This window comes from Cetorhinus maximus, unplaced genomic scaffold (genome assembly GCF_964194155.1).
Source record: "Cetorhinus maximus unplaced genomic scaffold, sCetMax3.hap1.1 HAP1_SCAFFOLD_834, whole genome shotgun sequence".
Lineage (NCBI taxonomy): Eukaryota > Metazoa > Chordata > Chondrichthyes > Lamniformes > Cetorhinidae > Cetorhinus > Cetorhinus maximus.
This window is the reverse complement of record NW_027596776.1, coordinates 2,633-74,721: the sequence shown is the minus strand read 5'-3', so window position 1 is coordinate 74,721 and position 72,089 is coordinate 2,633. Positions and strand designations below refer to the sequence as shown.

The following is a 72,089-nucleotide window of genomic DNA, read 5'->3' as shown; positions in this document are numbered from 1 at the left end:
GAGAGATGGTGAGAGAGATTGAGAGAGAGGGAGAGAGAGAGAGAGATGGTGAGAGAGATTGTGAGAGAGGGAGACAGAGAGAGAGATGGTGAGAGAGATTGAGAGAGAGGGAGAGAGAGAGAGAGATGGTGAGAGAGATTGTGAGAGAGGGAGACAGAGAGAGAGATGGTGAGAGAGATTGAGAGAGGAGACAGAGAGAGAGATGGTGAGAGAGATTGAGAGACAGGGAGAGAGAGAGAGATGGTGAGAGAGATTGAGAGAGAAGGAGACAGAGAGAGAGATGGCGAGAGAGATTGAGAGAGAGGGAGAGAGAGAGAGAGATGGTGAGAGAAATTGTGAGAGAGGGAGACAGAGAGAGAGATGGTGAGAGAGATTGAGAGAGAGGGAGAGAGAGAGAGAGATGGTGAGAGAGATTGTGAGAGAGGGAGACAGAGAGAGAGATGGTGAGAGAGATTGAGGGAGAGGTACTGCTGCCTCTGGAGTCAGTACAACCAGCCTCTCATTCTGATCTCAGGGGAAGTGTCATTGTGAAATGGAACCAAGAGGCAGAAATGGTTTTGAGGAAGTTTTTGCCCTGACATCGAGTCTGAGGAAAGACTGAGACACATCTGAGAGAGAGAGAGAGAAGCAGACAGGACAGGAACGGAGGAGAGAGACCCCTCAGACACAAACCATGGAGCAGGACACCGACTACATGAATATGAGACACATCAAAAACAACACGACAGCCCCCAGTGAACATAGGTTAAACTGTTCAATAGAGGGAGAGAGAGAGAGAAGCAGAAAAACACAGAGAGAGAGAGGCAGAGACAGAGAGAGAGAGGGACAGGGAGAGAGCGGAACATAGAAACATTTGACTTAGGAGCAGGAGTAGGCCATTCGGCCCCTCAAGCCTGCTCTACCATTCAGTAAGATCATGGCTGATCTTGTCCTTCCCCCACCCCCTCCCCATAACCCTCGACTCCCTTGTCAATCAGAAACCCGTCTAACTCAGCCTCGAATATATTCACTGACCCGGCCTCCACCGCTCTCTGGGGGAGAGAATTCCACAGACTGAACACCCTCCGAGAGAAGAAATTCCTCCTCATATCCGTCTTCAATGGGAGACGCCTTATTCTGAAACTGTGCCCCCCACCCCTCGTTCTGGATTCCCCCACGAGGGGGAAACATCCTCCCAGCATCCACCCTGTCGAGTCCCTGTCAGAATCTTATATGTTTCAATAAGATGGCCTCTCATTCTTCTAAACTCCAATGGGTACAGGCCCAACCTGCTCAACCTCTCCTCATAAGACAAACCCCATCGTCCCAGGAATCAGCCCAGTGAACCTCCTCTGAACTGTCTCTAAAGCAGTTATATCTATTTACAAATAAGGAGACCACAACTCTATGCAGTACTCCAGCTGCGGACTCGCCAAGGCCCTGTACAGCAGCAGTGAAACTTCCCTACTTTTACATTCCATCCCCCTCACAATAAACACCAACGCTCCATTTGCCTCCCTAATCACTTGCTGCATCTGCGGACTAACTTCTTGTGATCCATGCACCAGGGCACCCAGATCCCTCCGTACCGCAGAGTTCTGAAATCTCTCTCCGTTTAAATAGAATACTGCGTTTCTGTTCTTCCTGCCTCCTGGGCAGGTTCATGTTTTCCCACGTTACACTCCATCTGCCAACTCTTTGTCCACCCGCTTGACCTGTCCATATCCCTTTGCAGACCCTCTACCTCCTGTTGAAGACTTACTTTCCCACCTATCCTGGTGTCATCGGCAGATTTAGCGTCCACACATTCGCTGCCCTCATCCAGGTCACTCATATAAATGGTGAATCGTTGAGGTCCCAGCACTGACCCCTGAGGCTCTCCGCTCGTCACATCTTGCCAACCCGAAAAAACGCATTTACCCCTACTCGCTGCTCCCTGTTAGCTGACCAATCCTCTATCCATGTTAATATGTTACCCCCTAGACCATGTGCTCTTATCTACCGCAGTAACCAATGATGTGGTGGCTAATTACTTGCCTGTTGGACAGAGAGAGAAACAGAGAGAGAGAAAGATGGCGAGGCAGAGAGAGAAAGAGACAGACAGAGAGAGAAAGAGGGAAAGGCACAGACAGAGACAGGGAGAGAGAGAGTTGGAGTGAGGCAGACAGAGAAATTCAGAGAACGGGGGAGAGAGAGAGAGAGAGCGACAGAGAGAGAGAGACAAACAGAGAGAGAAAGAGGCAGGTAGAGAGATAAAAAGGGAAAGAGACAGACAGAGTCGGGGGAGTGAGGGAGAGTCACATAGAGAGAGGGATTCAGAGAAAGGGGGAGGCAGAGAGAGTGACAGAGAGAGAGAGAGACAGAGTGAGAGCGAAAAAGAGAAGAGAGAGAGGGAAAGAGAGGGAGGGAGAGAAAGGGAGATTGAGAGAGAGGGACAGAGAGAGAGATGGAGAGAGAGATTGAGAGAGAGGGAGACAGAGAGAGAGATGGTGAGAGAGATTGAGAGAGAGGGAGACAGAGAGAGAGATGGTGAGAGAGACAGAGAGAGGGAGACAGAGAGAGAGATGGTGAGAGAGATTGAGAGAGAGGGAGACAGAGAGAGAGATGGTGAGAGAGATTGAGAGAGAGGGAGACAGAGAGAGAGATGGTGAGAGAGATTGAGAGAAAGGGAGACAGAGAGAGAGATGGTGAGAGAGACAGAGAGAGGGAGAGAGAGAGAGAGATGCAAGGAGAGGGACAGCGAGATAGGGAGAGAGACAGAGAGGTGGAGACGGAGAAACAGAGAGAGAAATAGAGCAAGAACGAGAGAGAGAATGCCAAGAGTGAGAGAGAGAAAGAAAGACAGGGAGAGTGAGAGAGATAAATATGCATAGAGAGATGGAAAAACAGAAACAGAGAAAGAGAGGCAGAGAGACAGAAAGTGAGATAGAGAGTTTGATAAAGACAGTGCAGGGGAAGTTTTACTCTGTATCTAACCCCGTGCTGTACCTGTCCTGCGAGTGTTTGAAGGGGACGGTGTAGAGGGAGCTTTACTCTGTATCTAACCCCGTGCTGTACCTGTCCTGGGAGTGTTTGAAGGGGACGGTGTAGAGGGAGCTTTACTCTGTATCTAACCCCATGCTGTACCTGTCCTGGGAGTGTTTGATGGGGACGATGTAGAGGGAGCTTTACTCTGTATCTAACCCCAGTGCTGTACCTGTCCTGGGAGTGTTTGATGGGGACGGTGTAGTGGGAGCTTTACTCTGTATCTAACCCCGTGCTGTACCTGTCCTGGGATTGTTTGATGGGGACGGTGTAGAGGGAGCTTTACTCTGTATCTAACCCCGTGCTGTACCTGTCCTGGGAGTGTTTGATGGGGACAGTATAGAGGGAGCTTTACTCTGTATCTAACAACGTGCTGTACCTGTCCTGGGAGTGTTTGATGGGGACGGTGTAGAGGGAGCTATACTCTGTATATCACCCGGTGCAGTATATGTCCTGGGAGTGTTTGAAGGGGACGATGTAGAGGGAGCTTTACTTTGTATCTAATCCCGTCCTGTACCTGTCCTAGGAGTGTTTGATGGTGACGGTGTAGAGGGAGCTTTACTCTGTATCTAACCCCGTGCTGTACCTGTCCTGGGAGTGTTTGATGGGGAGGGTGTAGAGGGAGATTTACTCTGTATCTAAACCCGTGCTGTACCTATCCTGGGAGTGTTTGATGGGGACGGTGTAGAGGGAGCTTTACTCTGTATCTAACCCTGTGCTGCACCTATCCTGGGAGTGTTTGATGGGGACATGTTAGACTGACCTTTACTCTGTATCTAACCCCGCGCTGTCCCTGTCCCTGGAGAGTTTGTTGGGCACAGTGAAGAGGGAGCTTTACTCTGTATCTAACCCCGTGCTGTACCTGTCCTGGGAGTGTTTGATGGGGACGGTGTAGAGGGAGCTTTACTCTGTATCTAACAACGTGCTGTACCTGTCCTGGGAGTGTTTGATGGGGACGGTGTAGAGGGAGCTATACTCTGTATATCACCCGGTGCAGTATATGTCCTGGGAGTGTTTGAAGGGGACGATGTAGAGGGAGCTTTACTCTGTATCTAATCCCGTCCTGTACCTGTCCTAGGAGTGTTTGATGGTGACGGTGTAGAGGGAGCTTTACTCTGTATCTAACCCCGTGCTGTACCTGTCCTGGGAGTGTTTGATGGGGAGGGTGTAGAGGGAGATTTACTCTGTATCTAAACCCGTGCTGTACCTATCCTGGGAGTGTTTGATGGGGACGGTGTAGAGGGAGCTTTACTCTGTATCTAACCCTGTGCTGCACCTATCCTGGGAGTGTTTGATGGGGACATGTTAGACTGACCTTTACTCTGTATCTAACCCCGCGCTGTCCCTGTCCCTGGAGAGTTTGTTGGGCACAGTGAAGAGGGAGCTTTACTCTGTATCTAACCCCGTGCTGTACCTGTCCTGGGAGTGTTTGATGGGGACGGTGTAGAGGGAGCTTTACTCTGTATCTAAACCTGTGCTGCACCAATCTTGGGAATGTTTGATGGGGACATGTTCGACTGAGCTTTACTCTGTATCTTATCCCGTGCTGTACCTGTCCTGGGAGTGTTTGATGGGGACATGTTAGACTGACCTTTACTCTGTATCTAACCCCGCGCTGTCCCTGTCCCTGGAGAATTTGTTGGGGACAGTGTAGAGGGAGCTTGACTCTGTATCTAACCCTGTGCTGCACCAATCTTGGGAATGTTTGATGGGGACATGTTCGACTGAGCTTTACTCTGTATCTTATCCCGTGCAGTCCCTGTCCTGGGAGTGCTTGATGTGGACAGTGTGGAGGTAGCTTTACTCTGTATCAAACCCCGTGCTGTCCCTGTCCTGGGTGTGTTTGATGGGTGCGGTGTAGGAGGAGTTTTACTCTGTATCTAACCCCGTGCTGTCCCTGTCCTGGGTGTGTTCGATGGTGATGGTGTAGAGCGAGCTTTACTCTGTATCTAAGCCCGTGCTGTCCCTGTCCTGGGAGTGTTTGATGTGGAAGGTGTAGAGGGAGATTTACTCTGTATCTAACCGCATGCTGTACATGTCCTGGGAGTGTTTGATGGGGACGGTGTAAAGGGAGCTTTACTCTGTATCTAATCCCGTGCTGTACCTGTCCTAGGAGTGCTTGATGGGGACGGTGTAGAGGGAGCTTTACTCTGTATCTAACCCAGTGCTGTACCTGTCCTGGGAGTGTTTGATGGGGACGGTGTAGAGGGAGCTTTACTCTGAATCTAACCCCGTGCTGTACCTGTCCTGGGAGTGTTTGATGGGGACGGTGTAGAGGGAGCTTTACTCTGTATCTAACCCCGTGCTGTACCTGTCCTGGGAGTGTTTGATGGGGGACGATGTAGAGGGAGCTTTACTCTGTATCTAACCCCGTGCTGTACCTGTCCTGGGAGTGTTTGACGGGGACGCTGTAGATGGAGATTTAATCTTTATCTAACCCCATGCTGTTCCTGTCCTGGCAGTGATTGACGTGGACAGTGTAGAGGGAGCTTTACTCTGTATCTAACCCCGTGCTGTACCTGTCCTCAGTGTTTGATGGGGACAGTGTAGATGGATCTTTACTCTGCATCTAACAACGTGCTGTACCTGTGCTGGGAGTGTTTGAAGGGGACGGTGTAGAGGTAGCTTTACTCTGCAACTAACCCCGTGCTTTTCCTGTCCTGGGTGTGTTTGATGGGCACGGTGTAGAGGGAGCTTTACTCTGTATTTAACCCCGCGTTGTACCTGTCCTGGGAGTGTTTGATGGAGATGCTGTAGAGGGAGCTTTACTCTGTATCTAACCCTGTGCTGTCTCAGTCCTGGGTGTGTTTGATGGGGACGACGTAGAAGGAGATTTACTCTGTATCTAACCCTGTGCTGTACCTGTGCTGGGAGTGTTTATTGGGACAGTGTAGAGGGAGATTTACTCTGTATCTAACCCCGTGCTGTACCTGTCCTGGGAGTGATTGACGTGGACAGTTTAGAGGGAGCTTTACTCTGTATCTAACCCAGTGCTGTACCTGTCCTGGGAGTGTTTGATAGGGACAGTGTAGAGGAAGCTTTACTCTGTATCTAACCCCCTGCTGTACCTGTCCTGGGAGTGTTTGATGGGGACAGTGTAGAGGTAGCTTTACTCTGTATCTAACCCTGTGCTGTACCTGTCCTGGGAGTGTTTGATGGGGACAGTGTAGAGGTAGCTTTACTCTGTATCTAACCTCCTGCTGTACCTGTCCTGGGAGTGTTTGATGGGGACAGTGTAGAGGTAGCTTTACTCTGTATCTAACCCCGTGCTGTACCTGTCCTGGGAGTGTTTATTGGGACAGTGTAGATGGAGCTTTACTCTGAACCTATGGTTGTTCCCCGAATCCTTCAGCTGCCTGGGCCCGAAACTGCAAAAAACTCTCGCTGAACCTCTCCGCCTATCTATCTATCTCTCTCTTTCTCTCTCTCTGCCTCAATTTCTCTGTTTCTCTCTCCTCCTTTAAGATGCTACTTGTACCGATCTCTGTGTCTGAGCTTCTGAATTCCTGTCCCTAATATCTCCCTGTGTGACTCGGTCTTCGATTCTCTTTGATAAGCCTCCTGTACCGTGCGCTGGGATGTGAAACGAGGGATATAAACGAGTAACGTGGTTGTTGTTCCTCTCGATAAGGGAGGTAGATACGTCACCATTGTCTGTTCCGTGCAGTTACACAGGCTGCTCAACGTGGGCCAATCTTTACTTCTCTATTCCAGGTAAAACTGGGCAGGAAACAGCTGGAGGAAGAAGCTCACTAACTTCAACACATCTTGGCATCGCCTGCCTCATTGTCTTAATCATCAGTTTGGCTATTGCAATAGGGCTGGGAGTCCAAGGTAGGAAGTTGAACCTCACACTGAACCTGTTACAGAGAGTGAACGGAGGTTATACTGAGCTCCTTTATTTTCTCACCCTCTGTCCGTAAGCAGGGGTGTTTTCATGTTGGAAATAGGCTGTGGTGTGTTTACCCAAACCCTCAGTTTGTGAGGTCAGACTTTAAAGGGAGAAGCAGCAACATCTCTCTAGGTTTAAATCAGCAGCGTAGTTTATTCATACATTCAAACCCTCTCACACTAACACTGATATATTCCACACCCCTCACTATAACACCTCTGATATATTAGGCACCTCTCACTGTAACACTCTGATATCTCCCACACCCCTCATTGTAACACTCTGATATCTCCCACACCCATCACTGTAACACTCTGATATATCCCACACCCCTCATTGTAACACTCTGATATATCCCACACCACCTCACTGTAACACTCTGATATATCCCACACCCCTCATTGTAACACTGTGATATATCCCACACCCCTCACTGTAACACTCTGATATATCCCACACCCCTCATTGTAACACTCTGATATATACCACACCCCTCACTGTAATACTCTGATATAACACACACCCCAAACAGTAACAATGTGATATGTCCCATTCCCCTCACTGTCACACATTTATATATCCGATTCTCCTCAGTGTAACACTCTGATATGTCCTACACCATTCTCCCTAATATTCTAATGTATCCCACACCCCTCACTGTAACACGATGATATATACCATACCTCTCACTGCAACACTCAGATATATCCCAAATCCCTCACAGTAACACTCTGATATATCCCACACGCCTCACTGTAACACTGATATATCCCACTCCCCTCACTGTAACACACTGATATATCCCACACCCCTCACTGTAAAACTCTGATATACCTAACACCCCTCACTGTAACACTCTGATATATCCAACAGCCCTCACTGTAACACTTTGATATATCCCACACCCCTCACTGTAACACTCTGATATATCCCACACCCCTCACTGTAATACCCTGATATATCCCACACCCCTCACAGTAACACTCTGATATATCCCACACCCCTCACAGTAACACTCTGATATATCCCACACCCCTCACTGTAACACACTGATATATCCCACACCCCTCACAGTAATACTCTGATATATCCCACACGCCTCACTGTAACACTCTGATATATCCCACACCCCTCACAGTAATACTCTGATATATCCCACACCCCTCACTGTAACACTCTGATATATCCCACACCCCTCACAGTAATACTCTGATATATCCCACACCCATCACTGTAACACTCTGATATATCCCACACCCCTCACTGTAACACTCTGATATATCACACACCACTCACTGTAAAACTCTAATATACCCCACAAACCTCACCTCGAGACGGGCTGTATGGGCCTCCTCCTGATTCTTTGTAACAGGGTTGAGAGGGGCTGAATGGCCCCTTCCTGTTGCTGTGTAACTGGATCAAGAGGGGCTGAACGACCTCCTCCTGTTCCTAATTTTTCGATGTATTTCCCTGAATTAAGTCTTTATAATTTTGCAGTCTCTCTGTCCGAACGGCTGGAAAGTTCATAATCATCATTGCTTTGAATTCTTAACAAAGAAAGTTAACTGGGACTCGGCAAACCTACAACGTGAATCCCAAAATTCACACCTCATCATCATAAATACAGAACAGGAACAGGTGAGAATGACAGACGCATCTGTCAGAATGAGATAGAGAGAAAATATCCCTCTGCACCGTCCCCATCAAACATACAGCATGGGGTTAGATACAGAGTAAAGCTCCCTCTACACTGTCCCCGTCAAACACTCCCAGGACAGGTACAGCACTGGGTTAGATACAGAGTAAAGCTTCCTCTACACCGTCCCCATCAAACACTCCCAGGACAGGGACAGCACGGGGTTAGATACAGAGTAAAGCTCCCTCTACTCAAACACTCCCATGGTAGGTACAGCACGGGGTTAGATACAGAATAAAGCTCCCTCTACATGAACGAGGGATCCAGCAGTCGATGAGCTGAGACCGGGGTGGTTCTGGGCGATGTTACGGAGTTGGGAAGAGGCCGTCTTGGTGACGATGTGGATATGAGGTGGGAATCCCATTTCCAGGTTATACATGACCCCAGGGTTGTGAACAGTCTGAGTCAGACTCAGGGAGTTCCCAGGATGAAGTCAGTAACTCGGGAATGGATTTTGGAACAGAGACGGAAAAAAACAGCTTCAGTCTTCCTGATATTTAATCAGAGGGAATTAAATGTTTGAGTATGTTTGAGAGTGTGTGTGTGTGTGTGTGCATGCACGCACGGTGGGTCGGGGTGTGTGTATGTGCCTCTGTGTGTGTATGTCTGTGCATGTACATCTGTGTTTCTTTGTCTCTGTGTGTGCGCATTTGTGCTTGTGGGCATGTGTGTGTGCAAGTGTGTGTGCATGTGTTTGTGTGTGTGCAAGTGTGTGTGCATGTGTTTGTGTGTGTGAATGTGTGTGTGTGTGTGTGTGTGTGTGTGTGTATGCGTGTGAGTTTGTGAGTTTGTATGTGTGAGAGAGAGCTTTAGAGTGTGTGTGTGGTCCAGAGTGTGACATTATGAACACTCCTTCCCCGGGTTTTAAATGTAAATAAACTAACCCAAGATGATCATAATGTGAGTTTGCTGTGAGTGATTAGTAAAGTGGATCAGACACACTGAGGGTTTGGGAAAACACACCACAACATTCTTCACAAAGAATTCAAAACACCTTCTGCGTACGGACAGTTGTTGAGAGACAGAAGTACAGTTTGCCTGTCCCTCTCCTGTCCAGAACAATTCGTTCTGAGGAACCTACCAACACAGACATGTGTACAAGATCTCCAACTTTGTAATACTGCTCCCAAATTCTCAATTCCTTCATACACCAGCCTACGTACTTTTGCTGTAACCATTCCTCTCCCGACGCTCTGTTATGACACAGCAGATGATGTGTGCCAGGCGGATCAAATCCACGAGGGAATCCTGATCATGTGGTCACAACTATTTTGCAATTTATATTTTAATTCGAGATGTCTGCCCTGAATTCAGTAATAATAAGTCCACCAAGACTCTAGAGATTTTTTTACTAACCTAAATTAAACATTCATTAACAAAAGAAATGATTGTAAGCACATACACGGGTCGACAAATTACTACTATAATAACTCCAAAAAGCCCCTAATTAATCGAGCTTCCAGCTACACCCCCATTAAGGCAACAGGAAAAATCAATTAGACTTTCAAACAGATCCAGGCAAATCATGACAATACGGTGTACAGTAGAATCCAAAGTGTGTTTTTCCCAGCTTCAGTTTCTGTAGACAGCAGCTTAATGCAGGAGGCTTTTCACACTTCTGGTAGATCTTGCAATGCCTTTCTCTGTGACACACAGCTTCTTCTCCTTTATACACGTTTCTCCCTTTTAATGTAAATCCCATTGTTCCCAAAAGTCTTTGGATCTTTACCTTTCTCATAATATAAATCTCTTTATGGTGCTAATACTATCAGTAACCATAGGGAAAAATAAACACACTGCTTGGCCTCGCTTCTCTGGCAAGGCATGCACATCTCTTTGAAATTCAAACTGCTCTGATTTATCTAAAAATGCAAATTCTCCTCACCGCACATTCTAAAACTTCAGCCATGTTTACCTATTTCAAACCGAGCTTCTTTTCATGAATCTCAGCCTCCAGACCAGCTGTCTCCAAGCCGATTAAACACAGAAAAACGATCCAAACCCCACTTTGCACCTACTTTTACAATAAATCACAATAACATTCTCAGAATGATTATACTTCCATAACAGCTCTTTGCCGGTGTCTCCGAGTTTTTATTTATTAGTTCATGGGTTGTGGACACCCCTGGCTTGGCCAGCATTTATGCCCATCCCTAATCGCACTTGCTCAGAGGGCATTTAAGGGTCAACCTCATTGCTGTGGGTTTGATGGGGGTGGTCTGCATCTCGAAACTTACAAATTACAAAAATGAGTTGTAACAGTTGTTTCAAGTTTCCGTCTGGGATTTGAATTTGAAGCCCTCGGCCTTTACCCTTGGCTGTGACATAATAAGGTTACATTCAGATCAGACATGGTCTTACTGAATGGTGGGGCAGGCACAACGGGCAGAATGGCCTCCTGCTGCTCCTGGTTCCTATGCTCACATGTTCGTATGGATGCACCTACGCTCACTGCCTGGTCAGTGAAGGCAAGATCTGACCTCAATGCTCACCAGGAGGACCAATAGGAAGAATAACCTTCCACTTTGGAATAAAATGACAAGTGATATTTGCTCCCAGGTTATTGGTTAGTGTTTCCAGGAGGGTTCAGAGGGTCATTCAGTGTATGTGTGTGTGTGTGTCAGTGTGAGTGTGTGTGTCAGATTGTGTGTGCATGTGAGTGTGTGTCAGTGTCTGAGTGTGTGTGTGTGTGTGTGTGTGTGTGAGTGTGTGTGTGTGAGTGAATGTGTGTGTGTGTCAGTGTCTGTGTGTGTGTGTGTGTGTGTGTGTGGGTGTATGTGCGTGTGAGTGTGTGTCAGTGTTTGTGTGTGTGAGTGTGTGTGTGTGTGTCAGTGTCTGTGTGTGTGTGTGTGTGAGTGTGTGTGTGTGAGTGAATGTGTGTGTGTGTGTCAGTGTCTGTGTGTGTGTGTGTGTGTGTGTGTGGGTGTATGTGCGTGTGAGTGTGTGTCAGTGTTTGTGTGTGTGAGTCTGTGTGTGTGTGTCAGTGTCTGTGTGTGTGTGTGTGTGAGTGTATGAGTGTGAGTGTGTGAGAGTGTGTGGGTGTGTGTGCATGTGAGTGTGTGTCAGTGTCTGAGTGTGTGAGTGTGTGTGCGTATAGACCTTTTCCAGTTATAACAAGCAGTCGAGATGCTTGTGAAATGATTTTGAATTCTGCCGATGTTCCCTGAAGCCAGGTTGGCTCTCCCTGTGCTTGGCAAAAATGTAAAGCCTTCATCAGCTGCTGTACATGGTTAACTGAACCAGTTTGTCACACAGATCTCAGAGGAAGTGGCATTATAAAAAGGAACAAAGTAGAAACAGTTTTGAGGAAGTTTACGCCTTGGCATCGAGTCTGAGGAAAGACTGAGACACATCTGAGAGAGAGAGAGAAGGAGACAGGACAGGAACGGAGGAGAGAGACCCCCTTCCACACAAACCATGGAGCAGGACACCGACTACATGAACATGAGACACATCAAAAACAACACGACAGACCCCAGTGAACGTAAGTTAAACTGCTCGACAGAGGGATAGAGTGAGAGAATTAAAGAGAGGGACAACGAGATAGAGAGAGACAGAGAGAGGTGGAGATGGAGAAACTGCGAGAGAAATAGAGCAAGAATGAGAGAGAGGTCAACAAGAGTGAGAGAGAGAGAGAGAAAGGGAGAGTGAGAGAGACACAGATGCATAGAGAGCGAGAGGGGAAAACAGATAGAGAGAATACGAGAGACAGAGAGTCAGAAAATGAGATAGAGTGTTTGATAAAGATAGTACAGGGAAAGCTTTACTCTGTATCTAACCCCATGCTGTACCTGTCCTGGGAGTGTTTGATGGGGACAGTGTAGTGGGAACTTTACTCTGTATCTAACCCCGTACTGTACCTGTCCTGGGAGTGTTTGATGGGGACAGTGTAGCGGGAACTTTACTCTGTATCTAACCCCGTGCTGTACCTGTCCTGGGAGTGTTTGATGGGGACAGAGTAGAGGGAGCTTTACTCTGTATCTCACCCCGTGCTGTACCTGTCCTGGGAGTGTTTGATGGGGACAGTGTGGTGGGACCTTTACTCTGTATCTAACCCCGTGCTGTACCTGTCCTGGGAGTGTTTGATGGGGACAGTGTAGTGGGAACTTTACTCTGTATCTATGTTTATCCCCGGAAGCCTTCAGCTGCCTGGGCCCTGAGCTGCAGAGAAATCTCACTAAACCTCTCCTCCGAAATATATGTCTCTCACTCACTCTGTCTCTCTTTATTTCTCTCTCATTGTCTCCCTCTTTATCCGTCTCTCTCTATCTGTCTGTGTCTCTCTCGCTACCCTCCTTAAGACTTTCCTTGTACCAATCTCTGTGTCTGAGCTTTTGGTTTCCTGTCCCTAATATCTCCCTGTGTGACTCGGTGTTCGATTCTCTTTGATAAGCCTCCTGTACCGTGCGCTGGGATGTGAAACGAGGGATATAAACGAGTAACGTGGTTGTTGTTTCTCTCGATAAGGGAGGTAGATACGTCACCATTGTCTGTTCAGTGCAGTTACACAGGCTGCTCAACATGGGCCAATCTTTACTTCTCTATTCCAGGTAAAACTGGACAGGAAACAGCTGGAGGACGAAGCTCAATAACTTCAACACATCTTGGCATCGCCTGCCTCATTGTCTTAATCATCAGTTTGGCAATTGCGATAGGGCTAAGAGTCCAAGGTAGGAAGCTGAACCTCACACTCAAACTGTTACAGAGAGTGAACGGAGGCAATACTGAACTCCTTTATTTTCTCACCCTCTGTCCGTAAGCAGGGGTGTTTTCATGTTGGAAATAGGCTGTGGTGTGTTTACCCAAACCCTCAGTTTGTGAGGTCAGACTTTAAAGGGAGAAGCCGCAACATCTCTCTAGATTTAAATCAGCAGCGTAGTTTATTCATATTTTCAAACCCTCTCACACTAACAGATATATTCCACACCCCTCACTGTAACACCCTGATATATCCCACACCCCTCACTGTAACACCCTGATATATCCCACACCCCTCACTGTAACACCCTGATATATCCCACACCCCTCACTGTAACACTCTGATATATCCCACACCCCTCACTGTAACACTCTGATATATCCCACACCCCTCACTGTAACACTCTGATATATCCCGCACCCTCACTGTAACACCCTGATATATCCCACACCCCTCACTGTAACACTCTGATATATCCCACACCCCTCACTGTAACACTCTGATATATCCCACACCCCTCACTGTAACACCCTGATATATCCCACACCCCTCACTGTAACACTCTGATATATCCCACACCCCTCACTGTAACACTCTGATATATCCCACACCCCTCACTGTAACACTCTGATATATCCCACACCCCTCACTGTAACACCCTGATATATCCCACACCCCTCACTGTAACACTCTGATATATCCCACACCCCTCACTGTAACACACTGATATATCCCACATCCACATCACTCACTCCAGCTCTGTTGTGACATAGACAGGTGTCGGAGTGGGCAGGTATGGGATTGACAAATTTTGACACAGAGAAGTGTGAAGTGATTGATTTTGGCTGGAAGAATATGTAGGGTCAGGTTCAATCGAGGCATTCAAGGGGGAATTGGATGGTTATTTGAACAGATACAATGTGCAGGGGTACAGGGGGGAAAAGGCAGGGCGATGGCACTGGGTCCTAACGCTCATTCCGAGAGCCAGTGCGGACAAATGGCCTCCTTCTGTGCGGTTCAGACCCTGTGGTTCTTTGATCCTGTGAGTTCTGTGACCCTGTGATTCTCTCAGTCCTACAGATGGACAAGAACATGACGGGGCTGAACGGAAAGATCCAGAACATGTCCGAGACCCTTGAAAAGACGCGTCGGAACCTCAGATCCATCTGCACCGCTCTCCGAAACTGCTCGGGTGAGTTGGTGCTGAATGGGCCTCCACCTGCTCCCATGTAACAGGCTTGAGACGGGCTGAATGGCCTCCTCCTGTTCCTGTGTAATAGGCTCGAGAGGGGCTGAATGGCCTCCTCCTGTTCCTGTGTAACAAGCTCGAGAGGGGCTGAATGGCCTCCTCCTGTTCCTGTGTAACAGGTTCGAGAGGGGCCGAATGGGCTCCTCCTGTTCCTGTGTAACAAGCTCGAGAGGGGCTGAATGGCCTCCTCCTGTTCCTGTGTAACAAGCTCGAGAGGGGCTGAATGGCCTCCTCCTTTTCCTAATGTCCCGATGTATTTCTCTGAACGAAGTCTTTAAAAATTTGCAGAGTCTCCCTGTCCTAGCGGCTGGAAAGTTCATAATCATCATTGCTATAGATTGTCAATGGAGAGCAAGGAATGGAACTCGGCAAAACTACAATGTGAATCCCTAAATTCACACCTCATCGTCATAAATACAGAACAGGAACAGGTGAGAATGACAGACGCATCTGTCAGAATGAGATAGAGTGAGAGAATATCCCTCTGCACCGTCCCCATCAAACACTCGCAGAACAGGTACAGCACGGGGTTAGATACAGAGTAAAGCTCCCTCTGCACTGTCCCCATCAAACACTCCCAGGACAGGTACAGAACGGGGTTAGATACAGAGTAAAGCTCCCTCTACACCGTCCCCATCAAACACTCCCAGGACAGGTACAGCACGGGGTTAGATACAGAGTAAAGCTCCCTCCACACTGTCCCCACCAAACACTCCCAGGACAGGTACAGCACGGGGTTAGATACAGAGTAAAGCTCCCTCTACACCGTCCCCATCAAACACTCCCAGGACAGGTACAGCACGGGGTTAGATACAGAGTAAAGCTCCCTCTACACTACATGAACGAGGGTTTCAGCAGTCGATGAGCTGAACCCGGGGTGGTTCTGGGCGATGTTACAGAGTTTGGAAGAGGCCGTCTTGGTGACGATGTGGATATGAGGTGGGAATCCCATCTCCAGATTAAACACGACCCCAGGGCTGTGAACAGTCTGGTTCAGACTCAGAGAGTTCCCAGGAAAGAGTCGGTAACTCGGGAATGGAGTTTGGAACAGAGACGGAAAACAAAGCTTCAGTCTTCCCGATATTTAATCAGAGGGAATGAGGGAGAATTTCCTGAGAAAAGAGTTTGAGGCATTTTGTGTATCAGTTGTGTGTGTCAGTGAGTGTGTGTGTCCCTGTGTGTGTGTGTGAGTGAGTGAGTGTGTCCGTGTGTGTTTGTGTGTGTGTTTTCTGTGTCACTCTGAATTAAGGCAATAAAACTAACTGTTCACACCAGATCATTATATCTGCTGCAGAATTTCATAAATAAATCTCTCGAGAACAATCTTGGGACTTACTGGATCGGACTAACAGATCGAGAGAGTGAAGGAAACTGGAAATGGGTGGATGGGACCCCAGTGAGGTGAGTCCTAGCGTCGCATGGAGAGAGAGAGCAGGACAGGGGGATTAGTTTGGGATTGATACAGGGCTATGGGGAGAGAGCGGGGCAGTGGGATTAGTTTGGGATTGATACAGGGCTATGGGGAGAGAGCAAGGCAGTGGGATTAGTTTGGGATTGATACAGGGCTATGGGGAGAGCAGGACAGTGAGATTAGTTTGGGATTGATACAGGGCTATGGGGAGAGAGCAAGGCAGTGGGATTAGTTTGGGATTGATACAGGGCTATGGGGAGAGTGCGGGACAGTGGGATTAGTTTGGGATTTATACAGGGCTATAGGGAGAGAGCGGGGCAGTGGGATTAGTTTGGGGATTGATACAGGGCTATGGGGAGAGAGTGAGGCAGTGGGATTAGTTTGGGGATTGATACAGGGCTATGGGGAGAGAGTGGGGCAGTGGGATTAGTTTGGGGATTGATACAGGTCTATGGGGAGATAGCAGGGCAGTGGGATTAGTTTGGGGATTGATACAGGGCTATGGGGAGAGAGCAGGACAGTGGGGTTAGTTTGGGATTGATACAGGGCTATGGGGAGAGAGCGGGACAGTGGGATTAGTTTGGGATTGATACAGGGCTATGGGGAGAGAGCGGGGCAGTGGGATTAGTTTGGGATTGATACAGGGCAATGGGGAGAGAGCGGGGCAGTGGGATTAGTTTGGGGATTGATACAGGGCTATGGGGAGAGAGCGGGATAGTGGGATTTGTTTGGGGATTGATACAGGGCTATGGGGAGAGAGTGGGGCTGTGGGATTAATTTGGGGATTGATACAGGGCTATGGGGAGAGAGCGGGGCAGTGGGATTAGTTTGGGGATTGATACAGGGCTATGGGGAGAGGGTGGGGCTGTGGGATTAATTTGTGGATTGATACAGGGCTATGGGGAGAGAGTGGGGCTGTGGGATTAATTTGGGGATTGATACAGGGCTATGGGGAGAGAGCGGGGCTGTGGGATTAGTTTGGGGATTGATACAGGGCAATAGGCAGAGTGCGGGGACAGTGGGATTAGTTTGGGATTTGTACAGGGCTGTTGGAATCTTGTTGATTCTGTGCAGGAATGTGTTGGATTTTTATCGGTATTTTTTATTTCCCCATTTCCCAGTTTTACTCGATGGGATCAGGGTGAACCGAATAATGTGAATGGTAATGAAAACTGCGCCATTATCAGAATAAACGGCTGGAATGATGCCAGTTGTACCGATCGCCTCCCTTTCATCTGTGAGAAAAGGGCACTGCCCAGCGTCGAGGCAGCTGATATTGAGAAATATTGTTCCTGAAGAGAGACTGGGACACAGAACGAGAATGTCAGGATTGTCCAAAGATCCCCAGCCCCTCCTCCCTTCCCCACAGTCCCTGACTGCCCGAGGCCACGTCCGTAAGGTGAAAGTTCATCTGTTCCCCTTCTCCCCGAGGAGGAGCCTCCCGCAGCACCACCAGTGGTGGGAGGGGGGAATGACAGCGTGAAGGTTGACATTGGAAAACCCCATTATAAATCCAGGCAGGAATCCGACAAAATGTTACAGGACAGAAGCCCTGCATTTCTCTAGCACCTTTCACTAACTCAGGAGATCCCCAATGTACTTTTGCAGCCAATGAAGCAACTCCTTACAATGTTTTCATAGTTGTCATGTTAGAAATGAGGCATTCAATTTGCATGCAGTAAGCTGTTTTTTTCTCAGACTCTGGAAATCATGTGAGCTCAATTTCATCTCTGTGGTTCTTGTACTGTTATTATCCATAGTTGTAAAAGTTTCCTTTGTCTATCCTCCATTACTGTGCCTGTGTGTGAGTGTTTGTGTGTATCCGTGTGTGCGTATGTGTGTCTGTATATGTGTGCGTCTGTGTGTGTGTGTGTGTGTGCGTGTGTGTGCGTGGGGCAATGTTTTTTTGTGTGTGTCTGTATGTGTATGTATTTTTGTATGTGTATGTTTGTGTGTGTATGTCTGTGTTTGTGTGTATGAGTGTTTGCTTGTGTGAGTGTCTGTATGTGTCCGCGTGTGAGTGTGGGTGTTTGTGTATATGTGGTGTGTGAGTTGTGTGTGTGTGTGTGTGTGAGTGTGACATTGTGAACATTCCTGCCCCGGGTTTTAAATGTAAATAAACTAACCCATGTTGATCATAATGTGAGTTTGCTGTGAGTGATTAGTAAAGTGGATCAGACACACTGAGGGTTTGGGAAAACACACCACAACACACTTCACAAAGAATTCAAAACACCTTCTGCGTACGAACAGTTGGTGAGAGAGAGAAGTGCAGTTTGCCTGTCCCTCTCCTGTCCGGAACAGTTCATTCTGAGGAACCTACCAACTCAGACACATGTACAAGATCTCCAACTTTGTAATACTGCTCCGAACTTCTCAATTCCTTCATACACCAGCCTACACACTTTTGCTGTATCCAATCCCTTAGGTGTGTCCGGTGTCCTGATGTTTATCCAGGAAGTGACCACAATGAGCAGGAAAACACAATTGCTTCTTTTACCGATTAACTGAAATCTGTGTCCCTATCTTCCTCGCTCCTTCCCCTAATGGGACAGTTTCTCCCTATCTATTCACGTTGCTGCTATCCCTTTCATCCCATGGGCTATAACTTTGCTCACAAGCCTGTTGTGTGGCACTGTATCGAATGCCTTCTGGAGGTCCATGTGCACCACATCTACAGTGATACCCTCATCGACCCTCTCTCTTCCCTCATCAATATAACTCCAGCAAGTTGTTTAAACAGTATTTTCCCTGAACAAATCCGTGCTAGATTTCCTTAATTCTCCTGCGTCTGTCCTTGTGATGATTTAATTTTCTCCTGGTTATTGTTTCCAGAAGCTTCCCCACCGTCGAGGTTAAACTGTCCGGCCTGTAGGTGCTGGGTTTATCTTTTCACCCTGTGTTGAGCAAGGGGGTAACGCTTGCAATTCTCAAGTCCTCTGGAAACACCCCAGAGTAATATTCTTTTAGAATTTGTGCCTATGTGTACATTGAAAAACACCAACAAATTCAACAACAACCTCAACATTGAAAAACACCAACAAATTCAACAACAACCTCAACAAATTCAATAACAACCTCAACACTGAAAAACACCAAATTCAACAACAAACCCAACATTGAGAAGCACCAACAAATTCAACAACAACCTCAACAAATTCAACAACAACCTCAACATTGAAAAACACCAACAAATTCAACAACAACCTCAGCATTGAAAAACACCAACAAGTTCAACAACAACCTCAACATTGAAAAACACCAACAAATTCAACAACAACCTCAACATTGAGAAGCACCAACAAATTCAACAACAACCTCAACAAATTCAACAACAACCTCAACATTGAAAAACACCAACAAATTCAACAACAACCTCAGCATTGAGAAGCACCAACAAATTCAACAACAACCTCAACATTGAGAAACACCAACAAATTCAACAACAACCCCCACATTGAGAAGCACCAACAAGCTGGACTCGAGCTCTCGGGCGCTGCCCTCCTTGTATCACAGACGGGGTGAGGGGGGGTATTTGGGGGTAGGGAGAAGCCAACCCACAAACTGCAGGGACATACAGAGAGAGAAAGGGAAAGAGAGAGAGAGGGGGAGAGAGAGAGAGAGAGAGGGAGTGAGAGAGAGAGGGAGAGAGAGAGAGAGGGAGAGAGAGGGGGGGGAGAGAGAGAGGGAGAGAGAGAGAGAGAGAGAGGTGGGGAGACAGGGAGGGAGAGAGAGAGAGAGAGGAAGAGAGAGGGAGAGATAGATGGTGAGAGAGATTGAGAGAGAGGGAGAGAGAGGGAGAGATGGTGAGAGAGATTGAGAGAGAGGGAGACAGAGAGAGAGATGGTGAGAGAGATTGAGAGAGAGGGAGACAGAGAGAGAGATGGTGAGAGAGATTGAGAGAGAGGAAGACAGAGAGAGAGATGGTGAGAGAGATTGAGAGAGAGGGAGACAGAGAGAGAGAGATGGTGAGAGAGAGGGAGACAGAGAGAGAGAGGGTGAGAGAGATTGAGAGAGAGGGAGACAGAGAGAGAGATGGTGAGAGAGATTGACAGAGAGGGAGAGAGAGAGAGAGATGGTGAGAGAGATTGAGAGAGAGGGAGACAGAGAGAGAGATGGTGAGAGAGATTGAGAGAGAGGGACTGCTGCCCCTGGAGTCAGTACAACCAGCCTCTCATTCTGATCTCAGGGGAAGTGTCATTGTGAAATGGAACGAAGAGGCAGAAACAGTTTTGAGGAAGTTTTTGCCCTGACATCGAGTCTGAGGAAAGACTGAGATACATCTGAGAGAGAGAAGGAGAAGCAGACAGGACAGGAACGGAGGAGAGAGACCCCCTCAGACACAAACCATGGAACAGGACACCAACTACATGAATATGAGACACATCAAAAACAACACAACAGCACCCAGTGAACGTAGGTTAAACTGTTCAATAGAGAGAGGGATAGAGAGAGAGGGAGAGCGAGAGGGAGAGAGAGCGAGAGGGAGAGAGTGAAAGAAAGAGGGAGACAGAGAGGGATAGAGAGAGACTGACGGGTCGGGGGACAGATGGAGGGTCAGTAAAAGAGGTCAATAGAGAAAGAGAGCCAGAAAGACAGAAAGAAAATGAAAATTATAGAGAAACCGAGAGACAAAGACAGAATAAAAAGGAATGGAAAAGAGAGACAGACTGTCAGACAGAGAAAGAGAGACAGGGAGAGAGAGATGATGAGAGAGATTGAGAGAGAGGGAGACAGAGAGAGAGATGGTGAGAGAGATTGAGAGAGAGGGAGACAGAGAGAGAGAGATGGTGATAGAGATTGAGACAGAGGGAGACAGAGAGAGAGATGGTGAGAGAGATTGAGAGAGAGGAACTGCTGCCCCTGGAGTCAGTACAACCAGCCTCTCATTCTGATCTCAGGGGAAGTGTCATTGTGAAATGGAACCAAGAGGCAGAAACATTTTTAAGGAAGTTTTCGCCCTGACATTGAGTTTGAGGAAAGACTGAGACACATCTGAGAGAGAGAGAGAAGCAGACAGGACAGGAACGGAGGAGAGAGACCCCTCAGATACAAACCATGGAGCAGGACACCGGCTACATGAATATGAGACACATCAAAAACAACACGACAGCCCACAGTGAACGTAGGTTAAACTGTTCAATGGAGGGAGAGAGAGAGAGATGGAGGGAGAGAGAGAGAGGCAGAGATTCAGAAAGAGAGAGGCAGACAAATGGAGAGGTTGAGAGTGAGTGAGACAGAGAGATGTTGACAGAGATTGAGGGTGAGAGTGAGAGGGAGAGAGTGAGAGGGGGGAACATAGTGAGATTGAGAGAGAGGGGGAACTTTATGCAGTATTTAGCCCAATGCTGTACCTGTCCTGGGAGTGTTTGATGGGGACAGTGTAGAGGGAGCTTTACTCTGTATCTAACCCCGTGCTGTACCTGTCCTGGGAGTGTTTGATGGGGACGTTGTAGAGAGAGCTTTACTCTGTAGCTAACCCCATGCTGTACCTGTCCTGGGAGTGTTTGATGGGGACAGTGTCGAGGGAGCTTTACTCTGTATCTAACCCCGTGCTATACCTGTCCTGGGAGTGTTTGATGGGGACGGTGTAGAGGGAGCTTTACTCTGTATCTAACCCCATGCTGTACCTGTCCTGGGAGCTTTGATGGGGTCGGTGTAGAGGGAGCTTTAGCTTTATCTAACCCAGTGCTGTACGTGTCCTGGGGGTGGTTGATGGGGGCAGTGTAGAGGGAGCTTTACTCTGTATCGAACCCCGTGCTGTACCTGTCCTGGGAGTGTTTGATGTGGACGGTGTAGAGGAAGATTTACTCTGTATCTAACCCCGTGCTGTACCTGTCCTGGGACTGTTTGATGTGGACGGTGTAGAGGGAGCTTTACTCTGTATCTAACCCCGTGCTGTCTCTGTCCTGGGAGTGTTTTATGGGGACAGTGTAGAGGGAGCTTTACTCTGTATCTAACCCCGTGCTGTACCTGTCCTGGGAGTGTTTGATGTGGACGGTGTAGAGGGAGCTTTACTCTGTATCTAACCCCGTGCTGTCCCTGTCCTGGGAGTGTTTGATGTGGACGGTGTAGAGGGAGCTTTACTCTGTATCTAACCCCGTGCTGTACCTGTCCTGGGATTGTTTGATGGGGACGGTGTAGAGGGAGCTTTACTCTGTATCTAACCCGGTGCTGTACCTGTCCTGGGATTGTTTGATGGGGACACTGTAGAGGGAGCTTTACTCTGTATCTAACTCTCATCCATTGTATAGTTTCTGTTTCCGTTTTCCAGACGATCCGGAGATCTTGTACGCGGAGCTGAATCTTCTTCCTGCTTCCGGGACATCTAAGGTCCGTACAACAGGTTAGTTACGGATATCGTATGTCAGTCGTAAGATACTGATTTGTGTCAAACCTGCTGCACTTTAGTTGTTTCTCAGTTGCGTTGTACATGATGCATTAGGTAGACCCTGATTCTTTCAGTTTCATCTTAGGTTACACCTGAGTCAATATCGTACCTGATCCATCTCCTCTCTGCCTGTTACACGTTAGTTACGTATCTGTTTGACCTTAGTTATGGGTCTGCTAATCTCTGTTTGGAAATCGAATACCCTCTGACTGTCACAACTGTGCGACGCCCCTCTTCCCTGTCATTTACATCTCAGTTACGTTTCCGTTGCATCGTAGTAACATCACAGTTAAGCATGAGTCCTGTCCCTGTTGTACTCCTGTAGTGTGTCACTTGCTTCTTAGTTGCATGTGTGTTACGTCTCAATTACACTTCGCTTACATGTCCATCACACATCCGTTGTATCTTAGCTGTGTTTCTGTTAGACCTCAGCCACGTGATGATCACACCGTATCTATGTGCCTGCTGTTCCTCGGTTTCCATGCCTGCTTGTTTTGTGTTCCACTTGTTCTATTGGTGAATTAAGTCTTTGCTAAGTCGCATTTACATGTCAACTGCCTGTAGCTGGTAAAGCAAGAATTCAAGAAGCACCTGGCTACATTCTGGTTAGGTCTTGGTGTGCTCCAGAGCTGAGTGACATGTCGGTGTGCGTGTTGTTGCTCCGTCATTGTCCTCTGCTTCCCACCTACGTCACACGCACTGACCAAACTGTCCTCACGTTCTTCATTGCTTCTCATTCCCTCGCTCCATCTCTCTCGGTTCCTGTTCACCTACGAGAGTCCAAGTTACGCCCAAGTCAACTTCACTCTGTGGAGTCTGCAGCAGAACCAAGGCCCAGAGGTGACCCCGGGCAAAGGTCAGTCAACCTGGGAGTATGGGGTCAGAGGTCAAAATGGTTCAGGGTAGTCGAGGGGAGGGACGTGGTGAAGGGTGAAGGGATTCACCTCACCATCTCTGTAACCTCCTCCAGCCCCTAAAACCCTCCCTAACTCTGTAACCTCCTCCAGCCCCTACACCCCTCCCTATCTCTGTAACCTCCTCTAGCCCCTACATCCCTCCCTAGCTCTGTATTGTCCTCCAGCCCCTGCAATGCTCCCCATCTCTGTAACCTCCTCCAGCCCCTACACCCCTCCCTATCTCTGTTACTTCCTCCAGCCCCTACTCCCCTCCCTACCTCTGTATCCTCCTCCAGCCCCTACAACCCTCCATATCTCTGTAACCTCCTCCAGCCCCTATACCCCTCCCTATCACTGTAACCCCCTCCAACCCCGACAACTTTCCCAAACTCTGTAACCTCCTCCATCCCTTTCAAACCACCCTATCTCTGTAACCTTCTCCAGACCCTACACCCATCCCTATCTCTGTAGCCCTCCTCCAGTACCTACAACCCTCCCTATCTCTGTAACCTCCTCCAGCCCCTTCAACCCTACCTATTTCTGTAACATCCTCCATTATCTACAACCCTCCCTATCTCTTTAACCTCCTCCAGACCCTACACCCCTCCCTATCTCTGTAACCTCCTCCAGCGCCTACAACCTACCCTATCTCTGTAACCTCCTCCAGCGCTTATAACGCACCATATCTCTGTAACCTCCTCCATTACCTACAACATTCCCTATCCCTGTAAACTCCTCCAGCCACGACACCCCTCCCTATCTCTGTAAACCTCCTCCAGTACCTACAACCCTCCCTATCTCTGCAACCTCCTCCAGACCCTACACCCCACCCTATCTCTGTAACCTGCCCCAGCCCATAAAACCCTCCCCATCTCTGGACCTCCTCCATTACCTACAAACCTCCCTATCTCTGTAACCTCTTGCAGCTCCTACACCCTTTCCTATCTCTGTAACCTCCTCCCGCCCCTACAACCCTCCCTATCTCTGTAACCTCCTCCAGCCCCAACAACCCTCCCTATCTCTGTAACCGCTTCCAGCCCCTACACCCCTCCCTATCTCTGTAACCTCCTCCAGTCCCTACACCCCTCACTATCTCTGTAACCTCTTCTAGCCCCTACAACCCTCCCTATCTCTGTAACATCCTCCAGCCACTACACCTCTCCCTATCTCTGTAACCTCCTCCAGCCACTACACCCCTCCCTATCTCTGCAACCACCTACAACCCCCTGAGTTCTTGGTGTTCCTCCAATTCCGGCCTCTCGTGCGTTCCCCGATTACCATCGCTCCGCCATTGGCAGCTGGGACTTCAGCTGCCTGGGGCCCTAAAGTCTGAAATTGCTTCCCACAACCTCTCCGCCTCTCCCTCTCTGTCTCGATCACTGTCTCTGTCTCGCTCTCCCATCCTCTCTCTCTCTGCCTCACTCTCTGCTCCATTCCCTCTCTCTCTCTCTGTCTCTCTGTCTCCTCCTTTAAGACACTCCTTGTACTGATCTCTGTGTCTGAGCTTTTGGTTTCCTGTCCCTAATATCTCCCTGTGTGACTCGGTGTTCGATTCTCTTTGATAAGCCTCCTGTACCGTGCGCTGGGATGTGAAACGAGGGATATAAATGAGTAACGTGGTTGTTGTTTCTCTTGATAAGGGAGGTAGATACGTCACCATTGTCTGTTCCGTGCAGTTACACAGGCTGCTCATCATGGGTCAATCTTTACTTCTCTATTCCAGGCAAAACTGGACAGGAAACAGCTGGAGGAAAAAGATCAAAAAAATCCAGATGTTCCATCGTGGTCAGACTCATTGTCTTAATCTGCAACTTCGCAATTATTACAGGTCTCTCAGTCCATGGTACGGGGAGGAACATCTCACTGTAACACCCTGATATATCCCACACTCCTCACTGTAACACCCTGATACATCCCACACCCCTCACTGTAACACTCTGATACATCCCACACCCCTCACTGTAACACTCTGATATATCCCACACCCCTAACTGTAACACTCTGATATATCCCACACCCCTCACTGTAACACTCCGATGTATCCCACACCCCTCACTGGAACACTCTGATACATCCCACACCCCTCACTGTAACACTCTGATATATCCCACACCCCTCACTGTAACACTCTGATACATCCCACACCCCTCACTGTAACACTCTGATACATCCCATACCCCTCACTGTAACACTCTGATATATCCCACACCCCTCACTGTAACACTCCGATGTATCCCACACCCCTCACTGTAACACCCTGATACATCCCACACCCCTCACTGTAACACCCTGATACATCCCACACCCCTCACTGTAACACTCTGATATATCCCAAACCCCTCACTGTAACACTCCGATGTATCCCACACCCCTCACTGTAACACTCTGATATATTCCACACCCCTCAATGTAACACTCTGATATATCCCACACCCCTCACTGCAACACTCTGATATATCCCACACCCCTCACTGTAACACTCTGATATATCCCACACCCCTCCTTGTAACACTCTGATATATCCCACACCCCTCACTGTAACACTCTGATATATCCCGCACCCCTCGCTGTAACACTCTGATGTATCCCGCACCCCTCGCTGTAGCACTCTGATATATCCCACACTATCACTCACTCTGACTTTGTCTCTCAATTCTACAGATGAACAAGGAGTGCGGTGGTGCTGACCCCCTGAACCGGACCTTGGCCATTGCCCTGCAGAACCTGACAGAGCTGGATGGAAAGTTCCAGAAATTGTCCGAGACAGCGCGATCGCTCTGCCCAATGCTCCAAAGCTGTTCAGGTGAGTGGGAGCTGCCGGCCGTACTCCTGCCCCCTCCTCCAACATCCCACGCTCTGCCCCTTTGGGGTCGCCACCAGCACCTGTCTCCCCGCCCCCACCCCCTGTCTTCCCACCCCCACCCCCTGTCTCCCCACCCACATCCCCTGTCTCCCCATCCCCACCTCTTGTCTCCCCACCCCCACCCCCTGTCTCCCCATCCCCTGTCTCCCCACCCCCACCCCCTGTCTCCCCACCACCACCCCCTGTCTCCCCATCCCCACCCCCTGTCTCCCCCCGCCACCCCCTGTCTCCCCACCCCCGCCCCCACCCCCTGTCTCCACACCCCCACCCCCTGTCTACCCGCCCCCACCCCCACCCCCTGTCTCCCCGCCCCCACCCCCGGACTCCCCGCCCCACCCCCACCCCCTGACTCCCCGCCCCCACCCCCTGACTCCCCGCCCCCACCCCCTGACTCCCCGCCCCCACCCCCTGACTCCCCGCCCCCACCCCCTGACTCCACGCCCCCACCCCTTGACTCCACGCCCCCACCCCCTGTCTCCCCACCACCACCCCCTGTCTCCCCATCCCCACCCCCTGTCTCCCCCCGCCACCCCCTGTCTCCCCACCCCCGCCCCCACCCCCTGTCTCCACACCCCCACCCCCTGTCTACCCGCCCCCACCCCCACCCCCTGTCTCCCCGCCCCCACCCCCGGACTCCCCGCCCCACCCCCACCCCCTGACTCCCCGCCCCCACCCCCTGACTCCCCGCCCCCACCCCCTGACTCCCCGCCCCCACCCCCTGACTCCCCGCCCCCACCCCCTGACTCCACGCCCCCACCCCCTGACTCCCCGCCCCCACCCCCTGACTCCACGCCCCCACCCCCTGACTCACCACCCCTACTCCCTGACTCCCCACCCCCAACCCCTGTCTCCCCACCCTAACCCTCCCCATCCTTCCCTCCTTAATCTCCAAGCGGGGGAAGGCCGCACTATCCTGGCCTCTGCCTCCTGGAGTTTGGGACAGGTGAGGGGATGAATCGATCGGGGAGGGGGGGTCTGTCTGACAGATTGAGGGGATTGGATAAGGTGCAGGCGGGCGATCCAAACTTGAAGCCTGAGGTCTACAGGCGAAACCACGGCGACTGGACCCGAGGCGTTGAAAGCAATAAAGAGATTCGATTGGGTCGATGGAGAGAAACTATTTCCTCTGATCCGGTGGGTTGTGGGGGGAGCCGGGGAGGGGGAGTCGAGAACAAAGGGGAAGGAGGTTAAAATTCGGGCCAGGACGTTCAGGGGGGACATCAGGAAACACCTCTTCACACAAAGGGGAGCGGAAATCAGGAACTCTCCACCACCCCCACCCCGAAATAAACTGTGGGGGCCGGAGGTCAAAGGGAAACGTCAAAACTGAGATTGAGAGATTGTTGTTGGGGATGGAGGGTCACGGAACCGAGGGAGTTAAGATACAGAGCAAATCCAATAGAATGGTGTAAAATGCTCGAGAGGGGCTGAATGGCCTCCTCCTGTTCCTGTGTAACAGGCTCGAGAGGGGCTGAATGGCCTCCTCCTGTTCTTGTGTAACAGGCTCGAGAGGGGCCGAATGGCCTCCTCCTGTTCCTGTGTAACAGGCTCGAGAGGGGCCGAATGGCCTCCTCCTGTTCCTGTGTAACAGGCTCGAGAGGGGCTGAATGGCCTCCTCCTGTTCCTGTGCAACAGGCTCGAGAGGGGCTGAATGGTCTTCTCCTGTTCCTATGTAACATGCCCGAGAGGGGCTGAATGGCCTCCTCCTGTTCCTAATGATTCATTGTATTTCTCTGAATTAAGCCTTTATAATTTTGCAGAGTCTCCCTGTCCGAGCGGTTGGAAATTTCATAATCAACATTGCTATAGATTCTATAGATAAAAACAAAAAACTACTGCGGATGCTGGAAATCGAAAACAAAAACAGAATTACATGGAAAAACTCAGCAGGTCTGACAGCATCGGCGCAGAAGAAAAGAGTTGACGTTTCGAGTCCTCACGACCCTTCAAGTTCTGCTGAAGGGTCATGAGGACTCAAAGCGTCAACTCTTTTCATCTCCGCCGATGCTGTCAGACCTGCTGAGTTTTTCCAGGTAATTCTGTTTTTGTTTTGCTTTAAATTCTCAACAGATGAAGTAAACTGGGACTAGGCTAAACGACATTGTGAATCCAAAAATTCGCACCTCATCGTCATAAATAAAGAACAGGAAGAGGTGAGAATGACAGACGCATCTGTCAGAATGAGATAGAGAGAAAATATCCCTCTACACTGTCCCAATCAAACACTCCCAGGACAGGCACAGCACGGGGTTAGATATAGAGTAATGCTCCCTCTACACCGTCCCCATCAAACACTCCCAGGACAGGCACAGCACGGGGTTCGATACAGAGTAAAGCTCCCTCTACACTGTCCCCATCAAACACTCCCAGGACAGGTACAGCACGAGGATATATACAGAGTAAAGCTCCCTCAACACTGTCCCCATCAAACACTCCCAGGACAGGTACAGTACGGGGTTAGATACAGAGTAAAGCTCCCTCAACACTGTCCCCATCAAACTCTCCCAGGACAGGTACAGCACGGGGTTAGATACAGAGTAAAGCTCCATCTACACCGTCCCCATCAAACTCTCCCAGGACAGGGACAGCATGGGGTTAGATACAGAGTAAAGCTCCCTCTACACTGTCCCCATCAAACACTCCCAGGACAGGTACAGCACAGGGTTAGATACAGAGTAAAGCTCCCTCAACACTGTCCCCATCAAACACTCAGGGGACAGGTACAGCACGGGGTTAGATACAGAGTAAAGCTCTCTCTACACTACATGAACGAGGGTTTCAGCAGTCGATGAGCTGAGCCCGGGGTGGTTCTGGGCGATGTTACGGAGCTGGGAAGAGGCCGTCTTGGTGATGATGTGGATATGAGGTGGGAATCCCATCTCCAGATTAAACACAACTCAGAGAGTTCCCAGGATGGAGTCAGTAACTCGGGGATGGAGTTTGGAACAGAGACGGAAAACAACGGCTTCAGTCTTCCCGATATTTAATCAGAGGGAATGAGGGAGAATTCCCTGAGAAAGGGTTTGGGGCATTTTGTGTATCAGGTGTGCGTGTGTGTGAGAGAGTGTGTGTGAGAGAGAGTGTGTCTGTGTGAGGGCAAGTGTGTGAGTGTCTGTGTCTCTGTGTGTGTGAGCGTGTTTGTGTGTGTGTATATGTGTGTGTGTGTGTGTATATGAGTGTGTGTCCGTGAGGATATGAATGACTGTGTGTGAATTAAGGCAGTAATACTAACTGGTGACACTATATCATTATATGTGCTACAGAATGTCATAAAGAAATCTATCAATCCTGAGACTTACTGGATCGGACTAACAGATCGAGAGACTGAAGGATACTGGAAATGGGTGGATGGGACCCCAGTGAGGTGAGTCCCAGCGTCGCATGGAGAGAGAGAGAGCAGGACAGTGGGATTAGTTTGGGATTTGTACTGGACTATGGGGTGAGAGCGGGACAGTGGGATTAGTTTGGGGATTGATACAGGGCTATGGGGAGAGAGCGGGGCAGTGGGATTAGTTTGGGATTTGTACAGGGCTATGGGGAGAGAGCGGGACAGTGGGATTAGTTTGGGAGTGATACAGGGCTATGGGGAGACAGCGGGACAGTGGGATTAGTTGGGGATTGATACAGGGCTATGGGGAGGACAGCGGGACAGTGGGATTAGTTTGGGATTGATACAGGGCAGTGGGGAGAGAGCGGGACAGTGAGATTAGTTTGGGGATTTGTACAGGGCTATGGGGAGAGAGCAGGGAAAGTGGGATTAGTTTGGGATTTGTACAGGGACATGGGGAGAGAGCGGGGCAGTGGGATTAGTTTGGGATTTGTACAGAGCTATGGGGAGAGAGCGGGATAGTGGGATTAGTTTGGGATTGATACAGGGCTATGGGGAGAGTGCGGGGCAGTGGGATTAGTTTGGGATTGATACAGGGCTATGGGGAGAGAGCAGGACAGTGGGATTAGTTTGGGATTGATACAGGGCTATAGGGAGAGAGCAGGGCAGTGGGATTAGTTGGGGATTGATACAGGGCTATGGGGAAAGAGCGGGACAGTGGGATTAGTTTGGGATTGATACAGAGCTATGGGTAGAGAGCAGGGAAAGTGGGATTCGTTGGGGATTTGTACAGGGCTATGGGGAGAGAGCAGGGACAGTGGGATTAGTTTGGGATTTGTACAGGGCTATGGGGAGAGAGCAGGGACAGTGGGATTAGTTTGGGATTTGTACAGGGCTATGGGAATCTTGTTGATTCTGTGCAGGAATGTGTCGGATTTTTATCGGTATTTTTTATTTCCCCAATTCCTAGTTTTACTCGATGGGGTCAGGGTGAACCGAATAATTGGAATGGTAATGAAAACTGCGCCATTATCAGAACCAGTGGATGGAATGATTACAGATGTTCCAATCACTTCCGTTTCATCTGTGAGAAAAGGGCACTGCCCTGCGTCGAGGCAGCTGATATTGAGAAATATTGTTCCTGAAGAGAGACTGGGACACAGAACGAGAGTCCACATGACCCTTCAAAAGAACCTTCAGTTCTGTTGAAGGGTCGTGTGGACTCGAAACGTCAACTCTTTTCTTCTCCACCGATGCTGCCAGACCTGCTGAGTTTTTCCAGGTAATTCTGTTTTTGTTTTGGATTTCCAGCATCCGCAGTAGTTTTTTGTTTTTATCACAGAACGAGAGTGTCAGGATTGTCCAAAGATCCCCAGCCCCTCCTCCCTTCCCCACAATCCCCGACTGCCCGAGGCTACGTCCGTAAGGTGAAAGTTCATCTGTTCCCCTTCTCCCCCAGGAGGAGCCTACTGCAGCGCCACCAGTGTTGGGAGGCGGGAATGACAGTGTGACGGTTGACATTGGAAAACCCCATTATAAATCCAGTCAGGAATCCGGCGAAATGTAACAGGACAGATGTCCTGCATTTCTCTAGCAACTTTCACTAACTCAGGAGATCCCCAACCTGCTTTTGCAGCCAAAGAAGCAACTCTTTACAGTGTTTCCATAGTTGTCATATCAGAAACGAGGCATTCAATTTGCGTGCAGTAAGCTCCCACTGGACTCAGGATTAAACTCGGTCACATCGGAAATACCCTTTGGACTTTTTTCTTCTCGGACTCTGGAAACCATGTGAACTCATTTTTATCTCCGTGGTTCTTGTACTGTTACTATCCATAGTTGTAAATGTTTCCTTTTTCTATCCTCCATTACTGTGTCTGTGTGTGAGTGTATGTGTGTGTGCGTATGTGTGTCTGTGTATGTGTGCGTCTGTGTGTGTGCGAGTGCATGTGGGTGCATGTTTTTTTTGTGTGTTTGTTGTGTGTGTTTGTGTGTGTATGTTTGTGTGTTTCTTTGTGTGAGTATTTGTTTGTGTGAGTGTGTGTTTGTGTGTATCTCTGTGTGTGTGAGTGTATGTGTTGTGTATATATGTGGTGTGAGTTGCGTGAGTGTGTGTGATGTTGTGAACATTCCTGCCCCGGGTTTTAAATGTAAATAAACTAACCTGAGCTGATCATAGTGTGAGTTTGCTGTGAGTGATTAGTAAAGTGGATCAGACACACTGAGGGTTTGGGAAAACACACCACAACACACTTCACAAAGAATTCAAAACACCTTCTGCGTACGGACAGTTGGTGAGAGACAGAAGTACGGTTTGTCTGTTTCTCTCCTGTCCGGAACAGTTCGTTCTGAGGAACCTACCAACTCAGACACGTGTACAAGATCTCCAACTTTGCAATACTGCTCCCAACTTCTCAATTCCTTCATACACTAACCTACGCACTATTGCTTTAACCATTCCTCTCCCGACGCTCTGTTATGACACAGCAGATGATGTGTGCCAGGTGGATCAAATCCACGAGGGAATCCTGATCATGCGGTCACAACTGTTTTGCAATTTGTATTTTATTTCGAGATGCCTGCCCTGAATTCAGTAATAATAAGTTCACCAAGACTTGAAAGATTTTTTACAAACCTTAATTAAACGTTCATTAACAAGTGAAATGATTGCAAGCACATACACAGGTCGACAAATTACTACTGTAATAACTCCAAAAAGCCCCTAATTAATCGAGCTTCCAGCTACACCCCCATTAAGGCAACAGGAAAAACCAATTTGATTTTAAACAGATCCAGGCAAATCACCACATTACGCTGGACAGTAGAATCCAAAGTGGCTTTTCCCAGCTTCAGTTTCTGTAGACAGCAGCTTAATGCTGGAGGCTTTTCACACATCTGGGAGATCATGCAATGCCTTTCTCTGTGACACACAGCTTCTTCTCCTTTATACATGTTTCTCCCTTTTATTGTAAATCCCATTGTTCCCATAAGTCATTGGATCTTTACCTTTCGCATAATATAAATCTCTTTATGGTGCTAATACTATCAGTAACCATTGGGAAAAATAAACACACTGCTTGGCCTCGCTTCTCTGGCAAGGCGTAAACATCCCACCATCTCTTTGAAATTCAAACTACTCTGATTGATCTAAAAATGCCAATTCTCCTCACCGCACATTCTAAAACTTCAGCCATGTTTACCTATTTCAAACCGAGCTTCTTTTCATGAATCTTAGCCTCCAGACCAGCTGTCTCCAAGCCAATTGAACACAGAGAAACTGTCCAAACCCCACGAAAACACTTAATTTTACAATAAATCACAATAATATTATGAGGAATGATTATACTTCCATAACAGCTCTTTGCCGGTGTCCATGAGATTTTATTTATTAGTTCATGGGCTGTGGACACCCCTGGCTTGGTCAGCATTTATTGCCCATCCCTTATTGCCCTTGCTCAGAGGACATTGAAGGGTCAACCCCATTGCTGTGGGTCTGGAGTCACGTGTAGGCCAGACCAGGTAAGGGTGGCATATATCCTTCCCTCAAGGGCATTAGTGAACCAGATGGGTTTCTTAGGACAATCGCCAATAGTTTCATGATCACTTAATCTCCAGATTTTTATTGAATTCAAATTCCACCCTCTGCCGTGTTGGGATTTGAAACTGCGTCTCCAGGGCATTATCCTGGGTTGCTGGATTAACAGTCCGGTGAAAATAGCACTACGCCACCACATCCCCTTCTAGTCCCACACGCTCGAAGGTCGATGTTCTCCAGTCTTCCCTCTGAGGTGAGTCTTCCCTTGCAGAGCCTTCATTGTCATTGTCATGTTAAGGTGCTTGGGGTTGAAAGGGTTAACACGTGGGACGGGAGGGACAGTACCGCCCACCCCATGATGATGTAAGAGTCACATGACAAAGACTAGGCACATGGCGGATAATGTGGGAAAGTGTGGAATTGTCCATTTTGGCAGGAAGTAAAAAGGAGAAGCACATTATATAAATGGTGAGAGATTGAAGAGCTCTGAGATGCAGAGGGATCCGGGAGTCCTAGTCCATGAATTGCAAAAGGTTAGTCTGCAAGTACAGCAGGTAATTAGGAAAGCTCATAGAACATTATCGTTTATTGTGAGGGGGAATTGAATACAAAAGTAGGGAGGTTATCCTTCAGTTGTACAGGGCACTGGTGAGACCACATCTGGAGTATTGTGTACGGTATTGGTCTGCTTATTTAAGGGAAGATGTAAATGCATTGGGAGCAGTTCCATGAATGTTTACTGGGCTAATACCAGGAGTGGGTGGGTTGTCTTATGAGGAAAGGTTGGACTCGTATCCACTGGAGTTTAGAAGTGTGAGAGGTGACTTGATTGACACAAATAAGGTCCTGAGGTGTCTTGAGAGGGTGGATGTGGAGAGGATGTTTCCTCTTGGGGGAGAATCTAGAATTTGGGGTCACTGTTTAAAAATAAGGGGTTGCCCGATTCAGAGGGAGGGGAGGAGAATGGGTGGTGAAAGGTTATTGGGGGGTGGGCGGGAATGTGGGGCTGAGGTCACAGTCGGGTCAGCCACGATCGTATTGAATGGCGGAGCAGGCTGGAGGGGCTGAGTGGCCTGCTCCTGCCCCTAATTGGTAGATACGCCTGGTGAAGGGTGGGGGAGGGGAAACTCATGCCTTAGACTGGGGAAAGCCTGTTGCCTTGTGTGTCTGTCTGAAGTGACGTTCATAACCAGTGACTGTTCAGGCACATCTAAACCTCTGCGATTGCTCATTAGCCAGTGACAGCCAACAGGCAGCCTGGGTCTCGGAGGTGGGATCCTACACCAGTCTCTTGCAGCTCGGACACCCCATGAGCTATACTCTGCTTCCAGGAATGGCTGCTGACGTGCTCTCCCATTCCACGAAGGATCATGTCCTGCCAGACGTGGGAGGAACACCCACACCTGCCTCCGAGACACCGTGCCTCAGGGCCCAGAATTCTGTGGGTGATTGAATCCCCTGGGGCTGTGACTTGTGGGGGAGAGGGGTGGGGGAGTGGTGTGGGTACAGGAGGGGCTGGATTTGGCTCAAACCTGTGGCTGTAAAAAGGGAGCCACAGAAACGCAATGTTGAGAGTTAAAGGCATAGGTTCATGTCGTCACTGAAAGTCGGTTAGTTGATTGGGGGAAGTGTAGTAAAATGGTTTAAGACGTGGGATATGCCAATGTATGATGTAGATGATGGCGTATCACTGACATCAGTCTGGTGTTCAACTAGAGACAGAGAGAGGCAGAGCGAGAGAGAGAAATTGAGACATAGAGACAGAGAGAGAGAGAGATCGTTAGAGAAATTGAGAGAGAGGGAGAGAGAGAGAGATGGTGAAAGAGATTGAAAGAGATTGAGAGAGAGGGAGAGAGAGAGAGAAAGATGGTGAGAGAAAATGAGAGAGGGAGAGAGAGAGAGGGAGAGAGAGAGCGAGAGAGAGATGGTGAGATATTGATAGAGAGAGAGAGAGACAGTGAGATTGAGAGAGAGAGACAGAGAGAGATGGTGAGGGAGATTGAGAGAGGGAGACAGAGAGAGAGATGGTGAGAGAGATTGAGAGAGAGGGAGACGGAGAGAGAGATGGTGAGAGAGAGAGAGAGACAGACAGAGAGAGAGGTAGACAGAGGGAGAGATGGTGAGAGAGATGGTGAGAAAGACATTGAGAGATTAAGAGAGAGGGAGAGAGGGCGAGAGAGATTGTGAGAGACAGACAGAGAGAGAGCTGGTGTGAATGATTGAGAGAGAGGGAGACAGAGAGACGGTGGGAGTCATGGTGAGAGAGAGAGAGACGGTGAGAGAGAGAGATGGTGAGAGAGAGAGACGGTGAGAGAGACGGTGAGAGAGACAGAGATGGTGAGAGAGATTGAGAGAGAGGGAGACAGCGGGAGAGATGGTGAGAGAGATTGAGAGGCAGAGAGAGAGATGGTGAGAGAGATTGAGAGAGATTGAGAGAGAGACAGAGAGAGAGATGGTGAGAGAGATTGAGAGAGAGAGAGACAGAGAGAGAGATGGTGAGAGAGATTGAGAGAGAGGGAGACAGAGAGAGAGATGGTGAGAGAGATTGAGAGAGAGGGAGACAGAGAGAGAGATGGTGCGAGAGATTGAGAGAGAGGGAGACAGAGAGAGAGATGGTGAGAGAGATTGAGAGAGACAGAGAGAGAGATGGTGAGAGAGATTGAGAGAGAGGGAGACAGAGAGAGAGATGGTGTGAGAGATTGAGAGAGAGGGAGACAGAGAGAGAGATGGTGAGAGAGATTGAGAGAGAGGGAGACAGAGAGAGAGATGGTGTGAGAGATTGAGAGAGAGGGAGACAGAGAGAGAGATGGTGAGAGAGATTGAGAGAGAGGGAGACAGAGAGAGAGATGGTGAGAGAGATTGAGAGAGAGGGAGACAGAGAGAGAGATGGTGAGAGAGATTGAGAGAGACAGAGAGAGAGATGGTGAGAGAGATTGAGAGAGAGGGAGACAGAGAGAGAGATGGTGTGAGAGATTGAGAGAGAGGGAGACAGAGAGAGAGATGGTGAGAGAGATTGAGAGAGAGGGAGACAGAGAGAGAGATGGTGAGAGAGATTGAGAGAGAGGGAGACAGAGAGAGAGATGGTGAGAGAGATTGAGAGAGAGGGAGACAGAGAGAGAGATGGTGAGAGATTGAGAGAGAGAGAGACAGAGAGAGAGATGGTGAGAGAGATTGAGAGAGAGGGAGACAGAGAGAGAGATGGTGAGAGAGATTGAGAGAGAGGGAGACAGAGAGAGAGATGGTGAGAGAGATTGAGAGAGACAGAGAGAGAGATGGTGAGAGAGATTGAGAGAGAGGGAGACAGAGAGAGAGATGGTGCGAGAGATTGAGAGAGAGGGAGACAGAGAGAGAGATGGTGAGAGAGATTGAGAGAGAGGGAGACAGAGAGAGAGATGGTGAGAGAGATTGAGAGAGAGGGAGACAGAGAGAGAGATGGTGAGAGAGATTGAGAGAGAGGGAGAGAGAGAGAGAGATGGTGAGAGATTGAGAGAGAGAGAGACAGAGAGAGAGATGGTGAGAGAGATTGAGAGAGAGGGAGACAGAGAGAGAGATGGTGAGAGAGATTGAGAGGGAGACAGAGAGAGAGATGGTGAGAGAGATTGAGAGAGAGGGAGACAGAGAGAGAGATGGTGAGAGAGATTGAGAGAGAGAAACAGAGAGAGAGATGGTGAGAGAGATTGAGAGAGAGGGAGAGAGAGAGAGAGATGGTGAGAGAGATTGAGAGAGAGGGAGAGAGAGAGAGAGATGGTGAGAGAGATTGAGAGAGGGAGACAGAGAGAGAGATGGTGAGAGAGATTGAGAGAGAGGGAGAGAGAGAGAGAGATGGTGAGAGAGATTGAGAGAGGGAGACAGAGAGAGAGATGGTGAGAGAGATTGTGAGAGAGGGAGACAGAGAGAGAGATGGTGAGAGAGATTGAGAGAGAGGGAGACAGAGAGAGAGATGGTGAGAGAGATTGAGAGAGAGGGAGACAGAGAGAGAGATGGTGAGGGAGATTGAGAGAGAGGGAGACAGAGAGAGAGATGGTGAGAGAGATTGAGAGAGAGGGAGAGAGAGAGAGAGATGGTGAGAGATTGAGAGAGAGAGAGACAGAGAGAGAGATGGTGAGAGAGATTGAGAGAGAGGGAGACAGAGAGAGAGATGGTGAGAGAGATTGAGAGGGAGACAGAGAGAGAGATGGTGAGAGAGATTGAGAGAGAGGGAGACAGAGAGAGAGATGGTGAGAGAGATTGAGAGAGAGAAACAGAGAGAGAGATGGTGAGAGAGATTGAGAGAGAGGGAGAGAGAGAGAGAGATGGTGAGAGAGATTGAGAGAGAGGGAGAGAGAGAGAGAGATGGTGAGAGAGATTGAGAGAGGGAGACAGAGAGAGAGATGGTGAGAGAGATTGAGAGAGAGGGAGAGAGAGAGAGAGATGGTGAGAGAGATTGAGAGAGGGAGACAGAGAGAGAGATGGTGAGAGAGGTTGAGATAGAGGGAGACAGAGAGAGAGATGGTGAGAGAGATTGAGAGAGAGGGAGACAGAGAGAGAGATGGTGAGAGAGATTGAGAGAGAGGGAGACAGAGAGAGAGATGGTGAGAGAGATTGAGAGAGAGGGAGATAGAGAGAGAGATGGTGAGAGAGATTGAGAGAGAGGGAGATAGAGAGAGAGATGGTGAGAGCGATTGAGAGAGAGGGAGACAGAGAGAGAGATGGTGAGAGAGATTGAGAGAGAGGGAGACAGAGAGAGAGATGGTGAGAGAGATTGAGAGAGAGGGACTGCTGCCCCTGGAGTCAGTACAACCAGCCTCTCATTCTGATCTCAGGGGAAGTGTCTTTGTGAAATGGAACCAAGAGGCAGAAACAGTTTTGAGGAAGTTTTCGCCCTGACATCGAGTCTGAGGAAAGACTGAGACACATCTGAGAGAGAGAGAGAAGCAGACAGGACAGGAACGGAGGAGAGAGACCCCCTCAGACACAAACCATGGAGCCTGCGGTGTGACCACCTCTCTATACGTCCCTATCCACGATACTCTCCACCTCGCGGATGCTCCACCGTGTCCCCAGCCGCCGCTCCAGCTCCAAATCCCCGGCTTCCAGGAGCTGCAGCTGGAGACACTTCCCGCACACAGGCTGGGCCCGGGCACTGGAAACGTGCCCGGCTTCCCACATAGAGCAGGATGAGCACACCACGGCTTTGAGCTCTCCTGCCATGACTGACCCCTTTAAATTAAATTAAACCTTTTGGAAGATACTTAATGTCAAATAATATCAATTACTCTCGGGCCCTTCTTCCCTGCTCCTCGCTGTTACAGAATATAGTCCCTTACAAACGATGAACCACAAAATAAGACATTAAAAACGATCAGTAATAAGAGTAGTAAACGCTGCCCCGGCCGCACTCACAGGATCACCTCGTTCCCGCCTCACCGACTCCCTCAGTCACCCCTGTTCACCCGGCTCCTCTCGCGCTTCCCTTCAACTGCCGGCTCCGCTCGAGCGCACAGGGGGCGGGGCCACACAGAGCGCGCAGAGGGCGGGGTGACACAGATCGCGCAGGGGGCGGGGTCACACAGAGCGCGCAGGGGGCGGGGTCACACAGAGCGCGCAGGGGGCCGGGTGACACAGAGCGCGCAGGGGGCGGACTCACACAGAGCGGGCAGGGGGCCGGTTCACACAGAGCGGACAGGGGGCGGGGTCACACAGAGCGGGCAGGGGGCCGGTTCACACAGAGCGGACAGGGGGTGGGGTGACACAGACAGCGCAGGAGGCGGGGTGTGGATCCTCCTGATCTCCAGAGGGCGGTGTGCACACAGTGTGCAGTTCCTCATCCTGACCTCCAGAGGGCGTCGAGCACAGAGTGCAGTTCCGCCTTCTGACCTCCAGAGGGCGGTGTGCACACTGTGTGCAGTTCCTCCTCCGGACCTCCAGAGGGCGGTGTCCCTGCTGCCTCTGGTTCCTCCTCTAGAGGGCGAAGGCCAATGATTGTGTGAATACTGAGCCGGCACTGCCGCATCCCGGCCGTACGTCCTGCCACCTGTGGTCTGTGTTGGGAGTGCAAAGACCGGGAGAAGGCGACAGTGAATTTTAACAGCAACAACAACCTGACTCCAGCTGGGAGAGAAATATATACAGGGGGAAACTCACCCAGCAAAACAACCAGCCCCGTAGAGAGAGAGAGAGACTCACCCAGCAAAACACTCAACAACCTGGAGCTTCACTCAGTATAAAATTCCCACCCATTGTAAAGATTCTGTTTGCATCTCGGAGCTGAATCTGGGACCACTATTGTCCGCATAGCAGGTCACTTACGGATATCGTATGTCAGTCGTAAGATACTGATTTGTGTCAAACCTGCTGCACTTTAGTCGTTTCTCAATTGCGTTGTACATGATGCATCAGGTAGGACTTGATTCTTTCAGTTTCATCTTGCTGATTCTGTGCAGGAATGCGTCGGATTTTTATCGGTAGTTTTTCATTTCCCCATTTCCCAGTTTTACTCGATGGGATCAGACGGAACGGAATAATGCAAATGGTCATGAAAACTGTGTCATTATCAGAACAGCCGACTGGAAGGATTCCAGTTGTACCCATCGCCTCCCTTTCATCTGTGAGAAAAGGGCACTGCCCTGCGTCGAGGCAGCTGATGTTGAGAAATATTGTTCCTGAAGAGAGACTGGGACACAGAACGAGAGTGTCAGGATTGTCCAAAGATCCATAGTGGCAAAAGTTTCCTTTTTCTATCCTCCATCACTGTGTGTGCGCGTCTCTGTGTGTGTGTGTGTGTGTGTACGTGGGTGTGTGTTTTTTTGTGTTTGTTCGTGTGCGTGTGTGAGTGTGAGTGTGACATTGTGAACATTCCTGCCCCGGGTTTTAAATGTAAATAAACTAACCCGAGTTGATCACAATGTGACTTTGCTGTGAGTGATTAGTAAAGTGGATCAGACACACTGAGGGTTTGGGAAAACACACCACAACACACTTCACAAAGAATTCAAAACACCTTCTGCGTTCGGACAGCTGGTGAGAGACAGAAGTACAGTTTGCCTGTCTCTCTCCTGTCCGGAACAGTTCGTTCTGAGGAACCTACCAACTCAGACACGTGTACAAGATCTCCAACTTTGTAATACTGCTCCCAATTTCTCGACTTTTGCTGTAACCAATCCCTCAGGCGTGTTCGGTGTCCTTATGTTTTCCTCGGAAGTGACCACAACGAGCACAAAAACACAATTGCTTCTTTTACCAATTAACTGAATTCTGTGTCCCTCTCTTCCTCGCTCCTTCCCCCAATGGGACAGTTTCTCCCTATCTATCCACGTTGCTGCTATCCCTTTCATCCCGTGAGCTTTAACTTTGCTCACAAGCCTCTTCTGTGGCACTGTATCAAATGCCTTCTGGAAGTCTGTGTACACCACATCTACAGCCATACTCTCATCGATCCTCTCTGCTCTGTCATCAATAAAACTCCATCAAGTTCATTAAACAGGATTTTCCCTGAACAAATCTGTGCTGGTTTTGCTTAATTCACCCGCGTTTGTCCATGTGACAATTAATTTTCTCCTGGATTATTGTGTCCAGAAGATTCCCCACCATCGCAGTTAAACGGACTGGCCTGTAGTTGCTGGGATTATCTTTTCACCCTGTGTTGAGCAAGGGTGCAATGTTTGCAATTCTCCAGCCCTCTGGAACCACCCCTGAATAACTTTTTTAAGAGATTGTGCCCATGTAGTCCATTCTGGAGCATAAAGGGTTAACAGGTGGGTTATGTTAATGTATTACATAGGTGACGATATATCAATAACATCAATCACTCATGAGTTGGACTCTTGAGAGAGGTTGGAATCATGCCTAGGTGTAACGTGCCTATTCTGTAACCTTTTTACAAGTCGTACTAGTAAACAAGTGTTGAGCAGATACCAAAGGATACCTGCAGGGTACCCAATAGCAAAGTCCCATGCCTAGAGGCCAAAATGGAAGGACCATTATATAACATGGTGGCAGCCATGGAGACATTGATGCATGAAACACATGGTTGTTCTCGAAGGAACCACAGGGTGACAGCAGCTAGATAGCAGCTCGTAACACATGGATGGAAGAAGGAAGCACACTGGAGGGAGGTAAGGATGACCATCCCTGGGCTGCAGTGCCTGCCCCTACCCAGTCCATTTGACTGCCTCGAGTGCCTGCAGAGAGGCCAGCAGTGGGAGTTATGGAAACAGCATTGTCTCCAGTATTGAGCAGCAACAGGCCTTCATGAGAAAACGCAGAAGCTTCAGGTCAGGGCCTTTCTGCATGCAGTAGGTCCAGTGGCAGACGGCGATGTCAAAGGGAAAAGAGTCAACCGCTGGTTTCAGCCCATTCTTAATGCCTTTGACACTCAATTATGCCACAAACAAGACTTAGTAACTCACTGAACACATTCTGGCCAGCCCTCGCAGTAACCTGGGGAATCGATTGGATTATTCCAAACTGACCGATACAGTCGGGTGAGTCCTTGCAGATACAGGGGGCTGATTGATGAGCGAATCCATAATCACAGAGTCGTGGGTGTCCGGGATGAAAATCCCACCAACATTCTGCAGAAGAAAGATGATCATATTTCAGATCAAGCATTCCAGTGTGCGAGGTGAGATTGTATAACATCAAGATGGCAAAACAACAATGACTTCAACAACAACCTCAACCTTGAAAAACACCAACAAATTCACCAACAACCCTAACATTGAAAAACACCAACGAATTCAATAACAACCTCAACATTGAAAAGCACCAAAAATTCGACAACAACCCCAACATTGAAAAACACCAACAAATTCAACAACAACCCCAACATTGAAAAACACCAACAAATTCAACAACAATGTCAACATTGAAAAGCACCAACAAATTCAACAACAACCTCAACCTTGAGAAACACCAAAAATTTCAACAACAATCTCAGCATTCAAAAACACCAACCAATTCAACAACCCTAACATTGAGAAACACCAACAAATTCAACAACCGCCCCAACATTGAGAAGAACCAATGAATACAACAACAATCGTAACATTGCAAAACACCAACAAATTCAACAACCTCAACATTGAAAAACACCAACAATTTCAAGAACAACCTCAACATTGAAAAACACCAACAAATTCAACAACAACCTCAACATTGAAAAACACCAACAATTTCAAGAACAACCTCAACATTGAGAAACACCAACAAATTCAACAACAACCTCAACATTGAAAAACACCAACAAATTCAACAACAACCTCAAAATAGAAAAACACCAACAAGTTCAGCAACAAACTCAAAATAGAAAAACACCAACAATCCCAACAACAACCCCCACATTGACAAACACCAACAAATTCAACAACAACCTGAACATTGAAAAGCACCAACAAATTCAACAACCTCAACATTGAGAAGCAGCAACAAGCTGGACTCGAGCTCTTGGTCGCTGCCCTCCTTGTATCACAGATGGGGGGAGGGGAGGGGGGGTTTGGGGGTCAGGAGCTTCAGTCAGGCTGTCAATGTGGACGGAAGGAGGAGGCTCCACGTCCCAGGCCGGAACGGTCGCTCTTCCTGACACAGATTGTCAGCCCAAACTCCCGGCAGGACCGGGAGAAGCCAGTCCACAAACTGCAGAGACAGAGAGAGGGAGAGAGGGAGGGAGGGAGAGAGAGAGAGAGAGAGGGAGGGAGAGAGACAGAGAGGGGGAGAGAGAGAAACAGAGAGAGGGAGAGAGAGAGAGCGAGAGAGAGAGAGGGAGGGAGAGAGAGAGAGAGAGAGGGAGAGAGAGAGGGAGGGAGGAGAGAGAGAGAGAGAGGGAGGGAGGGAGAGAGGGAGAGAGAAAGGGAGGGAGAGAGGGAGAAAGGGAAGGAAAGAGAGGGAGAGGGAAAGACAGAGAGAGGGATGGAGTGAGGGAGAGAGGGGGAGAGAGAGAAACAGAGAGAGGGAGAGAGAGGGGAGAGAGAGAGAGAGCGAGAGAGAGAGAGAGAGGGGGAGAGAGGGAGAGAGAGAGAGAGGGAGGGAGGGAGAGAGGGAGAGAGAAAGGGAGGGAGAGAGGGAGAAAGGGAAGGAAAGAGAGGGAGAGGGATAGACAGAGAGAGGGAGGGAGAGAGGGAGAGGGAGAGAGACAGAGAGAGGGAGAGAGAGAGGGAGGCAGAGAGAGAGGGAGAGATGCTGAGTGAGATTGCAAGTGAGAGAGACAGAGAGAGATGGTGAGAGAGACTGGGAGTGAGACAGAGAGAGAGAGACAGAGAGAGAGACATAGTGTGAGATGGTGACAGACATTGAAGCTGAGAGACAGAGAGAGGGATGGTGAATGAGATTGAGAGAGAGGGAGACAGGGAGAGAGTTGGTGAGAGAGATTGAGAGAGAGAGAGAGAGCGATGGTGAGAGAGAGACTGAGGGTTTGGGGGACCATTGGTGGGACAGAGTGAGGGCGAGAGAGAGAGAGAGAGAGACAGGAAGAGAATGAAAATTACACAGAAACCGAGAGACAGAGAGAGACAAAAGGAATGAAAAAGAGAGAGACAGTCAGACAGAGAAAGAGATGGGGAGATAGAGATGGTGAAAGAGATTAATAAAGAGAGATGCAGAGATCTGGAGAGTGTAAGAGAAAGAGAGAGAGAGGTGGTGAGATAGATTGAGAGAGAGACAGAGAGAGAGAAGGTGACAGAGAGATTGAGAGAGAGGGAGACAGAGAGAAAGATGGTGAGAGAGACAGAGAGAGGGAGACAGAGAGAGAGAGGTGGTGAGAGAGATTGAGAGAGAGGGAGACAGAGGCAGTGATGGTGAGAGACATTGAGAGAGGGAGACAGAGAGCGAGATGATGAGAGAGATTGAGAGAGAGGGAGACAGAGAGAGAGATGGTGAGAGAGATTGAGAGAGAGGGAGACAGAGAGAGAGATGGTGAGAGAGATTGAGAGAGAGGGAGACAGAGAGAGAGATGGTGAGAGAGATTGAGAGAGAGGGAGACAGAGAGAGAGATGGTGAGAGAGATTGAGAGAGAGAGAGACAGAGAGATGGTGAGAGAGATTGAGAGAGAGGGACTGCTGCCCCTGGAGTCAGTACAACCAGCCTCTCATTCTGATCTCAGGGGAAGTGTCTTTGTGAAATGGAACCAAGAGGCAGAAACAGTTTTGAGGAAGTTTTCGCCCTGACATCGAGTCTGAGGAAAGACTGAGACACATCTGAGAGAGAGAGAGAAGCAGACAGGACAGGAACGGAGGAGAGAGACCCCCTCAGACACAAACCATGGAGCCTGCGGTGTGACCACCTCTCTATACGTCCCTATCCACGATACTCTCCACCTCGCGGATGCTCCACCGTGTCCCCAGCCGCCGCTCCAGCTCCAAATCCCCGGCTTCCAGGAGCTGCAGCTGGAGACACTTCCCGCACACAGGCTGGTCCCGGGCACTGGAAACGTGTCCGGCTTCCCACATAGAGCAGGATGAGCACACCACGGCTTTGAGCTCTCCTGCCATGACTGACCCCTTTAAATTAAATTAAACCTTTTGGAAGATACTTCAGATCAAATAATATCAATTACTCTCGGGCCCTTCTTCCCTGCTCCTCGCTGTTACAGAATATGGTCCTTACAAACGATGAACCACAAAATAAGACATTAAAAACGATCAGTAATAAGAGTAGTAAACGCTGCCCCGGCCGCACTCACAGGATCACCTCGTTCCCGCCTCACCGACTCCCTCAGTCACCCTTGTTCACCCGGCTCCTCTCGCGCTTCCCTTCTACTGCCGGCTCCGCTCGAGCGCGCAGGGGGCGGGGTCACACAGTGCGCACAGGGGGCGGGGTCACACAAAGCGCGGAGGGGGCGGGGTCACACAGAGCGGGCAGGGGGTTGTTGAATTTGTTGGTGTTTTCTATGTTGAGGTTGTTATTGAATTTGGTGTTTTCAATATTGAGGTTATTGAGGTTGTTGGTGTTTCTCAATGTTGAGATTGTTGTTGAATTTGTTGGTGTTTCTCAATGTTGAGATTGTTGTTGAATCTGTTGGTGTTTCTCAATGTTGAGGTTGTTGTTGAATTTGTTGGTGTTTCTCAATGTTGAGGTTGTTGTTGAATTTGTTGGTGTTTCTCAATGTTGAGGTTGTTGTTGAATTTGTTGGTGTTTCTCAATGTTGAGGTTGTTGTTGAATTTGTTGGTGTTTCTCAATGTTGAGGTTGTTGTTGAATTTGTTGGTGTTTCTCAATGTTGAGGTTGTTGTTGAATTTGTTGGTGTTTCTCAATGTTGAGGTTGTTGTTGAATTTGTTGGTGTTTCTCAATGTTGAGGTTGTTGTTGAATTTGTTGGTGTTTCTCAATACTGGTGTTGTTGTTGAATTTGTTGGTGTTTTACAATGTTGATGTTGAATTTGTTGGTGCTTCTCAATGTTGGGGTTGTTGTTGAAATTGTGGGTCCTTTCCAATGTTGGGGTTGTTGAATTTGAAAAGCACCAACGATGATGGGGTTGTTGTTGAATTTGTTGGTGTTTTTCAAGGTTGAAGTTGTTGTTGAAGTTATCGTTGTTTTGTGATCTTGATGTTTTACAACCTCACCTCGCACACTGGAAAGGTTGATCTGAAATAAGATCATCTTTCTTCTGCAGAATGTTGGAGGGTTTTTCATCCTGGACACTCACGACTCTGTGATCACGGATTCGCTCATCAATCCCTGTTTCTGGAAAAGACTCACCTGACTGTATAGGTCGGCTTGGAATTATCCAAACGATTCCCCAAGTTGCTACGAGGGCTGGTTAGAATGTGTTCATTGAATTACTAAGTTTCGCTTCGGGCTTAAGTGAGTGTCAAAGGTGTTAGAAATAGGCTCAAACCCGCTGTCGACTCCTCTGCCCTTTGACAACGCCATCTGCCACTGGACCTACTGCATACAGAAAGGTCCTGACCTGAAGCTTCTGCTCTTTCACGTGAAGGCCTGACGCTGCTCAATACTGGAGACAATGGTGTTTCCATAACTCCCACTGCTGGCCTCTCTGCAGGCACTCGGGGCAGTTAAATGGACCAGGAAGGGGTAGGGACTGCTAACCAGGGATGGTCATCCTTACCTCCCTCCAGTGTTCTTCCGTCTTACATCAATGTGTTACAAGCTGCTATCGAGCTGTTGTCACCCTGAGGTTCCTTCGAGGGCAACCATGTGTCTCATGCATCAACGTCTCCACGGCTGCCACCATGTTATATAATGGTCCTTCCATCTTGGCCTCTAGGCATGGGACTTGGCTATTGGGCACCCTGTAGATTCGCTTTGGTATCTGCTCAACAGTTGTTTACTATTGCGACTTGTGAACAGGTTACAGAGTAGGCACATTACACCTAGGCATGTTTCCAATCCCTCACTCTCTTTCAAGAGTCTAACTCATGACTGATTGAGGTTGTTGATATATCATCATCTATGTCATATATGAGCATATCACACCTGTTAACCATTTATGCTCCAGAGCAGACTACATGGGCACAATCTCTAAAAATATTACTCTGGGGTTGTTCCAGAGGACTGGAGAATTGCGTTACCACCTTGCTCAACACAGGGTGAAAAGATAAACCCAGCAACTACAAGCCAGTTAGTTTAACCTTGACGGTGAGGAAGCTTCTGGAAACAATAATCCAGGAGAAAATTAAATCGTCACAAGGACAAATGCAGGTGAATTAAGGAAAACCAGCACGGATGTGTTCTGGGAAAATACTGTTTAATGAACTTGCTGGAGTTTTATTGATGAGGGAACAGAGAGGGTCGATGAGGGTACCACTGTAGATGTAGTGTACATGGACTTCCAGAAGGCATTCGATACAGTGCCACACAACAGGCTTGTGAGCAAAGTTATAGCTCACGGGATGAAAGGGATAGCAACAACGTGAATAGAGAGGGAGAAACTGTCCCACTGGGGGAAGGAGCGAGGAAGAGAGGGACACAGATTTCAGTTAATCGGTAAAAGAAGCAATTGTGTTTTCCAGCTCGTTGTGGGCACTTTCTGGGTAAATGTCAGGACACCAAACACACCTAAGGGATTGGTCACAGCAAAAGTGCGTAGGTTGGTGTATGAAGGAATTGAGAAGTTAGGAGCAGTATTACAAAGTTGGAGATCTTGTACACATGTCTGAGTTGGTAGGTTCCTCAGAATGAACTATTCCAGACAGGAAAGGGAAAGGCAAACTGTACTTCTGTCTCTCACCAACTGTCCGTATGCAGAAGGTGTTTTGAATTCTTTGTGAAGTATGTTGTGGTGTGTTTTCCCAAACCCTCAGTGTGTCTGATCCGCTTTACTAATCACTCACAACAAACTCAGATTATGATCTACTCGGGCTCGTTTATTTACATTTAAAACCCGGGGCGGGAATGTTCACAATGTCACACTCTCACTCGCACTCACACAACTCACACACCACATGTACACAACACATACACTCACACACAGACACACACAACATATACACAGGCATTCACACAAACACCCACACACACTCACACGTGGACACATACAGACACTCACACACTCACACAAGCAAACACTCACACACACAAACACACAGACACACAGACATACACACACAAACATATACATACAAAAATACATACACATACAAACACACAAAAAAACAAGCACCCACATACACTCTCTCTCTCACACACACACACACACACACACAGATGCACACATACACAGACACACATACGCATACACACACACACACACACACACACTCTCACACCGATACAGTAATGGAAGATAGACAAAGGAAAATTTTACAACTATGGATAGTAACAGTACAAGAACCACGGAGATGAAAATGAGTTCACATGATTTCCAGAGTCTGAGAAGAAAAAGTCCAAAGGGTATTTCCGATGTGACCGGGTTCAGTCCCGAGTACAGTGAGAGCTTACTGCATGCAAATTGAATGCCTCTTTTCTGACATGACAACTATGAAAACATTCTAAGGAGTTGCTTCATTGGCTGCAAAAGTACATTGGGGATCTCCTGAATTAGTGAAAGGTGCTAGTGAAATGCAGCGCTTCTCTCCTGTAACATTTCGTCGGATTCCAGCCTGCATTTATAATGGGGTTTTCCAATGTCAACCATCACACTGTCATTCCCCCCATAGCCCTGTACAAATCCCCAACTAATCCCACTGTCCCGCTCTCTCCCCATAGCCCTGTATCACTCCCAAACTAATCCCACTGTCCCGCTCTCTCCCCATAGCCCTGTACAAATCCCCAACTAATCCCACTGTCCCGCTCTTTCCCCAAAGCCCTGTATCAATCCCCAAACTAATCCCACTGTCCCGCTCTTTCCCCATAGCCCTGTATCAATCCCAAACTAATCCCACTGCCCCGCTCTCACCCCATAGCCCTGTATCAATCCCAAACTAATCCCACTGTCCCGCTCTCTCCCCATATCCCTGTACAAATCCCCAACTAATCCCACTGTCCCGCTCTCACCCCATAGCCCTGTACAAATCCCAAACTAATCACCCTGTCCCGCTCTCACCCCATAGCCCTGTATCAATCCCAAACTAATCCCACTGTCCCGCTCTCTCCCCATATCCCTGTACAAATCCCAAACTAATCCCACTGTCCCGCTCTCTCCCCATATCCCTGTACAAATCCCCAACTAATCCCACTGTCCCGCTCTCTCCCCATATCCCTGTACAAATCCCCAACTAATCTCACTGCCCCGCTCTCTCCCCATAGCCCTGTATCAATCCCAACTAATCATCCTGTCCCGCTCTCTCTCTCCATGCGACGCTGGGACTCACCTCACTGGGGTCCCATCCACCCGTTTCCAGTTTCCTTCACTCTCTCGATCTGTTAGTCCGATCCAGTAATCCCCATGAGTGTTCTCGACAGATTTCTTTATGAAATTCTGCAGCGGATACAATGATGGGGTGTGAACAGTTAGTTTTACGTCCTTAATTCACACTGACACAGACAGACACACACACACACCGACACACTCACTCACTCTCACACACACACACAACTGATACACAAAATGCCCCAAACTCAGGAAATTCTCCCTCATTCCCTCTGATTAAATATCAGGAAGACTGAAGCCGTTGTTTTCCGTCTCTGTTCCAAACTCCATTCCCAAGTTACCGACTCCATCCTGGGAACTCTCTGAGTCTGAACCAGACAGTTCACAACCCTGGGGTTGTGTTTAATCTGGAGATGCGATTCCCACCCCATATCCGCATCATCACCAAGACGGCCTCTTCCCAACTCCGTAACATCGCCGAGAACCACCCCGGTCTCAGCTCATCGACTGTGGAAACCATCGTTCATGTAGTGTAGAGGGAGCTTTACTCTGTACCTAACCCCGTGCTGTACCTGTCCTGGGAGTGTTTGATGGGGACTGTGTAGAGGGAGCTTTGCTCTGTATCTAACCCCGTGCTGTACCTGTCCTGGGAGTGTTTGATGGGGACAGTATAGAGGGAGATTTACTCTGTATCTAACCCCGTGCTGTACCTGTCCTAGGAGTGTTTGATGGAGACAGTGTAGAGGGAGCTTTATTCTGTATCTAACCCCGTGCTGTCCCTGTCCTGGGAGTGTTTGATGGGGACGGTGTAGAGGGAGCTTTACTCTGTATCTAACCCTGTGCTGTCCCTGTCCTGGGAGTGTTTGATGGGGACAGTGTAGAGGGAGCTTTACTCTGTATCTAACCCCGTGCTGCATCTGTCCTGGGAGTGTTTGATGGGGACGGTGTAGAGGGAAATTTACTCTGTATCTAACCCCATGCTGTACCTGTCCTGGGAGTGTTTGATGGGGACGGTGTAGAGGGAGCTTTATTCTGTATCTAACCCCGTGCTGTCCCTGTCCTGGGAGTGTTTGATGGGGACGGTGTAGAGGGAGCTTTACTCTGTATCTAACCCTGTGCTGTCCCTGTCCTGGGAGTGTTTGATGGGGACAGTGTAGAGGGAGCTTTACTCTGTATCTAACCCCGTGCTGTACCTGTCCTGGAAGTGTTTGATGGGGACGGTGTAGAGGGAGCTTTACTCTGTATCTAACCCCGTGCTGTATCTGTCCTGGGAGTGTTTGATGTGGACGGTGTAGAGGGAGCTTTACTCTGTATCTAACTCTCATCCATTGTATAGTTTCTCTTCCCTTTTCCAGACGATCTGGAGATCTTGTACGCGGAGCTGAATCTTCTTCCTGCCTCAGGGACAACTAAGGTCCGTACAACAGGTCAGTTACAGATATCGTATGTCAGTCGTAAGATACTGATTTGTGCCCAACCTGCTGCACTTTAGTTGTTTCTCAGGTGTGTTGTACATGATGCATTAGGTAGACCTTGATTCTTTTAGTTTCATCTTAAGTTACACCTGAGTCAATATCATACCTGATCCAACTCCTCTCTGTTTGTTACACCTTAGTTATGTATCTGTTAGACCTTAATTGTGGATCTGCTAATCTCTGTTTGAAAATCGAATACCCTCTTCCTAACACAACTGAGCGACACGTCTCTTCCCTGTCATTTACATCTGAGTTACGTTTCCATTGCATCGTAGTTACGTCACAGTTAAGCATGAGTCCTGTCCCTGTTGTACTGTAGTGTGTCACGTGCTGCTTAGTTCCGTGTGTGTTACATCTCAATTGCAGTTAGCTTGCACCACAATCGCACATCCGTTGCATTTTAGCTGCATTTCTGTTGGACCTCAGCCACGTGACGATCGCACCGTATCTATGTGCCTGTTGTTCCTCGGTTTCCATGCCTGCTCGTTTTGTGTTGCACTTGTTGGAGGAGTAAGTTACATGTCATCTGCCTGGAGCTGGTGAAGGAAGCATTTGAGATGCACCTGGCTATGTTCTAGTTAATCTTGGCGTTCTCCAGAGCTGATTGACATGTCGGTGTGTGTGTTGTTGCTCTGTCGTTGTCCTCTGCTTCCCACCTACGTCACACGTACTGACCAAACTGTCCTCACGTTCATCATCCCTTCTCACTCCCTCTTTCCGTCTCTCTCCGACACTTGTAGGTGAACGGGAACCAAGTTACGCCCAAGTCAACTTCACTCCACGGAGTCCACAGCATAACCAAGGTGACCCTGGATAAAGGTCAGGCATCCTGGGAGTGTGGGGTCAGAGGTCATAATGGTTCAGGGTAGTCAAGGGGAGGGACGTGGTGAAGGGATTCACCTCCCTATTTCTGCAACCTCCTCCAGCCCCTACAACCCTCCCTAACTCTGTAACCTCCTCCAGCCCCTACAACCCTCCCTATCCCTGCAACCTCCTCCAGCCCCTACAACCCTCCCTAACTCTGTAACCTCCTCCAGCCCCTACACCCCTCCCTATCTCTGTAACCTCCTCCAGACCCTACAACCCTCCCTATCTCTGTAACCTCCTCCAGCCCCTACACCCCTCCCTATCTGTGTAACCTCCTCCAGCCCCTACACTCCTCCCTATCTCTGTAACCTCTTCCAGCCCCTACACTCCTCCCTATCTCTGTAACCTCCTCCAGAGCCGACAACCCTCCCTATCTCTGTAACCGCCTCCAGCCCCTACAACACTCCCTATCTCTGTAACCTCCTCCAGTGCCTACACCCCTCCCTATCTCTGTAACCTCCTCCAGTGCCTACACCCCTCCCTATCTCTGTAACCTCCTCCAGTGCCTACACCCCTCCCTATCTCTGTAACCTCCTTCAGCCCCCTACACCTCTCCCTATCTCTGTAACCACCTCCAGCCCCTACAACACTCCCTATCTCTGTAACCTCCTCCAGTGCCTACACCCCTTCCTATCTCTGTAACCTCCTCCAGACCCGACACTCCTCCCTATCTCTGTAACCTCCTCCAGCTCCTACAACCCTCCCTATCTCTGTAACCACCTCCAGCCTCTACACCCCTCCCAATCTCTGTAACCTCCTCCAGCCCCTACACCCCTCCCTATCTCTGTAACCTCCTGCAGCCCCTATAATGCTCCCTATCCCTGTAACCGCCTCCAGCCCCTACAACACTCGCTCTCTGCCTCGGTCCCGCTCTCTGCCTCGGTCCCGCTCTCTGCCTCGGTCCCGCTCTCTGTCTGTCTCTCCATTTTTCTGTCCCTCTCTCCACTCCTTTAAGACGCTCCTTATACCAATCTCTGTGACTGACCTTTTGGTTACCTGTCCCTAATATCTCCCTGTGTGACTCGGTGTTCGATTCTCTTTGACAACTGTCCTGTACCATGCGCTGGGATGTGAAACGAGGGATATAAACGAGTAACGTGGTTGTTGATAAAAACAAAAAACTGCGGATGCTGGAAATCCAAAACAACAACATAAATACCTGAAAAAACTCAGCAGGTCTTGCAGCATCGGCGGAGAAGAGCAAAGTTGACGTTTCGAGTCGTCATGACCCTTCATCAGAACTTAGTAGAAATAGGATAGGGATGAAATATAAGCTGGTTTAAGGGTCGGTGGAGGGGGGCGTGGGGAAGAAGGGGGGGTTGGGAGGGGGTTGTTGGGACAAGCAAGCAGTGATAGGAGGAGATAACCAAAAGATGTCACAGACAAAAGGAAAATGTGGTGCAAAATGTGGTTGTTGTTTCTCTCGATAAGGGAGGTAGATACGTCACCATTGTCTGTTCCATGCAGTTACACAGGCTGCTCAACATGGGTCAATCTTTACTTCTCTATTCCAGATAAAACTGGACTGGAAACACCTGGAGGAAGAAGCTCAAAAAAATCTAGACGTATCATCGTGGTCGGCCTCATTGTCTTAATCTGCAACTTCACAATTATTACAGGTCTCACAGTCCACGGTACGGGGAGGAACATCTCACTGTAACACCACGATACATCCCACACCCCTCACTGTAACACTCTGATACATCCCACACCCCTCACTGTAACACTCTGATATATCCCACACCCCTCACTGTAACACTCTGATATATCCCACACCCCTCACTGTAACACCCTGATACATCCCACACCCCTCACTGTAACACTCTGATACATCCCACACCCCTCACTGTAACACTCTGATATATCCCACACCCCTCACTGTAACACTGATATATCCCACACCCCTCACTGTAACACTCTGATATATCCCACACACCCCTCACTGTAACACCCTGATACATCCCACACCCCTCACTGTAACACTCTGATATATCCCACAACCCTCACTGTAACACTCTGATACATCCCACACCCCTCAATGTAACACTCTGATATAACCCACACCCCTCACTGTAACACCCTGATATATCCCACACCCCTCACTGAAACACTGATACATCCCACACCCCTCACTGTAACACTCGGATATATCCCACACCCCTCACTGTAAAACTCCGATATATCCCAAACCCCTCACTGTAACACTCCGATATATCCCACACCCCTCACTGTAACACTCCGATTTTTCCCACACCCCTCACTGTAACACTCTGATATATCCCACGCCCCTCACTCTAACATTCTGATATAAACCACACCCCTCACTGTAACACTCTGATAGATCCCACACCCCTCACTGTAACACTCTGATATATCCCACACCCCTCACTGTAACACTCTGAAACATCCCACACCCCTCAATGTAACACTCTGATATAACCCACACCCCTCACTGTAACACCCTGATACATCACACACCCCTCACTGAAACACTGATACATCCCACACCCCTCACTGTAACACTCAGATATATCCCACACCCCTCACTGTAACACTCCGATGTATCCCAAACCCCTCACTGTAACACTCCGATATATCCCACACCCCTCACTGTAACACTCCGATTTTTCCCACACCCCTCACTGTAACACTCTGATACATCCCACACCCCTCACTCTAACACTCTGATATATCCCACACCCCTCACTGTAACACTCTGATATATCCCACACCCTTCACTGTAACACTCCGAAATACCCCACACCCCTCACTGAAACACTCTGATATATCCCACACCCCTCACTGTAACAGTCTGATATATCCCACACCCTTCACTGTAACACTCTGAAATATCCCACACCCCTCACTGAAACACTCTGATATATCCCACACCCCTCACTGTAACAGTATGATATATCCCACACCCCTCACTCTAACACTCTGATATATCCCACACCCCTCACTCTAACACTCTGATGTATCCCACACCCCTCACTGTAACACTCTGATATATTCCACACCCTTCACTGTAACACTCCGAAATATCCCACACCCCTCACTGAAACACTCTGATATATCCCACACCCCTCACTGTAACACTCTGATATATCTCACACCCCTCACTGTAACACTCTGATATATCTCACACCCCTCACTGTAACACTCTGATATATCCCACACCCCTCACTGTAACACCCTGATATATCTCACACCCCTCACTGTAACACTCTGATATATCCCAAACCCCTCACTGTAACACCCTGATATATCCCACACCCCTCACTGTAACACCCTGATATATCCCACACCCCTCACTGTAACACTCTGATATATCCCACACCTCTCACTGTAACACCCTGAAACATCCCACACCCCTCACTGTAACACCCTGATATATCCCACACCCCTCACTGTAACACTCTGATATATCCCACACCTCTCACTGTAACACTCTGATATATCCCACACCTCTCACTGTAACACTCTGATATATCCCACACCCCTCACTGTAACACTCCGATATAACCCACACCCCTCACTGTAACACTGTTATATCCCACACCCCTCACTGTAACAGTCTGATATATCTCACACTATCTCTCACCCTGACTCTGTCTCTCAGTTCTACAGATGAACAAGGAGTGCGGTGATGCTGACCCCCTGAACCGGACCTTGCCTGTTGCCCCATGGAACGTTACAGAGCTGAATGGAACGTTCCAGAAATTGTCCGAGACAGCGCGATTGCTCTGCCCAATGCTCCGAATCTGTTCAGGCGAGTGGGAGCTGCCGGCCGTACTCCTGCCCCCTCCCGCAACATCCCACGCTCTGCCCCATTGGGATCACCCCCACCCCTTCTCTCCCCTGCCCCCCACCCGCTGTCTCCCCACCCCCACCCCCACCCCCACCCCCACCCTCTGTCTCCACACCCCCACCCCCTGTCTCCCCACCCCCACATCCTGTCTCCCCACCCCCACGCCCACCCCCTGTCTCCCCACCCCCGCCCTCCCCATCCTTCAGTCAAGGCCTTAATCTCCAAGCGGAGGAAGGTCGCACTATCCTGGCCTCTGCCTCCTGGAGTTTGGGACAGGCGAGGGGATGAATCGATCGGGGGGGTGGGGTCTGTCCGACAGATTGAAGGGATTGGATAAGGTGCAGGCGGGCAATCCAAACTCGAAGCCTGAGTCCTACAGGTGAAACCACGGCGACCGGACCCGAGGCGTTGAGAGCAATGAAGAGATTCGATTGGGTCGATGGAGAGAAACTATTTCCTCTGATCCGGTGGGTTGTGGGGGAGCCGGGGAGGGGGAGTCGAGAACAAGGGGGAAGGTGGTTAAAATTCGAGCCAGGACGTTCAGGGGGGACATCAGGAAACACCACTTTACACAAAGGGGAGCGGAAATCAGGAACTCTCCCCCCGCCTCCGAAATAAACTGTGGGGGCCGGAGGTCAAAGGGAATCGTCAAAACTGAGATTGAGGGATCGTTGTTGGGGATGGAGGGTCACGGAACCGAGGGAGTTAAGGTACAGAGCAGATCCAAAAGAATGGTGTAAAATGCTCGAGAGGGGCTGAATGGCCTCCTCCTGTTCCTGTGTAACAGGGTCGAGAAGGGCTGAATGGCCTCCTCCTGTTCCTGTGTAACAGGCTCGAGAGGGACTGAATGGCCTCCTCCTGTTCCTTATGCCCCGATATATTTCCCTGAATTAAGTCTGTATAATTTTGCAGAGTCTCTCTGTACGAGCGGCTGGAAAGTTCATAATCATCATTGCTATAGACTCTCAACGGATAAAGTAAACTGGGACTCGGCAAAACAACAATGTGAATCCCTAAGTTCACACCTCATCTTCATAAATACAGAACAGGAACAGGTGAGAATGACAGACGCATCTGTCAGAATGAGATAGAGAGAAAATCTCCCTCTGCACCGTCCCCATCAAACACTCCCAGGACAGGGACAGCACGGGGTTAGATACAGAGTAAAGCTCCCTATACACCATCCCCATCAAACACTCCCAGGACAGGTACAGCACGGGGTTAGATACAGAGTAAAGCTCCCTTTACACTGTCCCCATCAAACACTCCCAGGACAGGTACAGCACGGGGTTAGATACAGAGTAAAGCTCCCTCTACACTACATGAACGAGGGTTTCAGTAGTCGATGAGCTGAGCCCGGGGTGGTTCTGGGTGATGTTACGGAGTTGGGAAGAGGCCGTCATGGTGACGATGTGGATATGAGGTGGGAAGCCCATCTCCAAGTTAAACACAACCCCAGGGTTGTGAACAGTCTGGTTCAGACTCAGAGAGTTCCCAGGATGGAGTCGGTAACTTGGGAATGGAGTTTGGAACAGAGACGGAAAACAACGGCTTCAGTCTTCCCGATATTGAATCAGAGGGAATGAGGGAGAATTTCCTGAGGAAGGGTTTGGTGTATTTTGGGGATCAGTTGTGTGTGCGTGTTTGTGTGAGTTAAGGCAGTCATACTAACTGAACACATTCCATCATTGTATCTGCTGCAGAATTTCATAAAGAAATCTATCGAGAACAATCCTGGGGATCACTGGATCGGACTAACAGATCGAGAGAGTGAAGGAAACTGGACATGGGTGGATGGGAGCCCAGTGAGGTGAGTCCCAGCGTCGCATGGAGAGAGAGAGAGCGGGACAAGGGGATTAGATTGGGATTGATACAGGGCTATGGGGAGAGTGCGGGGCAGTGGGATTAGTTTGGGATTAATACAGGGCTATGGGGAGAGAGTGGGGCAGTGGGATTAGTTTGGGATTGATACAGGGCTATGGGGAGAGAGCGGGACAGTGGGATTAGTTTGGGGATTGATGCAGGGCTATGGGGAGAGAGCGGGATAGTGGGATTAGTTTGGGGATTTGTACAGGGCTATGGGGAGAGTGCGGGATAGTGGGATTAGTTTGAAATTGATACAGGGCTATGGGGAGAGAGCGGGACAGTGGGATTAGTTTGGGATTGATACAGGGCTATGGGGAGAGAGCAGGACAGTGGGATTAGTTTGGGATTGATACAGGGCTATGGGGAGAGAGTGAGACAGTGGGATTAGTTTGGGATTGATACAGGGCTATGGGGAGAGAGCGGGACAGTGGGATTAGTTTGGGATTGATACAGGGCTATGGGGAGAGAGTGGGACAGTGGGATTAGTTTGGGATTGATACAGGGCTATGGGGAGAGAGCGGGACAGTGGGATTAGTTTGGGATTGATACAGGGCTATGGGGAGAGAGCGGGGCATTAGGATTAGTTTGGGATTGATACAGGGCTATGGGGAGAGAGCGGGATAGTGGGATTAGTTTGGGATTGATACAGGGCTATGGGGAGAGAGCGGGGCAGTGGGATTAGTTTGGGATTGATACAGGGCTATGGGGAGAGAGCGGGGCAGTGGGATTAGTTTGGGATTGATACAGGGCTATGGGGTGAGAGCGGGATAGTGGGATTAGTTTGGGATTGATACAGGGCTATAGGGAGAGAGCGGGACAGTGGGATTAGTTTGGGATTGATACATGGCTATGGGGTGAGAGCGGGAAAGTGGGATTAGTTTGGGATTTGTACAGGGCTGCCGGCAACTTGTTGAGTCTGTACAGGAATGTGTTGGATTTTTATCGGTATTTTTTATTTCCTCATTTCCCAGTTTTACCCGATGGGAGCAGGGTCAAGCGAATAATCTATTATTATGAAGACTGCGCTATTTTCAGAACCAATGACTGGAATGATGTCCGTTGCACCCATTACTTCCCTTTCATCTGTGAGAAAAGGGCACTGCCCTGCGTCGAGGCAGCTGATATTGAGAAATATTGTTCCTGGAGAGAGACTGGGACACAGAACGAGAGTGTCAGGATTGTCCAAAGATCCCCAGCCCCTCCTCCCTTCCCCACAATCCCCGACTGCCCGAGGCCATGTCCGAAAGGTGAAAGTTCATCTGTTCCTCCTCTCCCCCAGGAGGAGCCCCCTGCAGTGCCACCAGTATGGGAGGCAGGAATGACAGTGTGACGGTTGACATTGGAAAACCCCATTATAAGTCCAGACAGGAATCCGGTGAAATGTTACAGGCCGGAAGTCCTGCATTTCTCTAGCACCTTTCACGAACTCAGGAGATCCCCAATGTGCTTTTGCAGCCAATGAACTTTGCAGCCAAAAACTTTGTTTTCATAGTTGTCATGTCCAAAACGAGGCATTGAATTTGCATGCAGTAAGCTCCCACTGGACTCAGGATTGAAATCGTTCACATCGGAAATAACCTTTGGACATTTTCTTCTCCGACTTTGGAAATCATGTGAACTAATTTTCATCTCCGTGGTTCTTGTACTGTTACTATCCATAGTTGTAAAAGTTTCCTTTTTCTGTCCTCCATTACTCTGTGTTTGAGTGTGTGTGTGTGTGTGTGTGTATGTGTGTGTGTGCATGCACGCACGGGGGGTGGGGGTGTGCGTATGTGCATCTGTGTGTGTGTATGTCTGTGCATGTACATCTGTGTTTCTTTGTCTCTGTGTGTGCGCATTTGGGCTTTTGGGCATGTGTGTGTGCAAGTGTGTGTGCATGTGTTTGTGTGTGTGAATGTGTGTGTGTGTGCATGTGTTTGTGTGTGTGAATGTGTGTGTGTGTGAATGTGTGTGTGTGTATGCGTGTGAGTTTGTGAGTGTTTGTGTGTGTGAGAGAGAGCTTTAGAGTGTGTGGTCCAGAGTGTGACATTATGAACACTCCTTCCCCGGGTTTTAAATGTAAATAAACTAACCCAAGTTGATCACAATGTAAATTTGCTGTGAGTGATTAGTAAAGTGGATCAGACACACTGAGGGTTTGGGAAAACACACCACAACATTCTTCACAAAGAATTCAAAACACCTTCTGCGTACGGACAGTTGTTGAGAGACAGAAGTACAGTGTGCCTGTCCCTCTCCTGTCCAGAACAATTCGTTCTGAGGAACCTACCAACTCAGACATGTGTACAAGATCTCCAACTTTGTAATACTGCTCCTAAATTCTCAATTCCTTCATACACCAGCCTACGTACTTTTGCTGTAACCATTCCTCTCCCGACGCTCTGTTATGACACAGCAGATGATGTGTGCCAGGCGGATCAAATCCACGAGGGAATCCTGATCATGTGGTCACAACTGTTTTGCAATTTATATTTTAATTCGAGATGCCTGCCCTGAATTCAGTAATAATAAGTCCACCAAGACTCTAGAGATTTTTTTACTAACCTAAATTAAACATTCATTAACAAAAGAAATGATTGTAAGCACATACACGGGTCGACAAATTACTACTATAATAACTCCAAAAAGCCCCTAATTAATCGAGCTTCCAGCTACACCCCCATTAAGGCAACAGGAAAAATCAATTAGACTTTCAAACAGATCCAGGCAAATCATGACAATACGGTGTACAGTAGAATCCAAAGTGTGTTTTTCCCAGCTTCAGTTTCTGTGGACAGCAGCTTAATGCTGGAGGCTTTTCACACTTCTGGTAGATCTTGCAATGCCTTTCCCTCTGACACACAGCTTCTTCTCCTTTATACACGTTTATCCCTTTTAATGTCAATCCCATTGTTCCCAAAAGTCTTTGGATCTTTACCTTTCTCATAATATAAATCTCTTTATGGTGCTAATACTATCAGTAACCATAGGGAAAAATAAACACACTGCTTGGCCTCGTTTCTCTGGCAAGGCGTGCACGTCTCTTTGAAATTCAAACTACTCTGATTTATCTAAAAATGCAAATTCTCCTCACCGCACATTCTAAAACTTCAGCCATGTTTACCTATTGAGCATTTCAAACTTTTCATGAATCTCAGCCTCCAGACCAGCTGTCTCCAAGCCGATTAAACACAGAGAAACTGTCCAAACCCCACTATTCACCTACTTTTACAATAAATCACAATAACATTCTGAGAATGATTATATTTCCATTACAGCTCTTTGCCGGTGTCTCCGAGTTTTTATTTATTGGTTCATGGGTTGTGGACATCCCTGGCTTGGCCAGCATTTATGCCCATCCCTAATCGCACTTGCTCAGAGGGCATTTAAGGGTCAACCCCATTGCTCTGGGTTTGATGGGGGTGGTCTGCATCTCGAAACTTACAAATTACAAAAATGGGTTGTAACAGTTGTTTCAAGTTTCCGTCTGGGATTTGAATTTGAAGCCCTCGGCCTTTACCCTTGGCTGTGACATAATAAGGTTACATTCAGATCGGACATGGTCTTACTGAATGGTGGGGCAGGTACAACGGGCTGAATGGCCTCCTGCTGCTCCTGGTTCCTATGTTCAGATGTTCGTATGGACGTACCTACACTCACTGCCTGGTCAGTGAAGGCAAGGCCTGACCTCAATGCTCACCGGGAGGACCAATGGGAAGAAAAACCTTCCACTTTGGAATAAAATGACAAGTGATATTTGCTGCCAGGTTATTGGTTAGTGTTTCCAGGAGGTTTCAGAGGATCATTCAGTCTGTGTGTGTGTCAGTGTCTGTTTGTGTGAGTGTGTGTCTGTGTGTGTGTCAGTGTCTGAGTGTGTGTCAGTGTCTGAGTGTGTGTGTCTGAGTGTGTGTCAGTGTGTGTGTCAGTGTGTGTGTGTGAGTGTCTGTGTGTGTGTCAGTGTGAGTGTGTATCAGTGTGTGTGTGTGTGTCAGTGTGTGTGTGAATGTGTGGGTGTGTGAGTGTGTGTCAGTGTGTGCGTGTGAGTCTGTGTGTGTCTGAATGTGAGAGTGTGAGTGTGTGTCAGTGTCTGAGTGTGTGTGTGTGTGTGTGAGTGTGTGTCAGTGTCTGAGTGTGTCTGTGTGTGTGTCAGTGTCTGAGTGTGTGAGTGTCTGTGTGTGTGTCAGTGTCTGTGTGTGTGAGTGTGTGTCAGTGTGTGTTGGTGTGTGAGTGTGTGTCAGTGTCTGTGTGTGTGTGTGTGTGAGTGTATGAGTGTGAGTGTGTGTCAGTGTGTGTGGGTGTGTGTGAGTGTGTGTCAGTGTCTGTGTGTGTTGGTGTGTGAGTGTATAGACCTTTTCCAGTTACAACAAGCAGTCGAGATGCTTGTGAAATGATTTTGAATTCTGCCGATGTTCCCTGAAGCCAGGTTGGCTCTCCCTGTGCTTGGCAAAAATGTAAAACCTTCGGCAGCTGCTGTACATGGTTAACTGAACCACTTTGTCACACAGGTCTAAGGGGAAGTGGCATTACAAAAATGAAGAAAATAGAAACAGTTTTGAGGAAGTTTACGCCCTGACATTGAGTCTGAGGAAAGATTGAGACACATCTGAGAGAGAGAGAGAGAATCAGACAGGACAGGAACGGAGGAGAGAGACCCCCTCAGACACAAACCATGGAGCAGGACAGCGACTACATGAATATCAGACACATCAAAAACAACACGACAGCCCCCAGTGAACGTAAGTTAAACTGTTCAATGGAGGGAGAGAGAGAATTAAAAAGAGGGACAGCGAGATAGAGAGAGACAGAGAGAGGTGGAGATGGAGAAACAGAAAGAGAAAAAGAGCAAGAATGAGAGAGAGGTCAACAAGAATGAGAGAGAGATTGAAAGAGAGAGTGAGAGAGACACATGCATAGAGAGAGAGAGGGAAAAACAGAAAGAGAGAATAAGAGAGACAGAGAGTCAGAAAGTGAGATAGAGTGTTTGGTAAAGATAGTACATGGGAAGCTTTACTCTGTATCTAACACCATGCTGTACCTGTCCTGGGAGTGTTTGATGGGGACGGTGTAGAGGGAGCTTTACTCTGTATCTAACCCCGTGCTGTACCTGTCCTGGGAGTGTTTGATCGGGACAGTGCAGAGGGAGCTTTACGCTGTATCTAACCCCGTGCTGTACCTGTCCTGGAAGTGTTTGATGGGGACAGTGTAGAGGGAGCTTTACTCTGTATCTAACCCCGTGCTTTACCTGTCCTGGGAGTGTTTAATGGGGACGGTGTAGAGGGAGCTTTACTCTGTATCTAAGCCCATGCTGTACCTGTCCTGGGAGTGTGTGATGGGGACAGTGTAGAGGGAGCTTTACTCTGTATCTAAGCCCATGCTGTACCTGTCCTGGAAGTGTTTGATGGGGACGGTGTAGAGGGAGCTTTACTCTGTATCTAACCCCGTGCTGTACCTGTCCTGGGTGTGTTTGATGGGGACAGTGTAGAGGGAGCTTTACTCTGTATCTAAGCCCATGCTGTACCTGTCCTGGGAGTGTTTGATGGGGACGGTGTAGAGGGAGCTTTACTCTGTATCTAACCCCATGCTGTACCCATCCTGGGAGTGTTTGATGGGGACGGTGTAGAGGAAGCTTTACTCTGTATCTAACCCCGTGCTGCACCTGTCCTGGGAGTGTTTGATGGGGACGGTGTAGAGGGAGCTTTACACTGTATCTAACCCTGTGCTGTACCTCTCCTGGGAGTGTTTGATGGGGGACGGGGTAGAGGGAGCTTTAGTCTGTATCTAACCCCGTGCTGTACCTGTCCTGGGAGTGTTTGATGGGGACGGTGTAGAGGGAGCTTTACTCTGTATCTAACCCCGTGCTGTACCTGCCCTGCGAGTGTTTGATGGGGAAAGTGTAGAGGGAGCTTTACTCTGTATCTAACCCCAGGCTGTACATGTCCTGGGATTGTTTGATGGGGACAATGTAGAGGGAGCTTTACTCTGTATCTAACCCCGTGCTGTACCTGTCCTGGGAGTGTTTGATGGGGCAGTGTAGAGGGAGCTTTACATTGTATCTAACCCCGTGCTGTCCCTGTCCTGGGAGTGGTTGATGGGGTTGGTGTAGTGGGAGCTTTACTCTATATCTAACCCCAGGCTGTACCTGTCCTGGGAGTGTTTGATGGGGACAGTGTAGAGGGAGCTTTACTCTGTATCTAACCCCGTGCTGTACCTTTCCTGGGAGTGTTTGATGGGGACAGTATAGTGGGAATTTTACTCTGTATCTATGTTTATCCCCAGAAGCCTTGAGCTGCCTGGGCCCTGTGATGCAGAGAACTCTCGTTAAACCTCTCCTCCTATATATCTGACTCTCACTCTCTGTCTCTCTCCATTTCTCTCCCTCTTTATCCGGCTCTCTCTCTCTCTGTCTGTCTCTCTCTCTCTCTACCCTCCTTAAGACGCTCCTTGTACCGATCTCTGTGTCTGAGCTTTTGGTTTCCTGTCCCTAATATCTCCCTGTGTGACTCGGTCTTCGATTCTCTTTGATAAGCCTCCTGTACCGTGCGCTGGGATGTGAAACGAGGGATATAAATGAGTAACGTGGTTGTCGTTTCTCTCGATAAGGGAGGTAGATACGTCACCATTGTCTGTTCCGTGCAGTTACACAGGCTGCTCAACATGGGTCAATCTTTACTTCTCTATTCCAGGTAAAACTGGGCAGGAAACAGCTGGAGGAAGAAGATCAATAACTTCAACACATCTTGGCATCGCCTGCTTCATTGTCTTAATCATCAGTTTGGCTATTGCAATAGGGCTGGGAGTCCAAGGTAGGAAGCTGAACCTCACATTGAAACTGATACAGTGAGTGAACGGCAGCAATACTGAACTCCTTTATTTTCTCACCCTCTGTCCGTAAGCAGGGGTGTTTTCATATTGGAAATAGGCTGTGGTGCGTTTACCCAAACCCTCAGTTTGTGAGGTCAGATTTTAAGGGAGAAGCAGCAACATCTCTCTAGGTTTAAATCAGCAGTGTAGTTTATTCATACATTCAAACCCGGGGGGGTCATCACAACTTCATACACACACATAAGCACATAACAGGAACATCGGAAAAAGCTTTTTTACGGCTTTCAATAACTTAATCGAAGTTGTTTGGTTGAAGAAGGGCCACTTTTCAAATAAAGCAAAAGCAAAAGTTTACGATCCCTTTCAAACACGACACAGCCAATGATATATCACACACTCCTCACTGTAACACCCTGATAAATCCCACACCCCTCACTTTATCACCCTGATATATCCCACAGCCCTCACTATAACACTCTGATGTATCCCACACCCCTCACTGTAACACTCTGATATATCCCACACCCCTCACTGTAACACCTTGATATATCCCTCACCCCTCAATGTAAGACCCTGATATAACCCACACCCCTCACTGTAACACCGATATATCCCACACCCCTCACTGTAACACTCTGATATATCCCACACCCCTCACTGTAACACTCTGATATATCCCACACCCTTCACTGTAACACTCTGATATATCCCGCATACCTCACTGTAAATCTCTGATAAATCCCACACCCCACATTGTAACACTCTGATATATCCCACACCCCTCACTGTAATACTCTGATATATCCCACACCCCTCACTGTAACACTCTGATATATCCCACACCCCTCACTGTAACACTCTGATATATCCCACACCCCTCACTTTAACACTCTGATATATCCCTCAACCCTCACTGTAACACACTGATATATCCCGCATACCTCACTGTTACATTCTGATATATCCCGCATACCTCACTGTAAATCTCTGATATATCCCACATCCCACAATGTCACACTCTGATATATCCCACACCCCTCACTGTAACACATTAATATATACCACACACCCCACTGTAACACACTGATATATCCCACACCCCTCGTTGTAACATTTTGAAATATCCCACACCCCTGACTGTAACACTCTGATATATCCCACACACCTCACTATTACATGCAGATATAACCCACACCCCTCACTGTAACACACTGATATATCCCACACCCCTCACTGCAACACTCTGATATATCCCATATCCCTCACTGTAAGTCTCTGATATATCCCACACCTCTCACTGCAACACTCTGATATATACCAGACCCCTCACGGCAACACTGTGATATACCCCACATCCCTCACGGTAACACTGTGATGTACCCCACACCCCTCACTGTAACTCTCTGATATATCCCACACCCCTGACTAACACTCTGATATATCCCACACCCCTCACGGTTACAGTCTGGTATATAACCCACACCTCATTGTAACACCCTTATATATCCCACACCCCTCGCTGCAACACTCTGATATACCTCACACACCCACTGTAGCTTTGTGGTATATCACAGATCACTCACTTTAACACTGCAATATATCCCACCCGCCTCTCAGTAACATTGTGATATATCCCATACCCAAGACTTTACCTCTGTGATATATCACACACTCCTCACTGTAACACTCTGATATGTCCCATTCCCCTCACTGCAACACTCTGGTATATCCCACACCCCTCACAGTTACAGTCTGGTATATAACCCACACCTCACTGTAACACCCTGATATATCCGACAGCCCTTGCTGCAACACTCTGATATACCTCACACACCCACTGTAGCTTTGTGGTATATCACAGATCACTCACTTTAACACTGCAATATATCCCACCCGCCCGTCTGTAACATTGTGATATATCCCATATCCATGACTTTACCTCTGTGAGAAATCACACACTCCTCATTGTAACATTCAGATATATCGCAGACACCTCACTGTAACACCCTGATATATCCGACAGCCCTTGCTGCAACACTCTGATATACCTCACACACCCACTGTAGCTTTGTGGTATATCACAGATCACTCACTTTAACACTGCAATATATCCCACCCGCCCGTCTGTAACATTGTGATATATCCCATACCCATGACTTTACCTCTGTGAGAAATCACACACTCCTCACTGTAACATTCTGATATATCGCACACAACTTACTGTAACACCCTGATGTATCCCGTGCCCCTCACTGTAACACACTGATGTATCCCGTGCCCCTCACTGTAACACCCTGGTGTATCCCGCGCCCATCACGTTAACACCCTGGTGTATCCCGCGCCCCTCACGTTAACACCCTGGTGTATCCCGCGCCCCTCACGTTAACACCCTGGTGTATCCCGCGGCCCTCACGGTAACACCCTGCTGTATCCCGCGGCCCTCACGTTAACACCCTGGTGTACCCCGCGGCCCTCACGTTAACACCCTGGTGTATCCCGCGCCCCTCACGTTAACACCCTGGTGTATCCCGCGGCCCTCACGTTAACACCCTGGTGTATCCCGCGGCACTCACGTTAACACCCTGGTGTATCCCGCGCCCCTCACGTTAACACCCTGGTGTATCCCGCGCCCCTCACGTTAACACCCTGGTGTATCCCGCGCCCCTCACGTTAACACCCTGGTGTATCCCGCGCCCCTCACGTTAACACCCTGGTGTATCCCGCGCCCCTCACGTTAACACCCTGGTGTAATCCGCGCCCCTCACGTTAACACCCTGGTGTATCCCACGCCCCTCACGTTAACACCCTGGTGTATCCCACGCCCCTCACGTTAACACCCTGGTGTATCCCAAGCCCCTCACGTTAACACCCTGGAGTATCCCACGCCCCTCACGTTAACACCCTGGAGTATCCCACGCCCCTCACGTTAACACCCTGGTGTATCCCACGCCCCTCACGGCAACACCCTGGTGTATACCACGCCCCTCACGGTAACGCCTTGGTGTATCCCACGCCCCTCACGGTAACACCCTGGAGTATCCCACGCCCCTCACGGTCACACCCTGGTGTATCCAACGCCCTTCACGGTCACCACCTGGTGTATCCCATGCCCCTCACGGCCACACCCTGATGTATCTCACGCCCCTCACGGCCACAATCTGATGTATCCCACGCCCCTCACGGCAACACCCTGATGTATCCCACGCCCCTCACGGCCACAATCCGATGTCTCCCACACCCCTCACTGTAACACCCTGGTGTATCCCACGCCCCTCACGGCAACACCCTGATGTATCCCACACCCCTCACTGTAACACTCTGATATATCCCACACCCTTCACTGTAACACTCTGATATATCCCACACCCCTCACTGTAACACCCTGGTGTATCCCACGCCCCTCACGTTAACACCCTGGTGTATCCCACGCCACTCACGGCAACACCCTGGTGTATCCCACGCCCCTCACGCCAACACCCTGGTGTATCCCACACCCCTCACGCCAACACCCTGGTGTATCCCACGCCCCTCACGGCAACACCCTGGTGTATCCCACGCCACTCACGGCAACACCCTGGTGTATCCCACGCCCCTCACTGTAACACCCTGGTGTATCCCACGCCCCTCACTGCAACACCCTGGTGTATCCCACGCCCCTCACGGCAACACCCTGGTGTATCCCACGCCCCTCACGGCAACACCCTGGTGTATCCCACGCCCCTCACGGCAACACCCTGGTGTATCCCACGCCCCTCACGGCAACACCCTGGTGTATCCCACGCCCCTCACGGCCAGACCCTGGTGCATCCCACGCCCCTCACGGCCAGACCCTGGTGCATCCCACGCCCCTCACTGTAACACCCTGATATATCCCACACCCCTCACTGTAACACCCTGATATATCCCACGCCCCTCACTGTAACACCCTGATATATCCCACACCCCTCACTGTAACACTGATATATCCCACACCCCTCACTGTAACACTCTGATATATCCCACACCCCTCACTGTAACACTCTGATATATCCCACACCCCTCACTGTAACACTCTGATATATCCCACACCCCTCACTGTAACACTCTGATATATCCCACACCCCTCACTGTAACACTCTGATATATCCCACACCCCTCACTGTAACACTCTGATATATCCCACACCCCTCACTGTAACACTCTGATATATCCCACACCCCTCACTGTAGCACTCTGATATATCCCACACCCCTCACTGTAACACTCTGATATATCCCACACCCCTCACTGTAACACTCTGATATATCCCACACCCCTCACTGAAACACTCTGATATATCCCACACCCCTCACTGTAACACTCTGATATATCCCACACCCTTCACTGTAACATTCTGATATATCCCACATCCACATCACTCCAGCTCTGTTGTGACATAGACAGGTGTCGGAGTGGGCAGGTATGGGATTGACAAATTTTGACACAGAGAAGTGTGAAGTGATTGATTTTGGCTGGAAGAATATGTAGAGGCAGGTTCAATCGAGGCATTCAAGGGGGCATTGGATAGTTATTTGAACAGATATAATGTGCAGGGGTACAGGGGGGAAAAGGCAGGGCGATGGCACTGGGTCCTAACGCTCATTCGGAGAGCCAGTGCGGACAAATGGCCTCCTTCTGTGCGGTTCAGACCCTGTGGTCCTTTAATCCTGTGAGTTCTGTGACCCTGTGATTCTCTCAGTCCTACAGATGGACAAGAACATGACGGGGTTTACGGAAAGATCCAGAACATTTCCGAGACCCTTGAAAAGATGCTCCGGATCCTCAGATCCCTCTGCACCGTTCTCCGAAACTGCTCGGGTGAGTTGGCGCTGAATGGGCCTCCACCTGCTCCCATGTAACAAGCTCGAGAGGTGCTGAATAGCCTCATCCTTTTCCTGTGTAATAGGCTCGAGAGGAGCTGAATGGGCCTCCTCCTGTTCCTGTGTAACAGGCTCGAGAGGTGCTGAATGGGCCTCCTCCTGTTCCTGTGTAACAAGCTCGAGAGGGGCTGAATGGCCTCCTCCTGTTCCTAATGTCCTGATGTATTTCTCTGAACTAAGTCTTCATAAATTTGCAGAGTCTCTCTGTCCTAGCGGCTGGAAAGTTCATAATCATCATTGCTATAGATTGTCAACGAAGAGCAAGGAATGGAACTCGGCAAAACTACAATGTGAATCCCGAACTTCACACCTCATCGTCATAAATACAGAACAGGAACAGGTGAGAATGACAGACGCATCGGTCAGAATTAAATAGAGAGAAAATATTACTCTACACTGTCCCCATCAAACACTCCCAGGACAGGTACAGCACGGGGTTAGATGCAGAGTAAAACTCCATCTACACCATCTCCATCAAACACTCCCAGGACAGGTACAGCCTGGGGTTACAGATTATAGCTCCCTCTACACTGTCCACATCAAACAATCCCAGGACAAGAACAGAACGGGGTTAGATACAGATTAAAGCACCCTCTACACCGTCCCCATCAAACACTCCCAGGACAGGTACAGCACGGGGTTGGATACAGAGTAAAGCTCCCTCTACACCGTCCCCAACAAACACTCCCAGGACAGTTACAGCACGGGGTTAGATACAGAGTAAAGCTCCCTCTACACTGTCCCCATCAAACACTCCCAGGACAGGTACAGCACAGGGTTAGATACAGAGTAAAGCTCCCTCTACACCGTCCCCATCAAACACTCCCAGGACAAGTACAGCACGGGGTTAGATACAGAGTAAAGCTCTCTCTACACTACATGGACGAGGGTTTCAGCAGTTGATGAGCTGAGCCCGGGGTGGTTCTGGGCGATGTTACGGAGTTGGGAAGAGGCCGTCTTGGTGACAATGAGGATATGAGGTGGGAATCCCATCTCCAGGTTAAACACGACCCCGGTTTGTGAACAGTCTGGTTCAGACTCAGAGAGTTCCCAGGATGGAGTCGGTAACTCGGGAATGCAGTTTGGAACAGAGACGGAAAACAACAACTTCAGTCTTCCCGATATTTAATCAGAGGGAATGAGGGAGAATTTCCTTAGAAAGGGTTTGGTGTATTTTGGGTATCAGTTGTGTGTGTGAGTGAGTCAGTGTATCCCTGTGTGTGTGTGTGTGTGTGTGAGAGTGTGTCGGTGTGTGTGTGTGTGTGTCTGTGTCACTGTGAATTAAGGCCGTAAAACTAACTGCTCACACCCCATCATTGTATCCACTGCAGAATTTCATAGAGAAATCTATCGAGAACAATCCTCGGGATTACTGGATCGGACTAACAGATCGAGAGAGTGAAGGAAACTGGAAATGGGTGGATGGGACCCCAGTGAGGTGAGTCCCAGCGTCGCATGGAGAGAGCGGGACAGTGGGATTAGATTGGGATTGATACAGGGCTATGGGGAGAGATTTGGACAGTGGGATTAGTTTGGGGATTTGTACAGGGCTATGGAGAGAGGGCGGGACAGTGGGATTAGTTTGGGATTTGTACAGGGCTATGGGGAGAGAGCGGGACAGTGGGATTAGTTTGGGATTGATACAGGGCTATGGGGAGAGAGTGGGACAGTGGGATTAGTTTGGGATTTGTACCAGGCTGTAGGAATCTTGTTGATTCTGTGCAGAATGTGGTGGATTTTTATCGGTATTTTTTATTTCCCCAATTCCCAGTTTTACTCGATGGGAGCAGGGTGAACCGAATAATGGGAGTGGTAATGAAAACTGTGCCATCATCAGAATAAACGGCTGGAATGATGTCAGTTGTACCGATCGCCTCTCTTTCATCTGTGAGAAAAGGGCACTGCCCTGCATCGAGGCAGCTGATATTGAGAAATATTGTTCCTGAAGAGAGACTGGGACACAGAACGAGAGTGTCAGGATTGTCCAAAGATCCCCAGCCCCTCCTCCCTTCCCCACAATCCCCGACTGCCCGAGGCCACGTCCGTAAGGTGAAAGTTCATCTGTTCCCCTTCTCCCCCAGGAGAAGCCTCCTGCAGCGCCACCAGTGGTAGGAGGGGTGGAATGACAGTGTGACGGTTGACATTGGAAAACCCCATTATAAATCCAGGCAGGAATCCGACAAAATGTTACAGGACAGAAGCCCTGCATTTCTCTAGCACCTTTCACTAACTCAGGAGATCCCCAATGTACTTTTGCAGCCAATGAAGTAACTCCTTACAATGTTTTCATTGTTGTTAAGTCAGAAACGAGACATTCAATTTGCGTGCAGTAACCTCTCACTGGACTTGGGACTAAACTCCGTCACATCGGAAATAGCATTTGGACTTTTTCTTCTCATACTCTGGAAATCATGTGAACTCATTTTCATCTCCGTGGTTCTTGTACTGTTACTATCCATAGTTGTAAAAATTTCCTTTGTCTATCCTCCATTTCTGTGTGTGTGTGTGAGTGTGTGTGTGTGTGTGTGTGCGTATGTGTGTCTGTGTATGTGTGTGCATGTGTGTATGTGGGTGCACTTTTTTGTGTGTGTGTTTGCATGTGTATGTATTTTGGTATGTATATCTTTGTGTGTGTATGTCTGTGTGTCTGTGTGTTTGTGTGTGAGTGTTTGCTTGTGTGAGTGTGTGTGTCTTTATGTGTCTGTGTGTGAGTGAATGTGTGGGTGTGTGTGTGAACGTGTGTGTATATGTTGTGTGTGTCTGTGTGTGAGTGTTATGTGTTGTGTATATGTGGTGTGTGTGTGTGGGTGTGTGAGTGTGTGTGTGTGTGTGTGTGGGTGTGAATGTGGAGGTTGACATTGTGAACATTTCTGCCCCGGGTTTTAAATGCAAATAAACTAACCCGAGTTGATCATATTGTGAGTTTGCTGTGAGTGATTAGTAAAGTGGATCAGACACACTGAGGGTTTGGGAAAACACACCACAACACACTTCACAAAGAATTCAAAACACCTTCTGCGTACGGACAGTTGGTGAGAGACACAAGTACAATTTGAACAGAACAGTTCATTCTGAGGAACCTACCAACTCAGACACATGTACAAGATCTCCAACTTGGTAATACTGCACCTAACTTCTCAATTCCTTCATACACCAACCTACGCACTTTTGCTTTAACCAATCCCTTAGGTGTGTTCGGTGTCCTGATGTTTACCCAGGAAGTGACCACAATGAGCTGGAAAACACAATTGCTTCTTTTAACGATTAACTGAAATCTGTGTCCCTCTCGTCCTCGCTCCTTTCCCCAACGCGGCAACTTCTCCCTATCGATTCACGTTGCTGCTATCCCTTTCATCCCATGAGCTATAACTTTGCTCACAAGCCTGTTGTGCGGCACTGTATCGAATGCCTTCTGGAAGTCCATATACACTACATCTACAGTGGTACCCTCATCGACCCTCTCTGTTCCCTCATCAAAAAAACTCCAGCAAGTTCATTAAACAGTATTTTCCCAGAACAAATCTGTGCTGGTTTTCCTTAATTCACCTGCATTTGTCCTTGTGATGATTTAATTTACTCCTGGATTATTGTTTCCAGAAGCTTCCCCACTGTCGAGGTAAAATTGACTGGCCTGTAGTTGCTGGGTTTATCTTTTCACCCTGTGTT

General features: G+C 48.9%; 1 pseudogene; it reads left to right on the top strand.

Annotated features, from left to right (window-relative positions):
• The first annotated feature begins 12,005 nt into the window (after positions 1–12,005).
• On the top strand, positions 12,006–70,369 carry LOC144674859 (C-type lectin domain family 17, member A-like; annotated as a pseudogene).
• Positions 70,370–72,089: the final 1,720 nt, after the last annotated feature.